The sequence below is a fragment of the Poecilia mexicana genome, unplaced genomic scaffold, assembly GCF_051168715.1.
Source record: "Poecilia mexicana isolate PSO_F unplaced genomic scaffold, ASM5116871v1 scaffold_2, whole genome shotgun sequence".
Lineage (NCBI taxonomy): Eukaryota > Metazoa > Chordata > Actinopteri > Cyprinodontiformes > Poeciliidae > Poecilia > Poecilia mexicana.
Window position 1 is genome coordinate 52732712 of NW_028263371.1, and position 60948 is coordinate 52793659.

Genomic DNA, 60948 nt, shown 5'->3' on the forward strand with positions numbered 1-60948 from the left:
CTCTGCTCCACATACTTAAAAAATGTAGAATCTGTTTTCAGCCAGACAAATCGATGTCAAGAGATCAGGCCTCATTGTGAACAATAAATCTACATTTTGATGCACAGTTATATTAGCATCTCAAACTTGCACTTCAAACTATTTTACATCCACATCAGCACAGTTGTGATATAACAGCTTAGTTGTACAATAGAAAGTTCACTATTTCTGGTATTTTCTTTTTATTTTCATTTCCAGAAACTCACCTGAGGGTAAAATGTGTTTTACAGAACCGTAATGAAGGAGATTCATCAAACTGCCTTATAAATTTAATCATGTTTTTCTATAGACAACATTCACCCTGGAGGACTTTTGAAAACACCTTCAGTTTCCAGAGTCTGCAGCCAAATTGTCTAACATGCAGTGGATTTAATGTTATTTAGTGTCTAACAATTATTCTGATAGTTTTTCTGTTATGATCTGCTGGTGTTGGTTTTTTTCTGTTGTGATCATTTGTGGTCTACAAGGTTTTGTAGTTTATTTCTCTTGTGTCATTTAATTTTATTTTTCTTCCCTTCTCTGGATATTGATTCAGACTTGTCTTGTTTTTGCTTTGCCATCATTATGAGTTTTTTCTTTCCTTTATTCCTTTTTGATTACATTTCTCTGCTTTTGGTCCTACTACAAACTTTATTAATATTCATCTGTTCTGTTAAAAGTGTGGATCTCTGTTTTATTTCAGTTTGAAATAAATCATCCTGTAATGAGCAGACAGACAAATTTCTATAATTACCACCTGCACCATTACCAATTAGTTACATATATTTAACCAGTTTGTTGGTTGACTATCTGCTTATTTTTGGCTGTACATTATGTGATTCCATTGTGGACAATAACTCAGCAGTGACTTCAGACCAAATCTTCTCAAAGGATCAAGAGAAATGTTTTGTAATTTTTTTGCCCCCTTAATCTGACATGTAGAAAAGGTTCCCATGACATCAACAGAGTTTCTTTCCTGAAACTCTCCTTCTTGTTTCTGGAACCAGAGTAACTTTATCAACTCAATCCTTTTTTTTCTTTGGTTATTAAAGTCTTTATTGTTTCAAAACACATACATATAAATACATAATCCCTCTCAACCCTCCTCACACCCTCACAAAACAAAAACCACAAACAAAGCAAGACAACCAGGTCAGCGCATTTCAAATCAATGAAAGTTTCACAGATTAAATATCCTCGATGTTGGCAGAAACAACCACAATAAACAGAAGTAGTCACTCGTCAGTATTTTCCAAAGCAGCAGTTCATCAAAGGAGTTTATTTGTCTCAGTATTGCAGGAGAGGAAACAGTTCCAGGATTTGTTGAAGTTTTCTCTCATTATTTATCTTGACCAGCATTTCTTCATATATTTCCACTATTTCCAACATTAAATCCAACCAGCTTTTAACATTCGGAACAGTTGAAGATGCCCATAATCTGAGGATTATTCTGGCAGCCATGATCGTCCCACCTAAACCTCAGTGCTTTGGTGTTTTAATATATTGATATATTATGATCTTTAGATCATAATAATCAAACTTACAGAAGGTCTGAAATATTTCATTCTGTTTAATGAATCTATATTAGTGTCACTTTCTGAAACAAGAGACAAAATGTTATTTTTTCAATAAATTTTAATTTTTTGAGATGCACCTGAATATAGTGTCACATTCGAGTTTAAATATATAGAATAAATACTTTTAAAAAATTATTCATTAGAGTTAATATGATCACTTTTTCCTCATGTTTTGAAGAATAAATGCCAGAACAGTTGTGCTGCCATCTCCCCTGCACCCTCCAACCACACACTGAGTTAAAAACAGGATCAACTTATTTCTGCAGTGAGTCTTTAAATATCAGAGAAAAGTTAAAAGTTAACTGTTTCTTCATCAGAGCTGATTTTTCAGAGCCTAAATCATCTGTAAAACTGCTTCTGATTAACAATAATTACCTGAACTCCTCTGCTGATGCAGAGTCTGTATTTTCTACAGCCAGGCATCACAGCAACAAAATCACCCAGTTAACAAAATTATCATTTTTTCTCTTGAGTTTAAACAAATCTTAGTCTAGAAACGTTATTTCCTGTTTGATCACATCTAATAAATACTTTTTCAAGGCGGTTTCAGGAAGATCCTGTAGAGTTGATCTCAGGTCAGGGTTTGGCAAACATCAGTGTGTGTGTGTGTGTGTGTGTGTGTGTGTGTAGGTGTGTGTGTGTGTGCGTGTGCATGTGTGTGTGTGCGTGTGCATGTGTGTGTGTGTGTGTAGGTGTGTGTGTGTGTGTGTGTGTGTGTGTGTGTGTGTGTGTGTGTGTGTGTGTGTGTGTGTGTGTGTGGGTGTGTTGAACCTGCTGATCCGGTTTCTGACATTTTTTTTTATTTTCATTTCCAGAGAACTTATTATGAATCAAACCAGAAACTCACCTGAGGGGAAAAATGTGTTTTATAGAAACCAGAGTCATCAAACTGATCTTTGTCTCCTAAACTTTAACTGATTTATCTGTTAACATGATATTATTTTATATTCAGTGGATTTAAGTGTCCAATAAATATTCTATTTACTTGTTTCTATGCTAATAATTTATGGTTTGTTCCTTATTGTTTGTCTTTAAGGTCTTACTTTATAGTTTAATTTACTTTGTTTTACTTATTTCTTGTCTTCTGTAGATTCTGGTTAGACTCTTTTCTTTAGTTTTTCTCTCAGTATTTAAGCTTCTTGGTCTCCATTGTTCAGTTCTGGTTTCTTCCATCCTGATCGTCTCAGCTCCATGTCCTGTTCTTATGTCACCATTATAAGTTTCTTTGTTTTCATTATTATTACCTTTCAATTACATCTGGTTCTCCTACAAGCCTCCCCTTATTACATATTTATTTTGTTTTCTGTTAAAAGAGTGGATCATAATTATTTTTTTGTTTAAAATACAATCATCCTGTATTTAGGCAGGTAAACTACTACTGTCAGATGGATTATTATAATATAATTAAAACTTTGGTATATGTGCTAAATGAGATTCCACTCTAGACTACAGCAGTGACTTGAGGTCAAACCATGCCAAAACTGTTTTTACAAATATCTTCATCCATCAGCCCACATAGGAAGAAGCTGGAAGCAAAATGCACCTAAAAAAATTCACTTTAGTTCAGTTCAAATCAGTAAATCAATGGAGCACCAACATCTGTGTTCCCATAGATTTTCACTAGTTGATCTCACCATCATTTAATCTGTAATTCTTGTCCAGACTTGGTTTGTTTACGTACCAGCTGATCTGATCCAACCCGGAACAATGAAAACTGGTTTTTCTGGAAGATCTTTGATCAACAGCAGAGTGAACTTTCAGTTTGCTTTCAGTTTGTCCAGAGAAACTATTTCAGAGAGTTATAAAGAAATTATTTGGAAGATTTGGTGTTTTATATGGAGGAAGATGGAGCTTTTTGCTGTGTTTTTGTTCCTGCTATACGGTAAGATATTTTTCCTCTCTTCAAGCTGAACTTTATTCATCTGATCTTTATTTTTTTTCCTTCTTCACAGTCAGTAAAATAATTACCAGGTACAACTAAGGCCACAGCAATGTTTTAAAATGTAGGTCCTTGGTCTTTGTCATAAAAAAATTTGATTCTTTCAAGTTTATTGTGAAGTCATTTTCAGAATCAGCAGAAAATATGGCAAATAGAGTCTCTTTATGGTAAATACATCATCCAGAGACATACAGCATCACTGTAGCATCATGTCCTTGCAGAAGCTTAATAACAAATAGGGTCAAAGTAAAAATTAAATCTCTACTGTAACAAGTTCTGGCACGGCTGATTGACAGTAGATTACAAACTGCCTCTCAGTGAGCTGAATGTAGCCGTTCTCAGTAAAAACCGAAAACTGTTTAGTGGATCATTCTGCCTCAGAGATGCACAAATGAATCTTTTTTGCTGTTTTTATTTTCCCTCATTCGTAGATAATATTATTAATCCTGGTCTGCAGTTATCAGCAGCTCTGTGTAGCTCAGGTTTCTCTTGGGGTCACAGTTTCCTTTTGTCATGGTTACAACACTGGATTAGGATTACAGGAGCAATGTTAGAGTGGTTCTGCTCTGACAGACACTTTGTGTTAATGTTGTCCATGTTTACTCCACTTCAGCACCACCTACATGCAGGGCTCCACAGGGTTTCATTCTGGGGTCACTTTTATTTCCATTGGGTCTGTTATAAGGAAGCATCATATTTATTTTGGTGGTTAAGCAAACCCAACTGCAGTGAGACTTCTGTGTGGTTTGATTGTGATGTGATTCTCTTTAGTGACACAACCTTCTTACATAATTACATAATAATAATCATAATTTTACATTCTGGCTTTTTCTGCTCCAGAATAATGATGCATGTCTCACATCAATGACATAAAAGTCACATAAAATGCAACATGACCGTTTTGACTGCAGATTCTTTGAAAACAATCAGATATGTATCTGAATTAGTGTCACTCATTCAGATACAGTGTTGGATTGAGTGACTCAGATCAGATTTTTATGGGGGTGAAATAATAGAAACTGAGCCATTAAGACTGCCATGAAAAAGCCACATACAGGCAACATGTCAGTAAAAAAAGAGGATTTAAGTCGTATTTGCCTGCTGTGTGATCGTAGCCTGTCTTGGGCTCTGGTCTCTCTTTCATGTCTGCAGCTTGTTCAGATTGTTACAGCTCAACTCTTAACAAGACCTCATAGGTTTGAACCAATTTAAAATATATTCTGTGATTCTATCGGTTACAGAATATAGTTTAAAACCCTCTTACTGACTTATAAATATCCAAAGAAGAGTTGTATGCATGTTAGCCTGAACAAGTGCAGACATTCAGACCTGAAGCTGTTAATAACGGCTCTACTTCATGTGAAGTGGAGACAAATTATAGTTGACTAAAAGTTTAATTTCAAAGATCTACATGTTGTTAGCAGGTGATTCTGTCATCCTCAGTTATATATAGTATTATTCAAATATGAAGAAATGCAGGATTATTGTAAATAATTAACTTGCTGAAATTGTGAAAATGATCCTTTTCTGTTTTTCAGTCTTCATAACATTGAAAAAGCACTTAGAGATACAGAGAACTGGGACACAGTTTGATCAATAATAAATTAAATATTCAATAGACTGCATGTCTTTGGTTTAAATGTATTTATTTTAATAAACTGATTTAAAACTTGTCCTTTATTTGTCTTCCAGCCTCTCAGGATTCTTTGGCTGTGACAGTGGAGGTTCAGGAGGGGGAACCGTCTGTCATTCTGCCCTGTCAGATCAGCCATAAATTACAAGACATTGTTACAGTGAAATGGAGTCGCTTTGATCTCAATCCCAACACTGTCCATCAACGGGACGTAGCAGATGTCCTACGTGGACAAAATCAGGTTTTCAGAGGAAGAACTTCAATGATACCTGATGCTCTGGACTCTGGTGACTTCAGCCTCACTCTGAGAAAACCTCAACTTTTAGACAGCGGCATCTACATCTGCAGCATGACTGAGAATCAGGAGGAAACAGCTCTGTCTGGCGTTCAGCTGCATGTCAAAGGTCAGCTACCTTTCACTCCTCCCAGTTATTAAAACCAGTTGTTTCCTGGTTTGTAATGTCTAATAAATAATCTTGGTTAAATATGGTCACTCAGCAACCATTGAGCTGATTTATGGTCAGGGTTTTGGCAAATAATTTTCATTAAATAAAAAACATATCCGAGTAAAAAAATATGTTTTACAGAACAGTGATAAAGTCATCAAGCTGACTGAACTATGTCTCCTAAAACATTTTATTTTTCTATAGATTTTTTTTGGTGTTCAATAATTATTCAATGACAGATATCCTGTCCTGATAATCATCCTGTAGTTGTCAGATAAACTAATTCAGCTGTCAGAGTCTTCATCATCTATTAGTTAAATATCTCATCACTTCCTTATTTGTGGATTCAACTTATTTTTGCTGAAATGTATCAGATTCTACTGGTGGGAACTTATTACATGGAGGCATCAGCAGTAAAGATAACTGATATAAACTCCAGCTCCTCCCAATGGCATTTATTTACAGTCCAATTAGATTCTAGTTGTGATAGAAAACAAAGAAAGCAGGTTTATCTAACGAGATCCAGCTAATGATATTAAGTTACTGACTTCAGACTCATTTTGAGCAGAACCTGAACAGGGTGGAATAAAAGAGAAGAATATTGGATTTTACCATGTTGGGGGAAAAGCCTAAAGCAACACTGTAGGCAGGGAGCCCAGTCTTACCTAAGATACCTGGTAGTTTAGCTAGGCTTAGTGTGAAAGATTATATAAATTAGGTAATGGAGCTGTTCAACTTCCAGCTTAGGGCAGCAGAGCCTCTCTGTGCTGTTCAGTCTCCAGTGACCAGCATGTTGAAATAACATGTTCAGGTTGACAAAGTGTGCCGTATTTTCCGCACCTAAAAACCTTCAATTTCCTCAAAAGCCGACAGTGCGCCTTATAATCCGGTGCCCCTTATATATGGACCAATATTGAGCCACAACAGGTCTAGCAACTACGGTAAGCAGCCGCCGACTACATTTTCCCCGTAGAAGAAGTGCGTGGTGCATTCTGGGATAGTTGTCAGAACGCTGGTTTGTTAATAAAGTTTGATAATACATTTAAAGCCAGGGGGGCCGAGGGGCGGGGGAAGAGAGACAGAGACTTTTTTTTTCCAAATAACTTTATTTAAATGAAATTAGTATACATCAAAACAACATAATGAAGTATACAACACAGTACAACAGCCAAGCAACACAGCCAGGGGTGATTAGATAAGAACATGCAAAGATGTACATATTGAGATTGTCCTTTGAGTCATTTGTAGAGTTTGTTATTGATTTGATATATAGTGAGAGACAGAGACTGCGGCGGCAGCGTGTCGGTTGGTCTGTGTTACCCAGAAAGCAGTTGGGCAAAATATCACAACACCAACACCGTGAGTGAAACAATGACTCAGGCAGATTACTATTTAAAGTACTTGGGGGCGAGTTATTTATAAATGTAGATGTGTAATAAGAGTACGGACCAAATTCTTAAGAGTCTAGTCTATGTGCCTTATATATGAAAAAAAGTTTTAAAATAGGCCATTCATTGAAGGTGCAGAAAATACGGTAATCTACGGTGGCCGACAGGTGCAAATGCGCACCAAAAGAGAAAACATGCAAACAAAAGAAAAGACACACCCCCGAATCAAATGCAGCAAACAAAAAAGAAAACACCCCCGAATCAAATGCAGCAAACAAAAAAGAAAACACCCCCGAATTAGAAAACACCCCCGAATCAAATGCAGCAAACAAAAAAGAAAACACCCCCGAATTAGAAAACACCCCCGAATGAAATGCAGCAAACAAAAAGTGTTGAAAACGGAAGTGCTCCAGACCACTATGGGGAGTCTAACAAAAAATAGCTGTGTCCAAATTCAGGCTCTGCATCCTTTAAAGCGGGTGTTCAGAAAAGCAGCAATGGCGACAAAATAATTTTTGCTGTATTACACTTAAAATTACACAAATTTATTTTTTACAATGTTTTTAGGCGAGAATGTAGATGTATAGATCTGAAATATCTGCTCGGTTCATTAATAAATCACCTACTTCCAATATTGCTCCGACGTTTTCGGAGATGTCTTCTCCCGCTGCATTAACAGCCAGCTTCACTCGCAAGTTGTCAGCTGGCCGGGCGCTCCATGTAGATATTAATAAAGTATTTAATTTATTCCTGAGCAAATGGGTTTGACTGATTAAAGTTAAGCCTTCAAACATAGTTTATTAATGTCTTACTACCTGAGATCTGGAGAGTATTTGAAAATGAATAATATCCCTTGTATACATTAAACATTTTAGAATCAGACAGATTTTCTTTTTACTATGGAACAACCTTTATTACAAAAGGTGAAGAATAATACAGAAATGGGCTCTTTGCACCTCAGCTTCCGCGTTCGGGGTAAAGCGGCTCGATTGTTTCCGATCCAATACAAATATCATTTACATTAGGTGCTGCAGGGCTTGGCCAAGGTTTGTACATCGATCCGAAGCCCCAACAAGTCAGCTGGAGAAAGGTTTTAAGATGTTCGCCTCGTTATACATTCACTGACACGAAGGTGAGTTTTACTTAAACTTTGTGGCTAACATTAACGTTAGCTTATGCTAGTAGGCAATATTCTCGGACATTGTTCTTGTAAAATGTGCTATTTAAGTATCTAAACATTCTAACGGACAATGTATTTATCTTATTTTCAAGTATATTATGTGTTTATTGTCGTTAGTGTCACAGACTAACGGGGAGGTTCCGGTTCGGACTTTTTACTTCCGAAGCCTGACGGAGCTCAACAAGCCTCATAGCTTAACAGTAGCGCAGATCTGGTGTCAGAGATCTGGTTCAGCTGTTCAGGTTCAAAGTTGCTGCTTTTAGAAAAATATGACCGTGTTGCTTCATGTCTCCCTGTTATTTCATTTTATTACCTTTGCATGTTTCTTGTGAAGAGCTCAGATAGGACGGTGTTTACAGCAGGATGTACAGGCGGATCAGTCGCTCGGCTGTCTGGCTCTGGTCTGCTCTCTGGTTCCCATAAACTCTTTCAGGCTGAATATAGAAGTGATTCCATGGAAATGACTCAGGGAGGCTCCTTTATTTATCATCCGTATCCCCGGTAGTTTTAGGCTGATCCGGAGTGAAGTGAAGGCTGCAAACTTTGCTGTGCGGCGTTAGCTGGTAGCGACAGATATTTACAAGCCATCTTATTAATTCAGGATCGCTTGGAAATTAACGAAAACTTAAAAGCCCATTATATTAGGAAGACAACAATGTTAATAGTATTGTTTTTTTGCATCTGAAATACGACTTAGTCTTTTCTACCAGTCATGGTAACTCAAAGCGGAAAAAAGTGAGCCGCATTAGCTCCTGGAGATGTGACGTCAACGCCTTAGGTGCAAAGAGCCCATAAAGAGTAAAAAACAACCGAGTCCGTTTTTTTTCCTTCGCTGCTCTGTGCTTCACGTTGTCACGGTTGCTAAGCAACATAACGCCGAGATGGAGGCTAGGCAGCTAGCCGGAGGCTACAGCTTCTCTCTTCTGGTCGTCCATATTCGTGGCCTTCGAAGGACCCGTCTTCTGTAGATCGGGCCGTTTCTCACATAGACATAATAAAAGGACAGACGCCTAATGAACCGCTCTCGTCTTATCAATACATACTTATATAAGTATACAAACATAAATAAATAATCATTAATACTGAATAATATACATTAGGCTATGCATGATTATGCACGCACACACACACACACACACACACACACACACATATATATATATATATATATATATATATATATATATATATATATATATATATATATATATATATATATATATATATATATATAATGTTTTCCAGCCTACGAGTTCTGGTTTAAGAGTGATTCAGCAGCTGAGATTGGGTCCAAAATCCGATACGAGATTCATCCGTGCTGTGCAGTGAATCTGTCTCTCCCTTCTTCCTCACGTCGTAGGAAACCTTCAAAACAAAAACGGGACATTTTCGAGTTATCTTACGTTGACTGAGTTAAATAATTAAATAATAGCCATTGTCATCTGTGTAAACTTTGCTGGTGAATGTTATGATTTTTATAATATTGTTTCATTTCTATAGTAGGCTCTTGTATCAGATAATCTAAATGTTGGAGAATGACTTAAACATTTTAAGATTTACGGAATCTCGGTTAGCTGTCAGAGCGGGGGCTGAACACCAAGCACTATAGCTAGCATTAGCTGGTATTTCGCCAGTGGACATAAATACAGTATAGTAATATTCTAATCACAAAAATACACAGTAATATGTCCATCTTACTTGCGAAAAGTCTGTCGAGCCCTCACGTCAGTAGTCCGTCGATCCGATCAACAATATTCCGCAGTGCTGAAGGCATCTTCTGCTGTTTTGGTTGAGCAAAGCAAAGTGTATTTGCGCCGGAGCAGCCAATCGTGGGGGGGAGGGTGTACTCTTTTATTATGTCTATGCTTCGAAGGATCAGTTTCTCAGGGCCCTTGAAAGGATGCAGAGCCTGAATTTGGACACAGCTATTTTTTGTTAGACTCCCCATAGTGGTCTGGAGCACTTCCGTTTTCAACACTTTTTGTTTGCTGCATTTCATTCGGGGGTGTTTTCTAATTCGGGGGTGTTTTCTAATTCGGGGGTGTTTTCTAATTCGGGGGTGTTTTCTTTTTTGTTTGCTGCATTTAATTCGGGGGTGTTTTCTAATTCGGGGGTGTTTTCTAATTCGGGGGTGTTTTCTTTTTTGTTTGCTGCATTTAATTCGGGGGTGTTTTCTAATTCGGGGGTGTTTTCTTTTTTGTTTGCTGCATTTAATTCGGGGGTGTTTTCTAATTCGGGGGTGTTTTCTTTTTTGTTTGCTGCATTTGATTCGGGGGTGTTTTCTAATTCGGGGGTGTTTTCTTTTTTGTTTGCTGCATTTGATTCGGGGGGGTGTCTTTTCTTTTGTTTGCATGTTTTCTCTTTTGCTGCGCATTTGCACCTGTCGGCCACCGTAGTAATCTCCACACTCCAGTTGTACCAAATGTACTAACTGGAAGGGAACAAATTAAGAGTTTAATCAAAAAGAAACAGCATGGTTGTTGACTATCAGTGGTAGTCAAAAGGAATCCAGTAAATAATAATCAATATTGATGATGATAATATCACTCCAGTGCTTACAGTAAGCTGGGCTGGAAGGGAAATTTTCTGTTAGCGTTGACCATCATTTCCAAAGGGCTACATATTGTTATCTTATCTAGTGTTATTCACATAAGAATTGATGTGATGAATTTGTGAAAATGATCCTTTTTCTGGACTTCATTAACTGTCTGGAGTTTTTTCCTGTTGCTTTATAACACTGCAAAAAGTAGTAATATAGAGAACTGGGAGCCGGTTGGGTTATATGATTAACTGATTAAAAGAAAAAAGTTTCTAATGTTTAAATTTATTAATTTTGACATGCTGATTTAAAACATTTATTCTCTCTATTTGTCCTTCCAGCCTCTCAGGATTCTTTAGATGTGACTCTGGATGTTTATCAGGGGGATTCATCTGTTGTTCTGCCCTGCAAGAACAGCCAGTTATCAGAAGGGATTCTCATCGTGAAATGGAGTCGCTTTGACCTCAACCCCAACACTGTCCATCAACGGGGAGAAGGAGACGACCTACAAGCTCAAAATGGACTCTTCAGTGGACGAACATCAATGAGGTCTGATGCTGTAGATGTTGGTGATTTCAGCCTCACTCTGAGAGAACCTCAACCTCTAGACAGCGGTGTCTACATCTGCAGCCTTCGTCAGGAGACGGAAGAAAAAATGCTGACGGGCATTCAGCTGAATGTCAAAGGTCAGCTAATTTGGTGTATACACACACACACACACACACACACGCACACGCACACCCCCCCACACACACACACAGTATATATCCAAAGTATTGTGTAATCCACAATGTGGGTCATAATCAATAATTGAATTCAGATGTTTCAATCACTTCCTTGGTTGCAGATATAAAATCCAGCATGTAAACATTCAGGTTATAACCAACATTAGCAACAAGACGCTCTGAGAAGTTCAGTGGATTCTAAAGTGGCATCTTGACAGGATCTAATTCAGTTTATTTATTTATATATATATATATATTGTGTTTTCTACAAAAACAAATAATTTTAATTCAGTCAAACATACATTCCAATTAATTCTGGATATTAAACAGTTCATTAAGTTCAGCTTATTATTCAAATTAGTTTAAACATTTTCTTTCTAAGGAAACCCAGCAGATTACATCAAGTTACTGACAGGATGAATCCTGTGGAATGAGTCTGAGATATTCTCTCTGTTAAATGTTTTACTTTAGTGATAAACTGAAAGTGACTAAGAATGACAGACAGCAATATGTACCGATGTTAAAAGATCAGCAATCTAAATGTTTACAACACAAGTCTGGATGTCCAGATATGAGTTTTGATATGGATGTTATGAACAACACATCATGATTTTCTTATGATTCTCCACTCTTGATGGTTTATGCTTCAGTTTTTGGTAACACTTTATTTGAAGGGAGGTGAATAAGACTGTCATGACACTTTCATAAACATGTCATAACACCTGTCATGAACATGAATAAGCCTTCATGAATATTTATGACTGTTGTCATAAAGCGTCGTTCTGTAAATTATGACACGTTTAATACAAAGTTGACATTATTCAAAATGTCTTTGTTATGACAACTTGACATTAACCAATAAATCATTACTGTTCAAACTTTACCTTTAATAACATAAAGTTACCTAATTTTTAAAGTAAAATCAGTAATTATTTTATAACAAATTTATATCAGTAATGATTTCTTGGTTAATGTCAAGTTGTCATAACAACGGCATTTTGAATAATGTCAACTTTGTATTAAAAGTGTCATAATTTACCGAATGACGCTTTATGACAACAGTCATAAATATTCATGAAGGCTTATTCATGTTCATGACATGTGTTATGTCATGTTTATGACAATGTCATGACAGTCTTATTCACCTCCCTTCAAATAAAGTGTTACCCAGTTTTTTTATGTCTTCCTGAGATTGTGAGCTAAAGGGCTTTGCTGGACACCAGCATGATCACACAGGGTGAAACTGGTTGTATTCATCCTGAAGTGACATTAGAGATGTTTGCTGAATGTGTTGAGTCAGTTTTCACTCTATTATTGAGTGGTTTGGAGAAGTCTGGACTAAAGTCATGAGTCTTAGGATCGAGTCAGACTGGAGTCACAAATTATAAAACTGTGAAATTGACTTTCACACTAAAATCTCCTGGCTGGACTTCAGTTTGAACCCTGATATCTTACAACAAGCAGAAGGTTTGTTACAATGAAAACTCACCTAATGCATAACTGTGCATCCTCACTTTTTACCAATATATTCTCAACCTGTTATCAAGTTTTGTCAGGTTTGCTTTACTGTGTGATTCCCCACTTGAAAGGAATAGTCTCTACTATGAAACTTTTAACTGGTTTTCACTCAAAGAGCCTTCAATTTAGCTGATCCATCTTTATTGTTTATGACGGTCACCATGGTGATGTGATGTAGCCTTTCACCCATAGGTAAAAAACCTCAGAAGAAAGGTCAGCAGAGAGGAGTGGCTGCCTGGCATTTCACCAGAACAGTTATTACAACATGCATGCTGTATCTTCAGGTGTGATGCATCATAAACATGTCACACTTCAGTAACTGTTAAAAATGTATTTATTTTCCACATGCAAATTTGTAAGATATAAATTGCCAGCTACAATGAAATACATTGTTGTTCAGATGATCCTCATTATTTTTGAGTGATCATTTACATATTTCTTTAATCAGTTAAAGATTTATTAATTTGCAGCTTAACTCCTCATTATTCCCAAATCTAACAAAATTGAAAAGAAAAATATACATTTTTGTTAGGAAAACCAATTGGTCAAAAACCTAGAGAGGTAACAATATCTAATTTTCATAACATACTTAAAGCTGCAGTGACTTTTATTTAAAAAATGTTTTTCTACATATTTGTTAAAACTGTCATCATGTCATGACAGTTTAAGACAGATAATCTGAAAAGATCACCTCCTCTACCTCCTCCCTGTGCTGCTGTCATCTGCAGAAATCAGAAACAACCAATCAGAGCCAGGAGGAAGGTCTTAGCGCTGTCAGTCAAGCTCATGAATGCGCTGCTCAATCTGCTAATGGTGGAGGAACAATTTACTGTTACAGGAAAACAGTTTAACTCAGGGCTGTCAAACTCCAGTCCTGAAGGGCCACAGTCCTGCAGTTTTTATTTAATGAAAAGATTCACTGAAACATAACATGGTACCAGTTAACCTGTTGGTTCCTTTCAAGTTCTGCATCCAATCAGAACTCAAAATCCCAGATTGACTCCAGTCTGAATCCTGAACCTGAGAAGAAGAAAAAATGAGATGGAAAACACAAACTGACCGACAGACATGTAACAGGTTAAGCAACTTGATTTGTATTTTAAGTTAGTTAAAAGTTTAGGACTCAACTCAAGACTGAAATGTCTTGATGTCAAACCCGACCTGAGACTATCATGTATTTACTTGGATGGACAGAAAAAAGAAATTAATCCAATATTTTGGTGAAGCTTCAAGTAAAACAGGTTACTGATTTTGAATACCTGATAACAATTAAGGATAATAGATTTTCCTTGAACTCTATGCAGATTATTACTTCAAGTCAAGATGGTAAGTTTTTACCTTGAAACAACTGGAAGCTTCACTGCCAGTAAACACACATTGATCATAGATTATAAATTACTTACGGAGTGTTTTGTCCTGAAAAGCTGATCAGACAATTAAGATTAGCTCTAAACAATTCTTACTTTATGATAAATACGTACATAAGAAAGTCATCAGGTCTATAAAGATTCTTATTTATTCAGTAATTCAGCTTTTTTCCATCTGGCAGAAGATAAAATTTTCTGGTCTGAAAAAACTGCGATGAAAAACATTTTTTAATTTTTAGATGTAACTTTTTAAAGAAGGAAATAATGAAATATCTCAGTTTCTTTCCAGACATGAATATCTCTATGTATGTTTTTGTTTGGAATTATGTACTTTGCTGATTTATTGATGCTACAAGTTTTGTACATTTTAGGATTTCAATTTATCTACATTTATAGTCAAAGTATTTTATTGTCAATCACATCTATTAGAATCAAGATTACGTCTCTTGCCATCCCTTTAAGCTAAAAACTCAGCTGTCATACAATTAAACAGAAGGTTTTTAGAACCCATTAAAAAAACAAAGTTGGAGTTGCATTATAAAATATAACTTATCTTCATAACATTTTGTGTTATGAAGATGAAGAAATCATGACTCTCTTCCTCTCCCAGGTTTATTTGGGTTTTCACAGCCAAAATGCCCTGCAAGGTGGACAGTGAATTATCCAACCTTATTTTACCTTTTCTAGTCATGAGTGGATTGAATTTGCTACATAAATTTTACTGAAAAATTATTTGTCTTTTGGATCAACACTTTAACTGAATTAAGTTCCTAAAATGTAACTATTTGGACAAAACTTTCTGACATGAGGCTTTTTACTTCAACTAAATGACTAAAAGGAAAGTAGAAAAGAGAAACAAAATGTGACCAGCAGGGGGAGATTCTTTATGCACAAGATGAACCGGAACACAAACTGAATGCACAAGATTTTATTAACAATTTTCTTAAAATATTTCTCTTTTTAAAAACATGGCTTCAGGCATAATACTCGGTCCCTGAACATAAAGGTATGAGGTGAGGACAAATTCATTTATTAAAAAAGAAAATAAAGAAGAAAAAAAAGAAAGCAAACACATTAGTAATTTCAATAATGCACAACAAATACAAAATGTGAAAGAAAAACACTTCAAGCAGTGGAACAAATTGTTGTCATTCAGTTTCAAATGCCTCAACAGGCCAGAGGAGTCATGCCACACAGCCTGTCCAACAGCAACAGGTTAACAGGTTTAGTCGAGAGCAGCCAGGTAAAATAAATTAAAATCTAATAGGTAGCTTAGCCAGGAGTGGAAACACAGCCTGAACAGGAGGGAGCAGATCAGCAGGTCAGGACTAGTTGGAAGCTGCAACAACCTGCAGCTGCAGCCGCAGAGCAACGCTGCAGAAACACAGCAGGTGCAGCACCTAAAACCAACCATAATCCCAGCCAGAGATTGCAAAAATACCACTTATGATCTCAGATGAGCAGATCAAGAACACAAGCCAACATGTAGCAGGGGAAACAAAGACACACACACCTTGATTGATGCTTCACACACACCTTGATTGATGCTTCACACACACCTTGATTGATGCTTCACACACACCTTGATGCTTCACACACACCTTGATGCTTCACACAGACCTTGATTGATGCTTCACACACACCTTGATTGATGCTTCACACACACCTTGATTGATGCTTCACACACACCTTGATGCTTCACACACACCTTGATTGATGCTTCACACACACCTTGATGCTTCACACACACCTTGATGCTTCACACACACCTTGATGCTTCACACACACCTTGATTGATGCTTCACACACACCTTGATTGATGCTTCACACACACCTTGATGCTTCACACACACCTTGATTGATGCTTCACACACACCTTGCAGTGCCTGTCCAACTATGAAGGTATCTGCCACCAATCAGCAGTGAGCTTCTGACTGCATCAGAGTGGGGAGGGTGGAAAACCATCCACCACAAAAAGAAACAAATGATCTCAGAATAGAAAAATATCTCATCTCTAACTGGTCTTTGTTTTTCCATAGAGATTTTTCCAACTTGGGCCAAAATTTTCCTGGCTCTGCTGATTCTACTTCCTGTTTCTGGAGGCCTTTTATTTCATTTCCGACATTATTTCATATCAGGTGAGTTCCTCTTACATCAGTATCAGTACTAATGTCCAACATGCTGAGGTTTTCTGAGTTTTCCTGAGACAGATTGTGAACATTTCAGACAATGACGCCTGTATTGATACAGAAAGATGAAGGAAGCTTCATAGTCGTGGTTTCATTGTTTACGGTTATGGATAAAATGCTGAGTTTTCCTGGTTTCTATGGTCAGGAGCTGAACCCACATGAACTCAATATACGTTTGTGGGTGAATGAGAATAGAAATAATCTACAAGTTTATAATAGGAAGTACTGCAGAACTACACAAAATGGTTGAATTATCCGTCTTGTTATGAAGATAAATAAATCATGGCGTTCCTCCTCCCATCAACAGTCTCCAGGTTCACCTGGTTTTTCTGAGCCAAAATGGAAAAACCCACTGGGAAAACTTATAAAAGTTTCCACAATGCTTTGATTTATGGCATTTTGTTTCACTATAACTATTATAACTATTATAACTATAATCCTGCTGATCATAACAGAAATTCTAAATTGGAAACATTTATTACAGGCGTCCAGATCAGGTTTTTGCCCCCAAATCAGAGTCTTTATTTTGAGTATTGGCCGATACAGAGTCCCAACCTGATACTTAAAAAAATTCATTGAAAAAATAAAGAACAGAGAAACCGAATAAACCGAATAAACTTACATATATAGACGATCCGTGAAAGAGATTTAACAATCGATTCCGATTGAGTCTGAAATTACGTAATGTCAAACAACGTGGTAGATAAAACATTAAAACATTAAAGTTACACATAAATATTTTCATTGTTTTTTTATTTTATTTTCTCTACCATTGTACATCATAAAATGCTTTAAGCTGCTGCTGTTTCTGGCAAAAGAAAGACAAATGTCTGATTAGTTGGCCTGCAGCTTCAGACCAGCAAACGTTTCTATGATTCACTGAATGATTTATGTTTGTAAGGTTGATGCACTGCAGCACAAAACCTTCAAATGCAATAATGATGAAATAATTACTAATAATTGAAAACTAGAATGTAAGACTTTTCTAACATCAACCTTAGCCTTGTAGGGTCGATTCCATAAAAGGACAAACTGAAATTCCCAGATCCAGAGTTCTGATGAGTTTCTGTCTGTCCTGCTGAATATTCCTGCTGTTTCTCATCCACTAAACATAAATCAAACCCACATTACAGGATGATGATATGAAGTCATTGAAACTTTTTCTCTACTTTGGATCCATCAGTAACTGTTTTTATCTCCAGTTAGTAGGAAACAACAGTAATGCAGTTATCAGGTGGTTAAAAAGTACAAATATATTCATAACCATGTGGATGATAGTGAATCTTTTCTTCTGAGTCTTTGAGAGGAAGTTTAGATCACATGGATCCTCTGTCAGCATCTGGTCACTAAATCCTGAGCTCCACTTTGTGACTGAGGTGTTTTTCTCCTGGATTATCACTGAGGCTCCATCACTGTGAACATCAACATCATCAGTTCTGCTGCTGTCAGTGCAGCTCATCTGTTTGTTTCTCAGTCTACAGGGTGGAGGTGGATTCAGGAGAGGAGTCTGTTCTGCTGCCATTTAAAACTGCAGCCTGTCTGCCTGAAGGAGTCAGAGTGAGGTGGAGACACAACAATCGCAAAGTGGTCTACGTTAATGACGGGGACTTAGATTGGTATCAACATTGGCTTTATAAAGACAGAACAGAGATTAAAGAGAAATCAAAATTTGGAGACTTCAGTTTGACCCTGAAGAAACCAACAAGCAGAGACACAGGAACCTACAGCTGCACCGTCTACAAAGACTCATCAGATGAAATCCTGACCATGAAGCAGGTGCTGCTGAAGGTCAAAGGTCAGTACTGTAAATATAGGCTACATTTTATCTCTGATAATATCTCCATTAAAGAATAATGAGGATAAATGTTATAGAAATATAATCTATAATAATAAAGAAAATGATGTAATAAATAATGGCAGGACTATTCACAATAGATGTTATGAAATAAAAGTAAATTTCTGGGTTTTATTTAAAATTATTAACTATTTAAACTACCAGCTTCCATCTTTTCATCCATCTGTTGTTCCTACCAACTTATCCATTCAGGATGATGATAGGTACTTTTTCTCAAACCTATATAAAAGAACCACAGACAACGTATATGAATTTTATGGCCAGGCTTTTGCAAAAGGAGAAAACTCCGTCAACCGCTTCTCCAAGCTGTTCACAGAGCATTCTGCCCTCCTTCCGCGTGAGCCCCTGTTTTTATTGTCAAGGGGGCAGTCAGGAAAAACAACAGAGGTCGTAAAACTTCTAACCCAAACATCTAGCAACTCAGTTCCAGGTGTGATATCTGATCTACGGTCTGAGCCCGGATCAAATCTCGGTCAAACTGTTAACAAGACAACATACGACTGCACACAGGCAGTTAGGAGGTATTCTAGTTGATAAGAATTTAAGGTCTGAGAAACACAGAGTTAACTGTTTCACATGAAGATGAACAGACAGTCCTGACCTCCAGGTCAGTTCATACACACATAAGGAAGAGAACACTTTAAACAGAACGATCTATAGACTGAATGTGAACTAAAGTAATAACAAAATGATAATACCGAAACTTCTCTAACAGATGACACTGAGGTTTTGGTTCCTAGAACCACTGGGTGAGGAGGGTTCAGCATAAACTGGTCACCAGTTCATCACAGGACAGGTGGAACCAGAATAATCTGTATAAAATGACTAAACTTTAATGTTTCAGTTTAGTTTCTTATCAAAGGGATAAAATTATAAACATATAGAAACAATTATTTATGTCTGTGGATTTATTTCAGTAACTTGTTATAAAACAGTAACTTCTCTTTAATCATATTCTAACTTTCTCCTCTCCTCCATCCAGCTGGTCCTGACTCTCTCATCATATCCATAGACTTTGGTTCAGGATTCAGTGGCTACGCCTTCAATGTTAAACCCAGACAGGAAGGAGGAGAGACCCAGATAAAGAGATGGAGTAATGGACTTGGACTAGACACCCCAAAGACTCCAACCTGCATCCTGTTTGATGAACATGAAGAATTTATGAAGTTTGGTTATGAAGCTAAAACAGCATTTAATAATATGAGAGGAAGAGAAGCTGAGAAACATTATTTCTTTGAAAACATCAAGTCGTGGATCCTTAACATAGTAAGTAAAAGTAAAGAACTACAGAAAAATCTTCTTCTTTCTTGGATCCTATCATGTTTTCTATGAACACACCAGCCTTCTCATTTTGAAACTGTCACTATTTGAATTATCTAACATTTTAAATCTGACATGTAGATAGTGTTAAGGAAATAAATAAGTCTTACCAAAGGTGAAACCCTGAGTCAATCAAGAACAAAATGCATTTTGATTATTATTTTATCAAGAAATTAACCAAAGAATAGGAGCAATGACTCCCCTCACTAGTCCAGGGAAGTGAAAAACGATGAAAGTTCATCACTTTTAATATCCACCAGCCTCTAACAGAGATGGGAGGAAAAGAGAGAATCCCAGAGATGTGAAGTTTTAGTTTTTTCACAACTCTGATATTTGGACCTGCAGACTGATGGTTCAAACCCAGTTCAGAAATATCATTTATTATGTGTTTCCAGCGAGCTGCTCCACATGAAGGATGCTTTATAGCTATGATTGATTGATTGATTGATTGATTGATTGATTGATTGATTGATTGATTGAAATAAAACAAAGTTTGACATAACAGTTCCTCCCTTTGGTCCTATGATGGATCACCTTAAACAAACTTTGTGTTTTCTGGAGATACATAACATATGAATATAAAAACTGTAACATATAAAAATTCCAAAGCAAAAGAAAAAACAAACTTCAGTAAAATAAGTTCCTGTAGAAAAGGCCATTCTTCAAACATAATTAACAGTAAAAGTGATTAATGCAATATATATAAAATAAATACAACATGATGGTAAGAAGTTGAGGATTAAGAATCATCACAAGCAAATTGTTCAGGAGTTTCTTCAGGTTCCAATAAAAACATATTCAAGCAAACTTAAGGAGACTCAGGTACAATAATTAAACATTTTAATTTACTGTTTCAAAATTCAACAAAGCTGCACCAGATGGAATCTGAAGGTGAGGAAAAAACATGTTTAAGGCACTAATAAAGTTATTTTCTTAAAGGAACAAATGGACACACACTGATTGGTCTACAGGAAAACACTGAACTCCTAAGGACTCCTATTGGAGCTAATATGACACTGAAAGTTAAGAAAACGACTAATGTCAGAATAAACTTAATGATTTTATAGTAAGTAGTTCCAACTATGTTTTATTAACTCCATCAGGTAGTTCACAGCAGATTCAACCACCTGATGCTTCAACACTTTGATGCAAACAGAACAGAGACTCTACTGAAGAAGCTTCATCATCTTCCAGGAGATGATCAGGGAAAACCCAATGAAGCATTCCTGTCATCTTTAGACATGATATTCCAAATCATTCACTCCTATCCAACCTGCAATAACTGTCCAGTTTGAAACTGGTGTGACCGTGAAGGTGAACTTCCATCTCTGCATGACAACACATCTGTTGAACACACAAACCTCACCAATCTTGGTGGGAGCATCAAAGGTCAGCATCAGGTCAAGAGCAGGAGCTTGACTATAAACCCTGCTAGAAAAAATGATGTCAGTTCATTCAAATTCAGACATAGCCTATAAATATTTTACCTAAGATTGAAAAGAAACACTTCCATGTTCAGTGTGCAGTTCCAATGAAAAACAACCAGGAAATAGAAATAAAATCCTTATTTTAAAAGAAGAGTATTAAAAAAAACAGTGAACACAAGCAGTATTTTTTCCTTATTCAATTCAAACCCCCCATTTGTTTGTGTTTTTTATTCACTAAACAATGTTCCTATCACTATTGTTATTAAAATGATTTAACTTCAAACCCTTTAACAGGAATCTGAGCCTCACTTGTTTTCCTCCTGACATGGCAGCACTAAATAGGGAAACAAGGCTTTAATTTGTTCACTACCATTGAGACGAACATTCACTAGAAGAATGAATCCCTTTGAAGGAAAACTTCCCTGTGTTGTTTCTGAAAGGCTGACATGACAGAGAAAACCTTCATGCTTGACTGAAAAACTGAGTGAACAATTTACTGTCCATCTTTCCTCTGAAACAACTTTAGTTGCAAACCAAACAAACAAACTGCTTTTGTTCTTCCCCCTAATTTTTCTTTCTGAAGTGTTGAAAATTACATGAGCAACAATACTTCAGATTCTTATTCTATTAAAATTTAATATGCACTAAATTAAGTACCTTTTCTGAAATAGTCTTTGTCATTTTAGATTATTATGAAAATCATAGTAATAGGAAAACCATTTATTCTCACAGACCAAGTTATATAGAGAGGTGAGGTTTAAAAATAACAATTCTTCTTTTATCTACAGCTTCCTGCTTCCTAAGGCGTCTTTCTCTCAGGCTTCGTACAAAAATAAAACTCTCTGACCCTGAACCAAACCCGGTTTAAAGGAGTTTCACTAAGGGAGAAAAAATCCTCCCCAAAACCTTCGTTATCAGATTTGATTCTTCCCAGTAATTAATCCAGTTTGTTTCTTTTCCCATAACTTTCTCTTCTCAAACCCTGAACAGTTATCACTACAAAATCTCTACTGAATAATTTCATAACCATAAATTGTTGGAACAATCTTATCATTTCATAAATGCTTCAACAATCACCTTACAGATCCTTTAACCTCACAGTTATCAAGTTTAATAAAATCCATGTAAACTTTGAAATGACTTGAGGTTGAAGACATTTGACCTTTTTCTACACAAATGGAAAAGGCTGAACAAAAACAGCAAAAACTTTGCAGTAAATGAAATACTTGTTATAAAAGACTTTTATTTTAGAACTATTTTGGCATTCATAAATCAAATCTACATAAGTTTTGTAGAAAAATAGCTGTTTTCTTTTCAATTATAAACATCATCTATGTTACACTGCAAAACATTTGGAAGTGATTTAACTTGGAAAATGAAAGCTCATCTGCTGCTTTGAAAACGTGATTCAAGTCAACAAGAAATATTTATTGGTTTTAACTTAGAAATTAAAAGTTTATGAAGTTGATTCAACAAAAGACAAGATGTCCAAACATTGTTTTTTTAGTTAATTTATCCTGATTGTGAGTTTTAGCTTCAATTCAACTAAACAACGACTTCACAACATGCAACAAAAACTTTTCTCTATTACTTCACTCACATTATCAAGTCAAAATAATTACTTATTTACTTCAGAATAATTTAAACTCCAGTTTCAAAATGAATGAACTTCATTTCTGACCTGGTAAATGTTTTTATTAAACTTCACAATGATTTCTACTCAAACATTCAGTGAGAACCAGGACATTGTCTTCAGGCTTTAAAATAAACATTTTCCTTTCCAACATAAAGTCAGATCAATGTAACACGTCCATCTCACTCAGAGCAACACAGGAAACAAAAAGCATTCTGGGAAATAGTTCCCACTTTAGTCTTTTTCTTCATTCAGTTTTTAAACTCACTCAAAAACTGGTTTATTCAACTCTTGGATTTTAGACTAAAGAGTCAACACAACTTATCACTCTAAGTTTATCTTTCTTTAACTCACATTTAAGTTCAAAATCTAAAACTCGTTAAATTCATTTAATTCAAAAGTAAGAGATGGTAGATGCAACTAAATGCAGCTCAAACGTTTTACAGAATCTTAGTTTGCAAACTTCTGCATGTCTTAAATAATATTTCTCATCAGATTTTTTCCCGTGATGACAATCACAATGTCCACTTTACTTTACACAACATAAATCCACAAGCATTTTGGTAAATCTGTTACATCAAAGAGTTTAAACCTGAAATTGCTCTTTATACTAAACGCTAATAAAATCATCATTCATCTCCTTTCAGTGCCACATATAACATAATCCAATAGCATTTTGAGAGATTGCTCAAAAATTAATTTGTTCTGAGCATGACTGTATTTTAGTTTGCTAACCCTGTGATCCTTTTTAAAGATTCAGCTCATGAAGAGGGAGTTCATGTGTTTTTCTTTTTCTTTATGCAAATTCCTTGCTCAAAATAAAAGGCTCAGAACTCAGAATCTGCCCAAGGTAACATCAAATTTACACAACCTTCCTGGTTTGATGAATTTGATAAATTAATCTTTATAAATGAATCTTTATATAGTTAATCTTTATATAAAGGGAAAATTACTGGACTTTAGATAGTTTGAGGCTCCTGTTCAGACTCTGAGTTGGGATTTTATTTGTTTCTTTTCTCATTTCAGTCCCTTGTAGTTTTTCTAGTTATGTTTATGCTGGTTATTTCTTCCTCTAGGTAAAGTTATTTATTTAGTGTCAGAGTCTACTTCTGCCCTTCTTAGTGCTTCTGGTCATTCTAGTGTGAGGATTATGTGTGTTTTGTTTTATCAATTCAGTCTCATGTCTGTCAGTTACTTCATAGTTTCTTCTTCTCTCACTAGTTTTATGTTTCTGTCAGAGCCCAGCTTAACATCAGCTGATAGCCCCGGGTTCTCAGACAACAAGGAGGGAAACAGTAACAACACCAAGGGAGGACAATTCAGTTAGTTAGCTTTTTTTTTCCTCCCCAACGGAATAAAATGCTCCGTTTTCTTTCTTTGTGCAAAAACAACAATAAAAATATTAAAATGTCCAAATCAGAATAAACTAAAATCGTCCAAGAGGGCCAACATCCACAAAATCCAGTGAGGACGGCGAATCCTGCGCTCCGTCCAGCCTGTAGTCGCGGCCCCAGCGCCGCCGCCTCCTGTGGTCGTTCCAGCCACTCTAGTTGCTCCGCTGCCGTCCTGTTGGGACAAAAACACCTGGCCAGGAGAGCGATCGCTGAACAGCGGATGTTTTATCTGTCCCAGCGAGGGTCCCTGCAGACAATCAGTGGAAACGTTACTTACTGACCAGGGCAGAGTCCCCCTCTGCCCGCTGACGGTCCGACACGTCGTTCCCACTGATTGTATCCTCTGCTGCCAACCACTGGCTCGTTCGGGGTCGCAGTCCTCCGTCACGAACCTTCCTGGATTCCCCTTTTTCTTCTGTCTCCCCAACGCGAAGTCCTCTGCCTTTTAAAAGCCACTGCCAGCGTCTTGCAGGTTCCAGGTATGCTGCCCACGGCCACGCCCACCCCGCGCAGGTGACTGGAATCAGCTATTAGTTCTCGGAGTCCACAGTGAATAAAAAACAAAACATGCAGCGAAAACACTCAAAAACCACACTTCAAAAGTAAAAACAAATTTCCACTGCGTGACATTTCTTCAGAGTTAGAATAATTTTCTGCTTCCCTGTTTTCTCTCTCTCCATCCTCTCCATCCTCTCCATCCTCTCCATCCTCTCCATCCTCTCCATCCTCTCCATCCTCTCCATCCTCTCCATCCTCACTCCTCTACTCACCCCCACAATCAGCTACATCATCAGATCAGGTCTATTCTTCACTCTTTCTACCTCACAGCTGATCAACTCCTCATTTCCTGTCACCAATCATCAATCCTTCACCAAATGCTCGGCCCACTTTGTCACAAGCCTTTTGTCCTTTCTTGTTAAAACATTATATTTGTTTTGTATTCTTATTAATACATAAATGAAGTGTTTTATAGACTAGTATGTTTCAGCTTAATTTGTTCATATTAATTCATATTAACAGCAGAGTTAGAGCACCAAAAGATCACAACATTTTAACACTGAAGTTAGTCTCAGTTGTTGTCTGAATCTCTGTCACAGTTTCATCAATCACTAAAATTTAATCAAGAAAAATCCAAGTTTTTACTGTTTTGTCGACACACCATAACATTAAAACTTAAACATAATCTTGCTGATATTATTGGCATTTCTAATTTAAATTCTCACTCCTGTTTCTATGAATGAACTTAATTACTCAAATACATTCATATATTTATGTATTTATGTTGTTAATAATACATTCATATATTTATGTATTTATGTTGTTAATAATACATTCATATATTTTTATGTTATTCATAATTTGTCTTCCTATGATGTTGAGATCTTAAAAACCTTTTTATCAATGTTCAGTTTGCCTTATTCTACATCTACACTGAGTTAATTCTTTAAACTCTTTTTCTTTACCAAAGCCTTTACAATGTTTTTGATTATACTTTTATGTTTATGATCTAATTCGCTTCGTTCTGTAACAAGTTTGGAAAATCTGTCCCAGCATTCCTTAGTTTGTCCATGTTCACCAGAACCTCCAGGACTGGAGGAGGTCCGATCTTTTCTCTGAGCCTCGGCTCGACTCTGCACAGCTTCAAACTCTGTCAGCTCCACATCCAGTCCCGGGGGATTCTGGGTTTCTGACTCAGACATGAACATTTAAAATATTAGAAAACTTAATTATGAAAAAAACTCACTAAAACAGAATCGCTCCACAGACAGTTTGTGCACAAACATCACTCATACACACTCATTCCCTCACATTTATTTGCAAAATCATTTATGCAGAAACTGAAAAATTAAGTTTGTTTCCCCCTTTTTACTATTTAGACCTAAATTTGCATCTGAGATTTACCAAAAACTTTTTGTCACCCATGTTTTGTTTGTAGACTGGCCAAGCAGGAAACTGTGGAACCGAACAGAATCCCTGTTTAAAATGCAGGTGGATTTGCTGGCCAAGCATCCACACCGTTCCACAAATTTCCAGATCTCCAGAATTCAGTTAGGACTCTCTGTTCATGCATGCAAGCTATACAGGCCCAAAATGCTGTTCTGATTGCAGACTTGATAGTGAACTGTCAGGGAAAGTATCAGGGCAAATCGAATCCGGATTCTTATTATACAGCTGGAACGTCTTCCAAGCCGGGTTCCTTCCTTAACTTCACGGCGTAGAAGGAGCAAAGACACACCTGGACTCCCTATTGAAGGGAATCCCCAAAATTCAACATAGTAGAAAAGTTTAAACAAATGAAATTTCCTATAAGCCTCCCAAAAGTCAACCAAGCAGATAAACAATGCACCTTTTGCAGTGATTACCCAAAACACTGACTCTTTCCCTGAGGTCACACCAACAGCCTAAAGTTATTTACTTTTAGAAATTACAAAATTAAAACTGTTTCACCGGAGCACAAAAACGTCGGATATGGATTACTGACCATGCAGAGATTCGAAAACACATTTTCCAGACTGATTAGGAGAAACATATCACAATCTCTGCTCAGTCAGAATTCTGCCTCCACCACTTTAGACACCAAGTTGTTAAGGAAATAAATAAGTTTTACTTCAGGTGAAACCCTGAGTCAATCAAGAACAAAATGCATTTTGATTATTATTTTATCAAGAAATTAACCAAAGAATAGGAGCAATGACTCCCCTCACTAGTCCAGGGAAGTGAAAAAAGATGAAAGTTCATCACTTTTAATATCCACCAGCCTCTAACAGAGATGGGAGAAAAAGAGAGAATCCCAGAGATGAGAAGTTTTAGTTTTTTCACATCTCTGATATTTGGACCTGCAGACTGAGACCTGATGGTTCAAACCCAGTTCAGAAATATCCTTTATTATGTTCCCAGCGAGCTGCTCCACATGAAGGATGCTTTATAGCTATGATTGATTGATTGATTGATTGATTGATTGATTGATTGATTGATTGATTGATTGATTGATTGATTGATTGAAATAAAACAAAGTTTAACATAATAGGTTTTACCACTGGGTCCCTATAAATATAGATATTAATTAATATCTCTTTCATTTCAGTCTAATAGGTTTTGTCTTTTTTCCCACTGCTGATCTTTATTCAACATTAATCTGACAGGAAGTGGGGAAAGACAAGCAGCAAAGGTAGCGAGGACTCAGACTCATGTTCATATCGAGGTCTTTAACCTGCCTAGGGGGCGCCACTGCGCCAGGTGACGCCATTAGTTTAATAGTTTCTGAACAGAAAAAGCAGAACTTATACCTAAGGTGTCATAAGAAAAAATCCATAGGAATCATACGAAACGTGAACATATGCCCAAAATCCAAAAATGTCCCATGTCAAAAAAAAATAATCTTGATTTATAAAACCATTTTAATGCACACTTCAGAGCAATTGTCCCTTTATAAATCACAGCTGCACCTCCATGTTTCCATAAGGTTCCTCCTCAGGTTCTGCTCTCTACTCTCCCATATTCAATCATAAAGGTCAATGCAAATTATCTCATGAATAATAAAGTTTATTAACTGATTCAGACGATTGTGTGAAAATCTGTTCCTCTGTCAGGAGCGTCACTGCAGTCAGAGAAGCAGATCTGATCATTTTCACAGCTTCTGACTGATTTCTTGGTAAAATAACTCATATAATCATGTCCAGGTTGTAACTTTCACTTTTATTGGCAGCTGCTGTTAAAAAACAACAATAACAAAATAGTAAAATAAATAAATAAATGAGTTTTTGTGTGGAGGATTTATTACACAGTTTTGTGTTGGTGTTTTTTAATCTCCAAGTGAATCTGTCTTTTCCCAACTTTCATCACTTGAGCTTGATAAATAAAAGTCAGTCACAAATTATTTAAATTAAAATTGAACTGTAAAGCCATTTACAACAGTTAAAATTAAATAAGCACAGAATCTACATCTGATTAGTTTTTAACCAGTAAAATCTGTTATTTCATCTTTAAATCAAACTATTGTTCAGCTCATTAAAGGAATAAGTTTCTGCTTGAACTGACTTTAAGACTGCAGCAGTTCATCATGAGTAGATTTGATAAACTATCCTGGTATGAACACAAACTAACAGACTGAAACCTGTTGACAGGACGACTGGAGGTGGGGAATCTTCACAGCCAACATGAAGTTGATGTCGACCCTGAAGGTTTTTACAGAAGTTCTGAGGTTCCTGAAGGACGATGCTCTGAAAACCATCAGATCTCATCCAGAAGGAGGAGAGTTCACAGCATCTGACTTCACCTGGGTGCTGACTGTTCCTGACACCTGGGAGGATTTCCATAAACAGTTCATGATAAAATCTGCAGTTCAGGTAACATCATGTTTTTAGAGTCATCATCTCTAAATGTTCATCAGAATCAGACTTCTGGTTTCTCCTCCAGGCTGGTCTTGTAACAGACGCCACTAAAGACAAACTGATGTTTGTTCTGGAGTCAGAAGCAGCTTTGACCTGGTGTTTGAAGCTTCAACCTGATGGTTTCATCACACAGAACCACAGCAGAGACTCACAGGATCAACCTGCAGGAGCAGCAGAACCTGATACCAGCTGGAACGGTACTGAGTGGATCTGTAACGTCTGGCAGACAAACATTTAACAGGTTTTAGTCTGTTTGTAGGATATGTGTGATATATGAATGGATTCTCTAGATGATCCGTTTGGACTAATTGAATTGAAGCAAGTCATGTAAAAGTATTTGATTATTGAGAATAGGGACAAAATGGGTTTAAATTTCCCCATTTTTAATTATTCCTCAAGCTTATTTATTCAAATATGACAAATAATGTTTTGGAAATGTAAAGATGCTAAAGGTGCAGGCTCCCAGTTGCAACATTTATTTTGAAAATTAAATTTTTAATGGACCTGATCCAGAACTTTGTCATCACCATCTGACAAAAATAAATATAAAATTATTTTAATGACCCTATTAGTGATATTTTTACTAAGACAAATGCTTCTCAAGAAACAAATAATATTTAAAACAAACAACAAAAAGTCCATCTGACGGAGTTGATACAGAACTGAAGGTGACAAACTAGTGAGTAAAATAAAAACTTGATACATGTGAAGAAATGCAATTTATGTAAAATACATTAAAATGTGTTAATTGCAGATTTAAGTGAGATTTGACAACAATTTCACCGAAAGAGACACAAAATCTGATGGAGTTGACAAAAAGCCAAACTACCTCAATTTATATGATGTTATTCTGAAGGAGGTCATATTGTAGCTCATCAGGTCCATGAAATCTTTACATTTTACCAAAATTAAGCTTTTATTTCACAAAATGTCATCAAAGTTTTGTAAATTGTTAGTTATTGTGTTGACACATCATGGTTGTGACGAGCAGCTTACGAATAAAAAGAAGAAAAAACTAAAGAATAACATAAGCTAACCAGAGCTAACTAGCCTCTTAGCAAAGGAAGAGAAAGGAAGAGGTCATGGGGTCATCAGAGGTTCTGGTGCCCTGACAGGTCACCAGCTGGAGATGGGCACTATGACCTCCTGACCCCACTAGGGACAAGGATGAACAGAAAATGGATGGATGGATATTTTGTGTATATTTTCTTAAAATGTTGTGCTTTATCCATAGGACCTGTTTGGTCCTCCAGAATCACTGTTTTACATTTTTGTTCATAAATGTTTCACCACATCTTTTACCAACCTAACAAATTCTAATTTCCTCCATCTAATAACTGATTGTTTTCACCTCGGCCCAGAATCTGGGAATAAATCTTTTAAATCACTGAGGGGGAAATTTGCTTCACTCTTTATTGCTGAATAATTTTAATTCAGCCACAATGGAGAGTTTTCCAGTATTAGTTCATGTTTGAGACGATGTCTCAGCATCTTGATGATGATTTTATTTTAACCAATCAGAGGCAGACTTCCTGGTTTCCTTCCGTTTTTCTTGAGTCCATCAAATTTTCTTATAAATCTCGGATATAAGACCTTTTGTGGACCGAGTCTTTATGAAACCAGAGTTTCTGGTCTTAAACTCTCCCATGAAGGTCAGTTTTACCAAGTCTCTCTCTCTCTCTCTCTCTCTCTCTCTCTCTCTCTCTCTCTGTCTCTCTCTCTCTCTCTGAGGGAATAGAGCTGGAGACGGGAGTGTTGGTGTGAGTGGATTTTTGAGGCGGGGCTGGCCGCGATGATGCCTGGGCTAGCCGCGATGATGCCGGGGCAGGCCGGGGCTGGCCGCGATGATGCCAGGGCTGGGCGCGATGATGCCTGGGCGGGCCGGGGCTGGCCACGATGATGCCGGGGCGGGCCGCGATGATGTCGGGGCGGGCCGGGGCGCGGCCGGGGCTGGCCGCGATGATGCCGGGGCTGGCCACGATGATGCCGGGGCGGGCCGCGATGATGTCGGGGCGGGCCGGGGCGCGGCCGGGGCTGGCCGCGATGATGCCGGGGCTGGCCGCGATGATGCCGGGGCTGGGCGCAATGATGCCTGGGCGGGCCGGGGCTGGCCACGATGATGCCAGGGCTGGGCGCGATGATGCTGGGGCTGGCCGGGGCGCCGCCAGGGCGGGCCGCGATGATGCCGGGGCTGGGCGCGATGATGCCGGGGCTGGCCGCGATGATGCCGGGGCTGGGCGCGATGATGCCAGGGCGGGCCGGGGCGCGGCCGGGTCTGGCCGCGATGATGCCGGGGCTGGGCGCGATGATGCCAGGGCGGGCCAGGGCTGGCCACGATGATGCCGGGGCAGGCCGGGGCGCCGCCAGGGCTGGCCGCGATGATGCCGGGGGGGGCCACGATGATGCCGGGGCAGGCCGTGGCGCCGCCGGGGCTGGCCGCGATGATGCCAGGGCTGGGCGCGATGATGCCGGGGCAGGCCGGGGCTGGCCGCGATGATGCCAGGGCTGGGCGCGATGATGCCGGGGCGGGCCGGGGCTGGCCGCGATGATGCCGGGGCTGGGCGCAATGATGCCTGGGCGGGCCGGGGCTGGCCGCGATGATGCCGGGGCTGGGCGCGATGATGCCAGGGCGGGCCGGGGCGCGGCCGGGTCTGGCCGCGATGATGCCGGGGCTGGGCGCGATGATGCCAGGGCGGGCCAGGGCTGGCCACGATGATGCCGGGGCGCCGCCAGGGCTGGCCGCGATGATGCCGGGGGGGGCCACGATGATGCCGGGGCAGGCCGTGGCGCCGCCGGGGCTGGCCGCGATGATGCCAGGGCTGGGCGCGATGATGCCGGAGTGGGCCGGGGCTGGCCGCGATGATGCCTGGGCGGGCCGGGGCGCCGCCGGGGCTGGCTGCGATGATGCCTGGGCGGGCTGGGGCGCGGCCGGGGCTGGCCGCGATGATGCCGGGGCTGGGCGCGATGATGCCAGGGCGGGCCGGGGCGCGGCCGGGTCTGGCCGCGATGATGCCAGGGCGGGCCAGGGCTGGCCACGATGATGCCGGGGCAGGCCGGGGCGTCGCCAGGGCTGGCCGCGATGATGCCGGGGCTGGGCGCGATGATGCCGGGGCTGGCCGGGGCGCCGCCGGGGCTGACCGCGATGATGCCGGAGTGGGCCGGGGCTGGCCGCGATGATGCCTGGGCGGGCCGGGGCGCCGCCGGGGCTGGCTGCGATGATGCCTGGGCGGGCTGGGGCGCGGCCGGGGCTGGCCGCGATGATGCCGGGGCTGGGCGCGATGATGCCTGGGTGGGCCGGGGCGCGGCCGGGTCTGGCCGCGATGATGCCGGGGCTGGCTGCGATGATGCCGGGGCTGGGCGCGATGATGCCAGGGCGGGCCGGGGCGCGGCCGGGTCTGGCCGCGATGATGCCGGGGCTGGGCGCGATGATGCCAGGGCGGGCCAGGGCTGGCCACGATGATGCCGGGGCAGGCCGGGGCGCCGCCAGGGCTGGCCGCGATGATGCCGGGGGGGGCCACGATGATGCCGGGGCAGGCCGTGGCGCCGCCGGGGCTGGCCGCGATGATGCCAGGGCTGGGCGCGATGATGCCGGGGCAGGCCGGGGCTGGCCGCGATGATGCCAGGGCTGGGCGCGATGATGCCGGGGCGGGCCGGGGCTGGCCGCGATGATGCCGGGGCTGGGCGCAATGATGCCTGGGCGGGCCGGGGCTGGCCGCGATGATGCCGGGGCTGGGCGCGATGATGCCAGGGCGGGCCGGGGCGCGGCCGGGTCTGGCCGCGATGATGCCGGGGCTGGGCGCGATGATGCCAGGGCGGGCCAGGGCTGGCCACGATGATGCCGGGGCGCCGCCAGGGCTGGCCGCGATGATGCCGGGGGGGGCCACGATGATGCCGGGGCAGGCCGTGGCGCCGCCGGGGCTGGCCGCGATGATGCCAGGGCTGGGCGCGATGATGCCGGGGCAGGCCGGGGCTGGCCGCGATGATGCCAGGGCTGGGCGCGATGATGCCGGGGCGGGCCGGGGCTGGCCACGATGATGCCAGGGCTGGGCGCAATGATGCCGGGGCAGGCCGGGGCGCCGCCGGGGCGGGCCGCCATGATGCCGGTGCGCCGCCGGGGTGGGCCGGGGCGCCGCCGGAGTGGGCCGCGATGATGCCGGGGCGCCGCCGGGGCTGGCCGCGATGATGCCGGGGCGGGCCGGGGCTGGCCACGATGATGCCAGGGCTGGGCGCGATGATGCCTGGGCGGGCCGGGGCTGGCCACGATGATGCCAGGGCTGGGCGCGATGATGCCTGGGCGGGCCGGGGCGGTCCGCCATGATGCCGGTGCGCCGCCGGAGTGGGCCGCGATGATGCCGGGGCGCCGCCGGGGCGGGCCGGGGCTGGCCGCGATGATGCCGGGGCTGGCCGCGATGATGCCGGGGCGGGCCGGGGCGCCGCCGGGGCTGGCCGCGATGATGCCGGGGCGGGCCGCGATGATGCCTGGGCGGGCCGGGGCGCGGCCGGGGCGGGCCGGGGCTGGCCGCGATGATGCCGGGGCTGGCCGCGATGATGCCGGGGCTGGGCGCGATGATGCCGGTGCGGGTCTGGGCGCCGCCGGGGCTGGCCGCGATGATCCAGATGCGGGTCGGGGCTGGCCGAGATGATGCCGGGGCGAGCCAGGGCGCCGCCGGGGCTGGCCGCCATGATGCCAGGGCAGGCCGGGGCTGGCCGCAATGATGCCGGGGCTGGCCGCGATGATGCCGCGGCAGGCCGGGGCTGGCCGAGATGATGCCGGGGCTGGCCAGGGCGCCGGCGGTTGTCGGTGCGGGTCTTGATGCTACTGAAGCCGGGGATCCTGGTGATCCTTCTATTGTAACTGTAGAGGAACAGCCTGAGGAGCGATCTTCTATTACTTGTGGTCGCTTTAAGAAGTTGTTACCACTGATGGTGAGATGATACATGATCAATCTGTCGAAGTTTTGATGCAGATTCAGAGGAAAAAAGATCTGATGAAATTTTTTGTGAAAACCTTTGTGAAGATGAAAGCATGCTTGATGACGATTTGCTGAAACTCTCAGAAAAGGAAAAGTTCTGAACCTGCTAACAGCAGCACTAAAGCTCTCAGAGCTCAGAGAGCAAACAAAGCAGGAGAGCAGCTTGGAGTCTGATAGTAGCTTTTCTTTGAGCCATGATCAGCAGAATCTGTATCCTCCTGCTGCAATTAAGAAGTTTTTGCAAAAATCTAAAGGACTCAGGATGATTAAAATTGAAGAATATTTTCCAGATCTAAAATGGTTTGTTGAATCCTCTCGGGTTTTAACAAAGAAAACTGGACATTTTGTTGATGACGTGTTAACAGATCAGGAAATATATCGCTTAAAGAAACTGATTTTGAAAGTCAGACACTCACTGCTGATGAAGATGAGGACATTTAGAGACATTTTTTACATGTCTCTGTGTCTTTTCTTTTGTTTCTTCATTTCAATGTGTGACTTTAAAATAGGCACCTTAAATCTAAATGGTGCCAGAAATGAAGAAAAGAGGGCTGAGTTTTTAAGACTCATGGCTCTAAAGAACATTGATATAATGTTACTTCAGGAGACACACAGCACTGCTGATAATGAGTGTGATTGGAAGAAGGAGTGCGGAGGGGAGGTCTTTTTTAGCCACAAGTCCAGTTGCAGTGGCGGTGTTGGGATTGTGTTTTCTAGGAATTTTTTCCTGTTTCTTGTGAAGCAGAGGAAATAATTGAAGGTCACTTATTAAAAGTTAAAGCCAAATATGAAAAATAGTTTTTCTTAATGTGTATGCACCAACTAAAGGGGTTGATAGAATGGTATTATTGATACTTTAGGTGACATTGTAAATGACTGTAGTGATAATAATGATTATTTGTTTTTGTGTGGAGATTTTAATTGCACTGAGAATCCGTTACTTGATAGGAACCACTTAGAACCTCATGCTGAATCCTCTCGGAGGCTCAGGCAGCTGACTGCGACCTCTGACCTTTCAGATGTGTGGAGAGATTTCAACAGGAATCAGAGACAGTATACATGGAGTCATTCTAAAGATAATCTTTTAGCCTTGGCAAGATTGGATCGTATCTATGCTTTTAAACATCATTTGAATATATTTAAAAATTGTTAAATAATTCCTGTTGGTTTTTCTGATCACTGTCTGGTTTGTTGCTCTGAGTTTATTAAAAATGTCCGTATACAGAGTGTCTATTGGCATTTTAATACCGCTCTTTTGAATGATACAGCTTTTAGAAAAGCTTTTGAATATTTCTGGGTCAGTCATAAACAATCTAAATCAGATTTTTCTTGTATCCAACAGTGGTGGGATTATGGTAAATGTCAAATTAAGCAGTTGTGTCAACAGTTCACTCGCAGTATCACTAGAGACATAATCAGATCTATGAGGGACTTGGAGACTCAGGTAGTAGAGCTGCAGGGTTTGGCGGCGTCTACAGGAAACCGAGGGTTTTTAACTTCCCTCAAAGATAAAAAGGCCGTTCTGGCCAACCTGTTGGGCACAGCAGCCAAAGGAGCCTTGGTCAGATCACGCTTCCTAAGTGTATCGGAGATGGATGCCCCGTCTCACTTTTTCTTTGGACTAGAAAAAAAGAATGGGCAAAGGAAGATTGTTCACTCCCTAAAGACTGACTGTGGTTCTACCATCTCAGGTTCTTCTGAGATCAGGAAGTTTGCTGTCAGTTTCTACAAAGATCTTTTTAAGAGTGAACATTTGGAGAATCCGGATGTGAGCGATGGTTTCTACGAAGGACTTCCTCAGGTGGATGCTGAAGCCGATCGAAAGCTGGAGGCTCAACTCACGCTGCAGGAACTGCATACTGCCTTGATGAGCCTAAAGAGTGGTAGATCCCCTGGCATCAGGGGCGGATCTAGAAAAATATTTGTGGGGTGGCAAGAGGGTGGCAAGGATGTTTCAGGGGGTGGCAACAGCCAAAGCACAGGCAGCAGAAATACAGGTGAAGTTTTATTGCCCAAAAACCAAAATGACAGTGTGGGCATAACACGAGATAACACAGAATGGACAAGATCATAAAGCAACCAAAAACGAACAAGAGAACAAGAAACCAACAAGAAACAAAGCCAACCATGAACTTAAATATAATTAAGGCAAAACTATGAATAACTTATTGAAACAAAAGCAATTAAAAAAATATCAAACATCAAACACCCAGAAATCATAACAGTCCAGTACTTAAGCATTTGTATAGGTAACCTACTGAAAAAAATGTACATGTTAACATCTGTGCACTCCTAAAACAACGTGAGAATAGATGCATCAAGTAGAGAAAAATGTATACTAAAAAAACTGAAACTTTTATTATTTACTCAAAATACATCATCCATCCAACCAACCGTTAACTGCTTAGTAAGTATATATGTATTATTATTTTAGGAGCTTTAACAATCCCTGAGAATGCAGATTAATGAAAGGTTAAGGTCATTTCTATATCAGCTTAATACGCCGATTTCCATGCTGCACAGCAAAACGCTTTACAAATTGATCAAGATCTAAAGATTTTGTTCGTTTTGATTCAATGCTGAGTACAGCCAAACTTGAGAGTCTTGTCTCTGTCATAACTGACCGCAAATAGGTCTTAATGACTCTGAGAGTTGAAAAACTCCGTTCACAGGATGCACTGCTCACTGGTAAGACGACAGCTATTTTGCATAACCTGAACAACTCGCAAAAAACGTCCTGGTATTGGTCCAACCATTGGGTCATCTCCATCAGAGTGGTAGGACATTCCTTTTTTCTCTTTTTCTTCTCCAACAGCACCCTTACCTGATGCAACTCATGTTTGAGATTCTCAATATTTGAATCATAGGCTGTAGCCAATAAGAAAACAGCCTCATCTTTTAAAAAAGTTTGACTAGATGGATTTAGTGCCTGCACACCTTGCATAATATTGCAATTTGTGTTAGAAAATCTTCTCCCTATTTCTCCAATCATGTTATCCAGAACTGGATAATAGACAGACATACGGAAAGCATGTTTGTTATCTGGAACTACATGCTGCCCCAAGGTGGAGGAAATGACACTTTCTTGAAGCACCTTTGCTGTCAGTCTTGACCTCTTTGGGTTTTGTTGAGTTGTATCAATGTTACTGCGCTGACATAACTCAAGTGTTTCATGCCACATTTCTTCAAAAGAGTCAGGATTACGATACTGAGCCAGTATCTCTTTAAGTGATTCAATTAGTTCAACCACCTTAGAATGGTCCACTGTCTTAGACTGGAGCATGTCTGATAAAAATTTGGAGTCACTCAAGACCTTTCGAAACAGAACCAGACAACCAGCAAAATTTAGATCCATCTGAGCCAAAATCCCCCTGGCTTCAACAGCTCTTTGTGGATGTTTCTCAGAAGCAATCTCCTGAAGCACCTGTACTATTGCAGGCAACCTGTCCATAACATTGCGACATGCTATGTGCCTACAAGCCCAACGTGTGTCACTTAGCTGATGAAGTTCCCTTGGTGCACCATCAAACATCTTCCGCTGCACGTCCAGCCATTTGTTATGTATATAAGAGCCAGATATAAAAACATACATTTGCTCTAATAAGGAGAAGAAGTTCCCAGCATCTGTCACGCTTTTTACAGAGTCCACTATGACCAGGTTTAAGCAATGTGCACTGCAGTGAACATAGAAGGCATGGTTGGCTACTTCTATGATTTTAGCTTGGACACCTGCATGTGCCCCACGCATGACTGCTGCACCATCATAGCCCTGACCAACCAGATTTTCCTTGTACTCTAACCCGTGTCTTTCAAAGAAGCTTATAATCTTGTTGCTTAATGCAGCAGCATCCATGTGTTCTGCCACTTCAAATTCAAGAAAGCTCTCATGAACCACTGTAGTAGTATCTGAGGACAAAGGACATTTGTTCTTTTTTCTGAACATCTTGCTCTTTTTGACCTCTTGAATGATTTCCTCTTTAACCATTCCTGCCAAGCATTCAAGTATTTCATTCTGGATCGTTTTACTTGTGGACTTAGCATTTTTAGCTTGTTGTTCAAGCCTTTTTTTATTACGACATTATGGTTACCCAGCAAATCTAGCACAGATAGAAAAAGTCCCTTTTTTTCAGAGTCGGTAGACTCCCTGTGACCACGCTGGGCTATGTTTTCTGTCGCAGTTAGAACAAGAACCTCAGCTAATGTTTTAATGTAGTACTGATTTTCAGTCACTTGTATTTTATTGTGTTCGTCAATCATTTCCAGCATTGAAGTATTTCTTAAAATCCTCTTTTTGTTTTCAGTCCATGCAAACATTGCATTCAGATGGTTTTCAGATCGAGCATGACAAAGAAATCCACTGTCTGTCAAGGTAGCCTTTTTCCAATTGCGGTAACCATCAAATGAGCTAAAAACTGTTGTTGGCGTGTCAGGGAGTGAGAAATGTCGACAAGCAAAACAGTAAGCAGAGTCTTTCAGATGAGAGTATTCCAACCAAGGGTGTGCATCGTACCATTCATTTCTGAAGCTCCTTCTGGCTCCCCCTTGGAAGGTTCTTGGAAAAGACTCATGCCTTGGCTGAGTTGGGTCCTCACGCCACGACTTGGATATGTCTACATAAAGTGAATATATAAATTCTGATCACAGCTCTACTATTTATGAAATGTAACAAATAGTAAAAACACAATTTGGAACAGTCTTTTATCAGCTAACCATCAAGCTTAATTAAAACATACAGCATAAAAACAGTACTTTGGTTAATTTGTTCAACTTTATTTAAGTCTGTGACAGCTGACACTACTGTCACACAGACCTGAATGGTAACTTTTTTGTTCATCCTTAACATTAATTTAGACATTAATTAGAGAATATTTTAGATTTTTATTTTTGAAAATTATTTTCATTAGCCTGACTTTTTAGTTAAATATTTGCAGTGCACACATTTAGTGTTTAGTGCTATAATTTTCTTAACAGGTCTTCTTATTCAAGTTTTATAAAGCAAGTTATGAGGATTACTCAAAAATATTTAGTTGAAGAGACCAAAGACATATCTGTTTAAATGTACTGATTGGAATAAATTAGAAATATATTCGAATCAGATGTAACTCAGAACTAAGTTAGTGATATCTACATACCACGTGGACCAACTCGAACAAATGTGTTTGATGTGTCAGGCTCTCTCCTTTCACTGCATGAACCCTGGATGTTGTCCAGCAATTCTCTTTCTCCCTGTTCTTCTTGGTGATCCTCTCCCTCGTCCATCTCCTCGTTGCTGTGCAGCTGTTCCACTACATCCTTTCCCTGGTCACCTGGGCTTTGCTCTCCGTCATATTTCTGTTGATTCTCCCTCTTTTTTATCCTCATCTCCTCCGTGAATCTTACTCAGCTGGTTAGTCTCTGTGTCTCCCGCCTTTGCCTTTGGTAAGAAGAAGCTAGCGATGCTACCTTTCCTCTTCATATCTGTAAGATTTGAAGTTATTTCACAATGTTTTCCTCTCAAACATTTAATGGATATCAGTTTACACAAACCACGAGTCGACCAAACATTGAACTTACTCTGCATATATTTAGGATTTTTTTTTACTGTCTCAAAAAAAAAAAACAGCCGATTGAGAGTGCAACACCGCATAAATTTTTCAAAAACGACTTGGAGTTAGAACAAAAAATTGCCGTATGTCTATTGACCTATTTTCGCCTGTCTTTACCGGACCTACTCTGATAAATACTGCAGCCATGACTGGTTCTGAATACCGTGGTAAAGCTAGCCGCTTCGTTGGAAATAGCAGTAAAGCCAGACGGTACTCAACTTTGGCATCTGCACAAGAGACAACCGCTCTCTCCCTACCTTGCACTACCTACTACTGCAATAATTTTTCTAAACGGACATAGATATTTAATACTTTTTTTTTTTTTTACCTCTTTACTCTTACTGTCTTCAGTCCTTTTCATTTCATTTCTCACTTCCCGCCACTCAGTCAGCTCAATCAGAATGTTTTGCTTCTTCTTCTTAAAATTTATTGGCAGTTGGCTACAAAGTTAGGTGAGCATTACCGCCACCAACTGGTATGGAGTGTGGACTACATTGTGCTGCATTCAATGTTGTCGGAAAAAAATGTTCGTGTTCGTAATGTCCAGCGGGGGTGGCAAACAGGGTGGCAAGGCTCTCCGTTGGGGTGGCAACTGCCACCCCATGCCACCCCGGTAGATCCGCCTATGCCTGGCATGGACGGTCTTCCTGTTGATTTTTACAAGTCCTTCTGGTCTGTGATCGGAGAAGACTTGTTGGAGGTGATCACAGATGGCCTGCAGAGAGGTCGGCTGCCTCTGAGCTGCAGGCGGGCAGTCGTTACTCTGCTTCCAAAGAAAGGAGATCTACAGGATCTAAGGAACTGGCGACCAGTCTCTTTGCTCTGCACGGACTACAAGATCTTTTCCAAAGTTCTGGCTATCAGACTCAGAGAAGTGATGTCTTCAGTCATTTACGGGGACCAGACGTACTGTGTGCCTGCAGGCTGATAAGTGACAATGTCACTTTAATCAGAGATGTTTTGGAAATCTCCAGCTCATTGGGCTTAGATATTGGTCTGATTTCTATAGACCAAGAAAAAGCTTTTGACCGGGTTGAACACCGATATTTGTGGCAAACCTTGACTGCTTTTGGCTTCAGCCCTGGTTTCATAGCTATGATCCAGGTTTTGTATCGTGACATTGCGAGTGTACTTAAAATAAATGGAGGCTTAAGTGCTCCATTCAATGTTTTAAGAGGAGTGAGGCAAGGCTGTTCTTTGTCAGGGATGCTTTATTCCTTGGCATTTGAACCTTTGCTTCATAAGCTGAGGAAAGATTTGTGTGGTGTTTCTATTCCTGGGTGTAATGTCTCCTTAAAGTTGTCAGCTTATGCTGATGATCTGATGGTTTTTGTAAACGAGCAGGAAGATATTGATGTTTTGGTCAACACTGTTTTTCTTTTTGGCTGCATTTCTTCTGCTAAAATAAACTGGAGAAAGAGTGAGGCTATCGCTGTTGGGAGTCGGCTGGGGGATCAACTCAGTCTGCCTGGAGGCCTAGTGTGGAGAAAAGGTGGGCTCAAGTATTTAGGGGTCTTTTTAGGTAGTGAAATTTTTGTGCAAAAAAATTGGGAAAATGTTTTAGATAATGTTAAGGGTCGACTTTTGAAATGGAAATGGATTTTACCTAAAATGTCATATAGAGGAAGAGTTCTTGTTATTAATAATTTAGTTTCTTCCGTCATGTGGCTCCGGCTGATGTGTGTTGATCCTCCAGTTTCTCTTTTATCAAATGTTCAAAGGGCACTAGTGGATTTTTTTGGGATAAACTTCATTGGATTCCTCAAAGTATTCTCTTTCTGCCGAGAGAAGAAGGTGGACAAGGCCTGGTCCATCTGGCCAGCAGAGGCGCTGCTTTTCGTTTTCAGTTCATTCAGAGATGCTCACAGGACCCACAGACCTTGTGTGGAGGAGAATATCATGCTGCATTCTTCAGAGATTTGGCGCCATGGGTCTGGATCTGCCTCTCTTTCTGATGGACTCCAGCAAAATGAACTCCTCTCTTCTTCCAGGTTTTTATAAGAGCGTTTTCTCTGTGTGGACTTTGCTGAGGAAGGAGAGGCAGCAGCAGGCTGAGTCTCTGTACTGGCTGCTCCAGGAACCGGTTCTGTTCAGGAGTTTGTTGGATTGCCCTGTGTGGGGAACAACAACCTGGTCCAAACTCCTCCACACTGCAAAAGTTTATTGTCTTGGGAGGGTGGTAGAGATGACTGGACCTCGACTGGATGATCCTGTGGAACTCGCTGCTTGTTTGGGAATAGAATCTGTTAGAGTTGTTGGTCGGCTTTGGAGCTACTGGAAACACAAGTTAAGTGAACATCAATGTTCCCTTTTGACTGATTATCATGAAGGTTCTGTGTTACCAAATCATCTGGACCCTTTTCCATCCATCAGACTGTTTCCTGGGGTCAAGAACTGCTCTGGTCCTTTACTGGATTCGGTGGACAGTAAAGGATTCTCCCTAGAAGGAGCTTCTGGGAAAATGATCTATAGGCTGTTTGTAAAAACTCTTAATCAGAACAAACTGAATGGACGCAGTGACACAGTATGGAGATCTCATATCTCCTTAACACCTGAAATCAAGCCTGAATGGAAATCGTTGTATAAGCCTCCTCTACCGAACAAACATGCAGATTTACAGTGGAGAATCCTTCATGGTATTGTAGCTGTTCACTCATTTGTTTCTGCTATTAATCCTGCTGTCCATGTTGTGAACAGAGGGAAACAGTGTTTCATTGTTTTCTAGACTGTATTCGTCTGTCAGCTCTTTTTGTGCTTTTGAGAATTATTTTCAACAGATATGGTGAAGTTTTCACTAAACAGGTTTTATATGTGGTGTTAAATTTACACGCCAAAGAAAGACCAAATGTCAGTTGATAAACTTGTTGATAGGACAGGCTAAAATGTACATAAGCAGAAAGAGGAAAGTGGAGGAAGAGTTGAATATTAATGTGGTTTCTTTATTTGTTAACCTGGTGAAGTCTAGGCTATTGCTTGAATGTAATTTTTATAAATCAGTTTCAGATTTAGATACCTTTTGTCACACTTGGAGTTATGGGGAAGTAATTTGTAGTGTGGTAGAAGGAGAACTTATTTTTGGAAGGGTGTTAATGTAATGCTGTGTGTGGTGTATGTTTTGTTTTTTCTGTTTGTTTTTTTCACTGTTACATAGTTTGTGATACTATGTCGATTATTTATTGAAAAATAAATGAGCTATTAAAATCTCTCTCTCTCTCTCTCTCTCTCTCTCTCTCTGTCTCTGTCTCTCTCTCTCTCTCTCTGTCTCTGTCTCTGTCTCTGTCTCTCTCTCTCTCTCTCTCTCTGTCTCTCTCTCTGTCTCTCTCTCTCTCTCTCTCTCTCTCTCTCTCTGTCTTTACTAAATCATCCTCTGCTTTTGGTTTTCCATAAACCAGAATGAAGCTCAGGTTTTTTCACCTGTGGCTTTGACCTTTGACCTCTGGTCTCTGCTGTTATTTAAATTGTGTTATACAAATAAATTTGACATGAACTCTGACCTTTACTGAGGCCTGCAGAGCTTTAGATGTGTTTCCTGGTTTCTTCTGTAACTTCCTGTTTGAGTCGTTGATGTTGGAGTCATTTTGGTTGGTCAGTCTCTCCTGGGAAGCTTCACCACTGTTGTTATTCTCTATTTGTAGATAATAACTTTCACTTTGTTCACTCAGGTTAGAAATTATTCTAACTTTATTTAATTTCACTTTTTAATCCAAAGAGTATTTTTGAATTGAACTTTTACACTGATGTCAGTGACCTGGTTTCTCATCTGTTCTTAACTGTAGAATAAACCTTGACATCGCCTACTTCATGTTGTCAGACAGGTTCTGTTTACCTGATTCTTGATTCTGACAGTAATCAGATCTGGGTTTAGTGCTGAAACTGAATTTTAAAAATGTGGCTGAATGGTTAATATGGATTTAGTCTGAAACATGAAGCTGGATAAACTGATGATTTGATCAGAAACCAAAAGCAGCAGCAGTCAGGTTTTCTAGATAAACTGATGATTTGATCAGAAAACCAAAAGCAGCAGCAGTCAGGTTTTCTAGATAAACTGATGGATGTTCTCTCATTTAAAGCATCAACCTGATTATTGGTTTGTTAAAATACATTTAAGGCTCTAACTCTGAATGTCTTCATGTAAAACCAGCAGAGCTGTTGTTTCTGAGGATCCATCATTGTAATTAAACATGACTGTAAACCAATCAGAATAATTGATACATCATTAAAGGAGAACCAGACTTTATTATAATGAGGTCATGATAACATTAGAAGATTCCTGAAGATCAACCTGAAGTTCTGAATATTTAATTTTCTATGACTTTGTCTTCTCCTTCACTATCTGACCATTTTCAGAGAAATTTATCTTTATTTCTGAACTCTGATCAGAAAAATCCTGAAGTTTAAATGTACATCAGTGATGATCAATAACCTTGTTATAAAAATACCAAAGATAATCATTTGACAGACAGAAACTATTTTATCTCCAAAGAGTCTTTAGTTGAAAACTTTCCATCTAGATGATCAGTTGAAGGATGATGGATCATTCAGGTCTAAAGACTTTCAGATTCTGTTCATCTGCTGGTGACATCAGGTAATAATTTCTTCTGAAAGTCAGAAATCGTGCTGATCCAGAATATTTCAAGAGATAAAACGTTTTATTTCTCAGAGGGAAAATGGCAACAAATTACCTTTGGAAACATTGTAAGATATTTTATATTTTTAATTTCATGTTTAACATTTATTTCTACTCACTTATGTAATGTTACTGTTTCAATTTGTTCTTTATGATTTTAATATACCATAAAAAAGGAAATAACTTGTTTGTGAATCCATTAGTTTTTAAAGATTTAATGTGTTAAAACTTAAACACAGGATGAGCCATCAGTCTTTTAACCAACAATCTGGATTCAAATCTTTTCAGTTTTATTTTCTAGCAGCAGCATCTTAACTGCAGCATCTTAACTGCAGCATCTTAACTGCAGCATCTTAACTGCAGCATCTTAACTGCAGCATCTTAACTGCAGCATCTTAACTGCAGCATCTTAGCTGCAGCAGCAGCATCTTAGCTGCAGCATCTTAACTGCAGCATCTTAACTGCAGCATCTTAACTGCAGCATCTTAACTGCAGCATCTTAACTGCAGCATCTTAACTGCAGCATCTTAACTGCAGCATCTTACCTGCAGCATCTTAACTGCTGCAGCATCTTAACTGCAGCATCTTACCTGCAGCATCTTACCTGCAGCATCTTAACTGCAGCATCTTAACTGCAGCATCTTAACTGCAGCATCTTAACTGCAGCATCAGCTCCATCTCCTCCTCCTCTAACTTCTACCTGCAGCTCTGCAGAGCGACACGCTGTGACCAAGTCCTTCCTCCTGCTGACCTCTGAGTTTCTCAGGCAGCTGCTGCTTGGAGGAAAACCTCACTGTCACCTCTCAGCTTCTAAGTTTAAGGAACTAAATCAACATTCAGGTTGTTTTGTTTCAGTTATTTAGAAATAAAAATGTTAATTGTGTCAGATGTCCCATAACCGCAGACTTTGAAATTACCAGAGGATCTGCAAACATGATGCAAATAAATCAAAATCTCAATATGAAGAAATTAATATTCAGATGAAATAAAATGATCTCTAAAACATTTAACTACATACAGACACATTCAATTAATTAGAACATTATAGAAAAGTTTAGTTTTATTTAAGATTATAATATCAAATCAGACCCAGAAAACAACATTTTTAATATATAACTTTTTATATATAATTTTGTATAACTTTGCTTAATAAAAAGTCTTTTTAATATCTAACTTAGTGTTTTTATTTTCAAAAGGTTCTTCTAATATGACAAATTTGTCTCATCAGAACTTATAATCTGATCAAATATGATGGTATAATTTAGATAAAGTTGTTTTTTCAGCATCTTTTTTTCATAAATCATTTTAAAGTCGATACAAACTTCATGAGGACACGCCCACTTTACTCTAAACACCTCAGACCTTCATCACAGTGACATCACTTCCTGTAACATTGAATCTTGACTCCTTCATCATCATTTCTACTCAGATTTCTGTTAAAGTCTCTTTGTCCATTCTTATTATTTTCTTTCTATGATCGGTCTGAAGAACTTTGACTCTGGATCATCACTGATCTGGAAAATTCTTCTCCAGAGGTTTCCAGCATCACCATGGCGACAGAGACGGAAGATAAATGAACTAAAAACCTGAATCTACCTGTGAAAACATTGATCATTGTTCATAGAGCAGCTCAGTGAGGTTTCTGTGTTTCTACAGATCCAGCAGGAGGTCAGGAGGTCGTACAGTTTACTGTGGAACCAGAAGAAACCAAAGTCCTGCTGGAGACCCAGAGAGACGGGAAACGGTACCTTGTTGTCGACTGTGGAGGTAAAAGTTACTCACCGTTACTTAAAGGTTTAAAGACGAGTTTTAAAAACATTTTTATCCACAATAAACATGTTGAAGTGATGTTGTGTTGCCCGGTGGATCAGCTGGTTTCTCTGCTGCCTTGCAGCAAGAAGGTTCTGGGTTTGAATCCCAGTCTGGGGTCTTTCTGCATGGAGTCTCCATGTTCTCCCTGTTCATGCCTGGTTTCTCTCTGGGTACTCCGACTTCCTCCCACAGTCCAGAAACATGACTGTTGGGTTAACTGGTCTCTGTTTGTCCCCCACAACTCTGTGGGGACAATTGGATAAATGATGGATGAATTAATCTCTTTGATTAATGTTTGTAGAATGTGAGTTAAAATGTGTGATAAGTTGTTTCCTGAGATTTTTCTATTAATATATTTTATTCACTTTCTAATTGTCAACAGATGATTACAGTCACTTCACTGTTCATGAAGTCCTGAAAGGAGGAGACATGAAGCTGCATGAGACCTTTGAAACAGAATGGGGAGGAAAAGATGTGGAAGGAAAATTCAAACAGTTCATTAGTTCAATCTTCTCTGATGAAATATGGGATGAATATGAACAAATCTTCCCCAATGAGGTTCAGAAGATGATGTATGATTTTATTCATCTCAAACATTTGGATGAAGATGTTCAGATCCGTTGCCCAGGTAACCTGGTCATGTTGGCTCAGAAACAGAAACAGATTGAAACGTTCTTTGATTCAGTGGAAGGAGCTTCCTGGGATGATGGATCTATCAGGATCTCCAGAGAGAAACTGAAAACTTTTTATGATGAGACTCTGCAGGAAATCACAGAGACACTCAGAGAAATATTACACAAAAATCTCAACATTGGGTTTATTGTGTTAGTGGGAGGATTGGCTGAGAGCCAGATTCTACGTCAGCACATCACTGATCAGTTTGGACGTCAGTATAAAGTCCTGTGTCCTCTTAGACCCCAGGAAGCGATTCTGAAAGGAGCCGTAGAGCTGGGGAGAAACCCAGAGATGGTGGAGCCTCAGAGGAAACGTCCAGCTTGGTTCAGATGTTGGTCATGAGATTTTTGTTCTTAATCAGACAATGTGTATAGTTTTCTTTTGTGTTTTTTTTTTGTTTGTTTGTGATTGAATAACTTTTTCCATGTTCCATTTTTTTCTGTTTTGTACCAGAAACCAATAAATCAGTTCTACAGACTTCAGTTTGTAAACTGAATTAAAAATAAAAGTTAATTTGATTTAACCTGGTTCTCCTTCCTCCCTTCTGTTTGTTCTGGGTCTGATTCTTTATTTTGAGTCATTTGATTTCTGATTGCAGGATTAATTTAGACCTGAAAGTTAAGCATCAAAATGTAGGTGTTAATATTTAAAAAAACCCTGTAAGTTTAATTGTTTTATTGTGATTTTTACACAATGAAAGCTTTAGAAAACTAATATTTGCTCTTAAGTTTTAGCTTCAATTAATTAATAAACCATCTGAAGAAGTTTCAGGTGGTTTATTACTTGAAGATTTATTAAAATTTCCAAGTAATATTTTTGAATAACTAGTTGGGTTTAATTATTGTGTAATGTTTGGTCATTAACATTATTTCAGATAAAATAGAGATAAAAATATATAAACCACAGATGAAAACATTGATTTATTTTTAATTCTTATTCCACTCAACATTTCCTGCAGGCAGCAGCTGCAGTAACACATTTACTCGCTAGATGGCGCACTGAAACCAGAAAAGATGGAGATGGTTTGGTTTAAGTTTCGCCACATTTAATGACGTCAGAGCCGCTAGAAGTTGAGTCTGAACAGAGACCTTCATCATGGTCTGAGCTCCTCCTCTTCCTCCTGTGACAGACAGAGGAGATCTGAGAGGAGCAGCAGGAGGAAGAGAGTGAGGAAGAGGAGGAGTCCTGCTGCTGAATGAACGGCTTGTTGGAGTGAAGAACAGGATCTGATCAGAGGACTGAAGTTCTCCTCCTGCTGCTGCTTCATCAGGTTCCTCTGCTGCTGCATCAGGTCAGACCTGCTCACTAACTTTCACCTTTAGCTGCTTTGACCTCCGACCTCTGAGGTGGGCGGAGTCAGAGCTGCTTCACCTTCATCTTTAATGTCTTCATATGTGAAAACAAGCTGCAGATTATCTCAGCTTCCAGGTCAAAGGTCAGTCTGATGGCCTTTCTGCTGCATGTTCTCCTGATGTTGGTGATGAAATGAAGAGTCTGTTTCAGTTTTCCTGTTTTCTTCTGGCTGCTGCAGAGAAATGGAGATGAAGGATCATCAGTCAGACTGAACTGCTGCAGCCTGTTCAGAGCTGAGATGAGATTCAGTCTCACATGATGGAGAATTATCACCTGGAGGCTCTTTAAATGTGTTTCATCACATTAATGTGTCTCATCTGGCTGTTTGTATCAGAATCTGAGCTGATGACCAGAACCAGATCAGAGCTGGTCACTGATCAGAGTGAGATCAGCAGCTGAAGCTGTTTACAGTCAGACATCATGTATCAACCAGCAGCTTCATCACCTGATGGTTTCCTCCTGATCTCAGACTCTGATCTGCTCTCTGGGAATCAAACGTGTCGTTTCTGTGTGAATCTCTGAGGCTGAATGTGGAACCAGAATCTGAGTCTCTCAGCTGTGAAGGATGTTTGTGAAACGGTCGACTGACAGGAAGGAATCTGCTCTGATTAAAACCTGCAGCATGATGGGAAGTTTTCAGGACAGAAAAGCTTCAGATGAACCTGAGGATGAACTCAGTGCAGCTGATGGAGGTTTAGATCTTTAGTCAAGTTGCTTCTCTTCGTCTGAACCATCAGTGTTTATCTCAGTCTGATCTCTGATTGGCTCTTTGGTCTAATTGGAAATGAGGAAGAAGTGATGAAAAAATGAAACTGATAGATAAACTCTGTTTCTAGCATTTTTAAAAATCAGAGTAGCTTAAAATATATATTTGAAATTTCCCCAAACTAAAACCACAAAGCAAATACATCTTTGTTCTTTAATATATTTTTTCCACTTGGTGAAGGAACAAATCTTTGGTCCCTAAACTGGGAATCAAAACATTTAGTGAGTCGTCCCTCAGCTGTGGAACAGCTTTTAAATATTAAAAGCTTTCATCTCTGATATCCAAAAATGTTATTATGGTTTAGTTAAGATGTATTTCCATCATCATTACCTTATATTATGAAGATACAAATATATTGTAATGAAGCCCTAGGCGGAAATTCAACCTGTAAGGCTGTTCCGGCATCTGTGGACGAAGCGACCACAGATCCACCCGCTTCAGTTGTGCTTCAACCCTCCTCCTCCCCGTTTCCACCACCTGCCTCCCAGACGCCTCCAGGTCCCCTCAAGACTCCTCTCCAAGCTCCGCTCCACCACCAGTGACTGGGCCCGGGGGAAAACCTACCAGAGCTTCGTTCGAGCCGATCATTCAAGCTCACTGCGATTCTCAGCACGCATGTCTTCCGAGCGCCAAATTCTCAGTTCAATTAAAATCGTCTAACTGCTGTTTCTCTCTGTGTGAGTCTCTACAGATTGAATTTCCCAATATGGTCACAAATTGTCACACTTGCACTTTTCCCACACGTTGATACAGTTGTACCACATTTTAACAACTAAACAATTAGTTCATACTGAATCAATTGAAACTCTCTTGAAGTCTTGCTTCATGTTTAGTGTTTGCATGACTTACAGACTTTTTGTTCAGGAACTTCTTCACCTGATATTGACCCTAAATCCCTTTTAAACCAGAAGTTTTGTTTGGTCTTGTGAGCGAAAATTATTTTCCTATCAAATGATTTAATCTTCAGATAAAAATGTTTTGCTGCCCAGAGTTCATGGATTAGATCAGGTTTCTCCAGTTAGCTGAGATTGAAGATGCTCTCTGTGTATTAATAATAACTCCTGTATCCAGAATATAAGATTTTAATCTGTTTTTCACATAATACATGATTTCAAATGGATTTTTCATGGTGAAACTGATCCTTGTGTTAAATATTGTCTCTTATTGATGTTTTTATTTTTTCGTTACTTTGAGTTAAAATCACAGTAAAAACAAACTGGATTTTTATGAAGTCTGGATTACATAATAATGTGGTAAAATCTTGTCTGATCACACAATGATATTATTTTCCTATCAGATTATGGCCTCATTAATATCTGTTCAGAGATGTTCCTCAGGAATCAAAAACAGGATCTGTTGTTCTGTAATTTTAGTACCATCTTTCACCACCAGAGGGAGCTGTCGAAAAGGAAATAAGCTGTTCAGGCAACTTGTCAAGATGGCGAACAGGTAAACATACATTATTTATTTACTGATGTAACTTCTATGTTCATTGTACAAATAATTGTGCATTTGATTTATATATCAAATACACAGATAGAGCTCTAGTTAAGCTCAATCTGTGTTAATTATTCTCCTTTCCTCTGCAGCTGCTCAGCATTATTCTCTGATTAAGCTCATCTGGTCATCTTCCACCTTTTCACCACTATATAAAGTCCTTGATTTTTGTTCTTCTGAATTAGTTCCTGATGTGAAATAACACCATCATTTTCTTCTCTGACCCAGTGTTACGGCCTGTGGAGATTCTGTCTGAGAGGGACCACGGCTGACACGGCGAACAGAGAGGAGAACCGTCTGCACTGTGAGCAGCTCCAGAACTCCTGATGGGTCTCCTTCAGGAAGAACCAGAGAGATGGCCGACCTCCACAGAGAAGAGTTCACCCAAACATCAGAGGAAAAATGAATGCTGGTGCTCAAACAGAGCAGCCTCTTTTCTTAAACCCAACACACACAGGGCGTTGTGGCCCTGATTAAAAACCTGCTAACTTCAATGTAACTGAAACTCAGAACATCCAGAAATGTGATGAACTTCAGACACAGAGTGAAAATAACACAATGAGAAGAAAACATTGGTCTATATCACTAAGTTATACAGGACATTAACATTTTACATTTTAAAGTGTTTGTTCCAGAGCAACAAACGATAGCATTAGCTCGTCCATTTTCCAGATATTTATTGAGGCCAGGTGTGACAGAAGGAAACACCTGAAACATGCAGGGCAGACCGACCTGAGGACTGACTGGCTAAACTATTTCACTGACACTTCAGATTGCAGATTTCCAATTGAAGGCATCCGTAAGTGAACACAATCATTATTTAATAAACCAAGCTGTGTAAAATAACTGTTATGGTTACTATTAATAACCCAATATGTCATGTTTGTTCATTTCTAGTACATACAAGGTACTCCACTCACTGTTTAGCTTCATGTTGAAGAATCTTCAGTGTAATGAAACCAAAAAAATAAAACGGGTCCAAAACTTTCAATCTGTGTTCTATTTTTGTAGCTTTGTTGTATTAAGATTACTTTGTTTGTTTTAAGCCACAAACGAACGATCCATTTTATTGTCTCTGGGATGTGAAAACATGAGATTTGATTACATTAGAACTACACAGATTAGAAGGAACACAGATTTCATAAGAAACATTTTGTTTATTCAAAACTGTAAAATACAGACGGTTCTTGCATATCAATGCTATAAGAACAGCCACATTTTTTAAAATGAATGTGTCACCAGTGCATGTGGCCGGGTGTTCCTGCTCCAGAAAGGTGAAGGTCTCTGGTCATCCTGAAGCTGTGAGATCACTGGAAACACTGAGACCAGAGGCCTGCAGGATGGTCTGCTGTGACAGCTTAGCATCTGAAAACATACATGATGGAAACATTAATGAATGTGCTGCACCAACAAGCTGTACTTTTAACCTGATGGTGATCACCTGTGTCAGTCAGTTATGGTAGATCTGAACTTTGGTTTGATGAACTCAATATGAGAAACTTCAGACTGACAGGAGTTAGGTTAAAGCCACATCTTGTGAAGTTGGTATATTTTTCCTCCAACAGGATCCAGAGAAATCGCAACAACCAGAAGTGGGACTAGAATTTATTTCAATGTCATTTGTGAAAGTCAGCTTCTCATTTTCAACAGTGGAGCTTTAAAAGTTGAAAAAGGTTATTTTGGAGAGTTTTAACGCATCGAAAAGCCTCTTAGACTCAAAGCAAGATGCCAGAGCGCACAAAACTTAAAAAAAAATTAATTTCACATAATTATTGTGGTATAAGCCATTTGTTTGTTACTTAATGAAACAGTCACAAAGGAACGAGGTAGTTAGTCCAAGTTTGTCGTTTATTGAACGTTCATAAACTACAGCGGCTGTGATGCAGCCCAGCAAAGGTAAACAAAAGTAAAATAACAGCAATGACTCTAAACCTCTCCTGACTTTTTACTGTATAATCAACCTGTTGCCGTGGCAACCGCCTGAGTCCCACAAACCCAGCAGAGATGAGCTAAAAACACAACGGATTCAGTCCGTTAAGATTTTAGGTTTTCAGGCTTCATATTTATTTCTCCTTAAAAAGCCTCTCCTCTCATGAACACAGCGGTGGCTGATTAGCCAATTTAAACTTATGCTCTGCTCATCAGGGTCTTTGAGTCCCTTTTTACTTTTGTAATGATACCGAAATGCACAGAAAGGCGTAACACCTTTTAAACAATAACTACTGAGATTATTAATTTTGTTGGGCCATTAATTTGAACACGTTTTGTTGATTTTATCCTTAATAAGATGTATTGGACGTGCTGATCTCAACATCCTGGCTGCGGTCAGTTTGTCACCTAGTGCCGAGATCAACTCAAAACCTTCCGCCATCGTAATTGAGCACCTATTGATTAAATATGACTGTAGTTGGACAACAACCATCAGCATTAGCTTACCGTGCAACGTCTGGGCAACCGGAGGATCCTGGACGGACAGCAGCGGTCCACCATGTCTGAAAGATGGCCTCCGATGCAGATCTCCAAGGCTTGGCACTCTCACTCTCTCAGCTCGATGCTCCATAGAGCTGCCTCTGGATATTGTACTTCACTTACGATGTACAGTCAAGTCTGCTCCTTATAGTTGAATCACAGCTGGTAGCTACGAAGGCGTCCCCAACCTTCAATCGTAAGCCAACTTCAGCGGCCGCTTCGTCCAAACTATAAAAACCCCCGACGGTGAAGCTCTGAGCCATGAGAGCCGCCAGCTGAAACACGTTCTGTCTGAGCGGCCACACCAAAAATAAAGTCAGGAGTAATAACACTATTTTCTAATGAAGTTAATGAGCTTCAGCTTATTGATAACCCGGTAGTAGGTCGCCATCTTTCTTGAAGCAAAGTACAGGTGACGCTAACCAACCAATTGGGGAAGATTTTTTTTTTTTTAGTTTTTTTTTTGTTTTAGTTTAGTTTATTTCAGACAAACCTTTCACCGACAGTGTAAACAACACCAAAAAAATAAAAAAATAAAAACACATCACATCAGTGATTATGAGTCTGAAAAGGAGTATGATGAAGTATAACTTATGTAATCATACCCCTTTTCCAGCTGTAATTTATCACAGTATTTTCAATATCCAGTATCCTTTCTGACAAAGGAAATAATAAGTGTAATAAAATTTCCTCAGCTAGATGAAAATAGTGCACACACACACATACACATCTGTACACATACATATATACATATTTACATATACAAACATATATACATACATACACCCTGTCGAGAAAAGTCGAGCTCATCCCACTTCCCCATGCTGGAGATTTTAGTTTAATAATAACAATAAATAAAGTTATCTTTAAAACTGATTACACAGGTGACATCAAGACCCAACAGTAGAGTCAGATGGTAATAAAATTAATCTGGTTGTGTGTGTTGTTATTGTGTCCTGCTTTAATTCTACTTTTTTCTATTTAATCATAAAAAATCATAGTCAGACCGAAGGAGAGTTATGCAACAGGAAAAGCAGGTTTCCTGGAGAAAGAGGAAGTTTCCAGCCTGCAGTGAATAAAAATAGTTCAAACTGCTCATTTTGGGCATTAAAGGTTTAAGGAATAAATTCTAGACGTTTTGAGAAATTGAATAAAACCCAGAGTAAAATACTTAAATTAATAATGATAACTTATGATTAAGCCGATAATTAATATTGGTTTAACCGGTGGTTGATGTTGGTTTGATTATAAGAATATTTACACTTAGTCTTATACTTAAAGGTGAAACAAGTAACTGTAACATGGTGTCAAATAATTAGAATGATGAATTATTATTGGTTTCTTTTCAGAAATGTCTGTAAGAACTCACATTATGATTATAAGAGTAACTAATAAGTAATGATTATTATAATATTATAAGTGAATGCTAAACCAGATAAACTAAGGGGTTATGAATGTGATTTTGACATTGAACTGGAAATGGTGTAAAGTGTGTAACTGTAACTAAAGGTCACTGATGTTGTGTTGGAGGTAGATGGTAGGTGAAGGGTCAGGGGAAAGAAGAACTGATGGGAGAGCGGAGGTGACCAACGCCTTATTGCTAAACTTAAAACTTACCTAAGAAAAGGTTAGACACAAGAGAGCTGTTGAGCAACTCGGGGACATTAGAACAGACATCAGGTCATGTCCAAAGATGGTGATGGATATGAGATTATCGGTCCAAGCAGTCAGCCAATGAAACAGGCACAGCAACAAAGCTAGCCAATGCAAATGCACCAAAAGGGTGGATAAACCCTTTATAAGGTGAGTGCAAAAGAGGAATCTTTGGTTGGATCCTTCAGGCAGCTTCGAGCCAAGATCGAGATGGACAAAGAACTCTGCAGCTGAAGAAGAGCCGGAGCCACAGAGCCGAAGACTGTTCTGCACATGGGGACCAACCCGTTAGCCCCGCAACATGTGGCTTCAAATTGCACTTTTCTCAGCTGGGTTCGAGACCCCAAAGACAAAGCCAAAGACAAATACCAAGGCAAAGATGAAGATAAAGACAAAGACAAAGAACAAAGGCAAAGAGGAAGAACTGGTGTGTTCCTTCCATGAGACCAGCCCTTCTACATCTCGAGAGACCAGAAAGATCGTGAGACGAGGAGAAAGGAGCTACAGAGCTGCAAGACAAGAAGGAGAGGGCCGCTACGAGCATGAGGAAGTCACCCTGAGGCCCGAGACCTGCCGCTCTGACTCAGTACTCTTCCTGTACTGGGAGCCTCCTGCTGCTGCAACACCTTTTTCATCATCAGGCCAGTTCTGGGGTTCAAAATGCCAAACACCGTCCGTCTCTTTCAAAGTTTATCTTTTTTAGTTCACAGTGTCAGCATTAGGGAAAGATAGGCTAGATTATTGATTTTACTTATTTGATTATTTCTGCTACTGATTTAAGCTGTACTGACCCTTGCAAAATTGCCTTACTAATAAAATAATTAGCATTAAGAAAATCTAAAAGATGTTGTGGACATTCAGTTAATGAGTCACATTAAAGTTCTTTGATGGTTGTAAAATAGCTATGAAGTTTGATTCTGGGAGGAGAAAGTGGAAAATGTTTTATAGGTTGCTTTTAGCCAAAACTAAAACAACACCCTTGGGACTCGCCCGAGTCACTAAAACCAACCTGGTTCAATAACAAGTGCAAGTTGTAATAAGAGAAAGAGCGACCGTTAACAGGTGTGCTCTGTGAAACTAGCTGATTCCGGGCTACTCTATCTGGCTAATTCACAGGGTGAAAAAGGGTGGGACATCTGGATGGAGGTCGTTAGAAACCAGGCTAGTCTTTCTCGCACCCAGCTTAAACAGAGTTTACTTCAGTTCTGGGTAGGGTAAATCTCGGCAGATTTAGGAAACTCAATTCACCCGTTAGACGGAGAGCTGGGAGCAACATCTCCCTCCTCTCAGAAGAGGAAGTAGAGAGAGAGAAGGGGGGGGGAGGTGTTGTGCAACAACAAGGTGGCGCCCAACGTGGGGCCACGCCCCTTGAGAAGAGGTGGGGCACCGCCCCTTGAGAAGAGGTGGGCCCATTTCAAATGAGTAGGAAGGACCTACGTTAACCAAGTCAGTAAAAACAGAGAGGCGAGTATCTGAATAGCTCACTTGGAGGCTAGCTCTTAAGGAATAGAGTTAGTGGTGACTGATCCGGCTGTCAGTCACAACCCTCGCAGTAACTGTATGGCATGCAGGTGAGGGAGAGCTTCTGCTGAGGATAGATTCGAATATCCGGACGAGAAGCCAGTAGCCAATAGCCTAAACCCATCCCTGCTTGAAGGCTAAAGAGAGGCTTTGGGGGAAAGGCGACTCGAAGACAAAGACAATCATGGATGAAGGAAAAGAAGAAGAAGATCAAAACTCCAGCAAACGTCAAAAGCAGAGCAGGAGAGAAGATGAAGATCCGATCCCTGTCTAGATCCCTGTTCCAGTCAGCCCCAGTGAGAGTGATTCTGTATGGAGAGGGATTTGAGACATGGACTCGAGTGAATCAAAGGAAGGTTGTCTTTGTTGGAATCGAGAAGTGGGACAGTTCTCCCAGAGGAAGGGAGGTCCCAGAAGAGTACGGGGACGAGGTCGTGCGGAGCGTGCATGGGGCCCTAGGACATATACACTCCCATCTGCTTATAGACAAAATACACAGCTATTTACATACTTTTATATATTTACCCACACCTGCGCCGACATGCCACCTACTTGATGACATCATACTTAAAGTTTTAATTCCCAACCAGGATTATCCCCCTTGTTCTTCCTTATAACTTTGAATAATAGCTGTCTTGAGACCTTTCTTAAAATGTCTCATACTTGGACTTTGCTTCAGCTCTTTAGAGTTTATTCCAGATCCTCACACCAACACCAGAAATGCACAATGTTTTCATTGTTGTACGAGCCTTCAAAGTTCTGAAGTTAAGGTTTTCCCTATAGTCATATCCCCCCACTCTATCGGAAAATAATTGTTGAATCTTTTCTGGCAATATTTTGTTTCTGACTTTAAACATGATCTGTGCAGTTTGAAACTCTACTAAATCAGTAAATTTCAATAAATAAGAATCTATAAATAGATTGTGGGTATGACAGTAAAAATCAACCTTATGAACTAAACGAATGGCTCTTTTTTGTAATGTGCATAATGGTTGTAGTAACGTTCTGTAAGTGTTGCCCCAAATTTCCACACAGTAACTTAGGTAAGGTAAAATAAGTGAGCAGTACAGAATGTATAGGGCAGAGGAGTTTAAATATTTTCTAGCATTAGCAAGAACTGCAATACTTCTTACCATTTTAGATTGGACATATCTTATATGAGGTTTCCAACAGATCTTGTTTTGAATCAGTACTCCCAAAAACCTAATTTCAGTCAGTCTTTCCACAGTCATATTATCAATTTGTATTATTAAGTCACTCTTCTCTTTACACTTACCGAACAACATAAACTTTGTTTTATCTAAATTTAGTGACAATTTGTTAATATTAAACCACTCCTTCAGTTTACATAAGTCTTGATTCATTTCAAGCAACAGCTTTCGTAAATCTTCACCCGTGCCAAAAATGGTTGTATCATCAGCAAATAGTACAAAGTTAAGTCTCTTAAGATACCTTACATGTCATTTATATACAAAATAAACAATTTTGGCCCCAATACCGAGCCCTGGGGGACACCACAAACAATATCCAAGCATGAGGATTGGAAATCACCCAACTGCACAAATTGTTGCCTATTGCTGAGATAATTTTTCATCCAATGCAACACTACTCCTCTTAGACCATAACACTCAAGTTTTCTGAGTAGTACATCATGATCAATTGTGTCAAATGCTTTTTTCAAATCAATGAATACCCCAACAGCATGTTTCTTTTTATCTAAAGCACTGGTCACCTCTTCCATTAAATGCAGAACTGCCATTGCTGTGGATCTTTGTGACCTAAATCCATACTGACTGTCCGTCAGTAGATGATGTTTACTAAGAAAACTTTCTAGTCTGACAACAAATATTTTTTCCACAATTTTAGAAAATTGTGGAAGTAATGAAACAGGCCTATAATTTGTGAAGTCATGTCTATTCCCCGATTTATATAGTGGGATAACTTTTGCAATTTTCATTTTTTTTGGAAATATTCCTGTTTGAAAAGACAGATTACAGATATATGTTAGCGGTTTAATAATTTCCACAATCACCTTCTTAATTATTATCATGTCGATGCCGTCATAATCAGTTGACCTTTTATTTTCACATTTATTTACTATATCTATAATTTCGTTTTCCTCCACAGCTGTAAGAAACATGGAATCTGGATTTCTAACTAATGCGTCATTTAGTGTTTCATGTCCTGTGGGCTGTGGTATTTCCTCAGCCAATTTTGGGCCCACACTCACAAAATATTTGTTAAAATTATGAACCATCTCTTCCATATTATTTAAATGTTTATCTTCATTGTTTGTGAAGTTTTGTGGATAACTAACATGTTTGAATTTTTTTCTAATAACATTGTTTAAAATATTCCAAATACCTTTAATATTATTTTTATTTCTGTCCAACTGTTTACTATAGTAATCTTGTTTTGCTTTTCTTAAAACAGCAGTCAGTTTGTTCTTGTATTTCTTTCATTTATTTTCTGCCACTGATCTATGCCTTATAAAATCTCTATATAGCTTATTCTTTTTTTTACAGGCATTTTGCAAACCCTTTGTGATCCATGGATGATCAGAATATTTGTTTTCAGAAGTAAACTCTACAATTGGACAATTTTTGTCATATAATAATTTGAAAATATTCAGAAAATTATCATATGCTTTATCCACGTCATTTTCTTTTAGTACTGACTCCCAAGTTTGTTTAGATAAATCATCTTTAAATGCATTTATAGATTTTTCCGTCCTTAATCTTTTATTAATTGGATTATTTTTAGTCTTTACTTTCTTGTGGCAGATATCACAAACAACAAAAACAGGTAAATGATCACTGATGTCATGAACTAACAATCCACTTATGGTGTTGTCTATTAAATTTGTAAATATGTTATCTATTAATGTAGCTGTATTAGCTGTGATTCTGCTAGGTCTCGTAATTTGAGGGAAAAGACTCAGACTACATGTGGTATTAATAAACTCTTCAGTCAATTTGTGGTTGTTGACATTTAGCAGATCAATATTAAAGTCCCCACAAATAAAATAGTTCTTTGAATTTATAGCTGTATATGTTTTCTCAAACCATTCTATGAAAAGGTTCATGTTAGAACCAGGAGCCCTATATATACAGCTAACAATTATATTTTTATTTTTTTCCATATATATTTCAACTGTTAAATATTCAAAATGATCTTTAACCACATTAGTCATGTTTTCAATTAATTTATATCTGAAATTGTTGTCCACATATACAGCAACTCCTCCACCAATCTTTCCTTCTCTATTAATAACTAAATTCATAACCCTCTAATTCAAAATCGGCTCCCTTATTCGAAGTAAGCCAGGTTTCTGAGATAGTAATGACACTAAAAGGCTGTTTAAATTGATTTAAACAATCCTTGATGTGGTTAAAGTTCGCATATAAACTTCTACTGTTGAAGTGTATTATGGAGAATTTATTGTCTGTATTAACTGTAATATTATATTGTTGAGTCGAGTAGTAGCAACAGTTATTCCCATTATTATAGAAAAAGTTGTTTTCTGGGTCCAAGTCCTTTTCCTTATCCTGACTTTTATATTCAGTGTAGTCAAAAGTTTTCAGTTCAGGGTAATCTGCTTTAGTTCGAGGTGTAAATGTTGTATCCATAGCCGATGAGGACAACATGTTGTTTAACTGAGACATGGTGATTGAGTGTCATATACAATCATCTAAGATCCCAGATATAACATAAAACATTCAATTGTACTTATCCAGGTCAGCGATGTCCCGAACAACCAGAACCTTTGCCTCCTCTGGAGTTCCATTAAGTTTAACGAAAACCTTACAATTTGTTGTCCATGTTGATTGAATCTTTCCTTGTTTTCTCAGAAACCGAGCCTTTCTGGCGATATCAGCATTCTTCTTGGTCAAGTGCTCATTAATAAATACGTCAGATCCTTTCAGCAATCTGCCTTGTTTTAACAGAGCAAACTTGTATTTCCTCTTTGTGAATCTCATGATAATGGCAGGTTTATCATCTTTTCCTCTTCTCGGAAGCGGGTGGCATGCTTCCACAGTGTCACAGTCCACCTCTATCCCCTTGGTCCGGAGGAAAGAAGTCACCTGTTTCTCTGTGGAGTCAAGCACTTCGACCGATGGGTCACCAACAGTACTAGTTGCAGCCACAGCGCTGGCATACGAACTGGGCTTAACTCTAAGTCCCGTGATGATCACATCATTTATCTTACTGTACTGTTCCAATTCGGCCACTCGGTTCTCCAATGCAGCGATTCGTTTATCCTTTTCCTCATTAGAAAGTCTCAACGACTTCACTTCTTTCACTAAGTCCAACATGTTGTTTTGGTGCAGCCGTATAGCTGTCACTTCCTCCGAGAGAAAATCCAAGGATTTCTTGATATCATCCAGATCCTCTGAAGCTGGAGTCTTTCTGGGTCCCATTTTCTTTCAATTTCACTTTTTTTTTATTTTTACTTATTTCTTCTCCAATGAAAATTCCTCGCCACTGCTTACGAGTTACCTTCCAGATTTCCACTGCCTACCGGCTTCCAGTTAGCTTCCAGTTAGCTCCCACCGCTTACAGGCTAGCTTCGGTTAGCTTCGGATCGCTGTACTTTTAACGAAAACGCTCCGTGAAGCATTTCTCCTCACCGATCACGCTGAGCAGTTAAACGGCTCTCTCCGCATCATGCAGGTCCTCATTCGCCGTCTTGTCGATGTTGATGATATGTTTTCTTTCCGTTGTTTTCGGTGACGGACAGCTGGGCCTCGCGGCGTCCACGCTAGACTGGATCACTGGATGATTAATTTTCTTCCAACATGAGGTGTTTTCGCCACACAGTAAAAACAAAACGATAAACCAGTCGTCTGTTCTTCTTCTTCTCACCACTGACGGTCTTCGTGTCTCCAGAGGAATCTCAGTGTTGGCAGGTGTTACGTCACTGAGTGAACGGTAACAAAACGGCTAAACACAAACACACTGCACCTCGTCGTCCCTGTGGTCCTTTTCAGATGTAGCCTGATGACGTGCCTCTCCTCATTTGCATTTATTTTTTCCTAAGTTTTGCGGGGAAGTAGAATGTGATAAATAAGAAAATAAGGAAATACTAAATGAATAAGGGGAATTGGAAAATGGGAAAATAAAAATTTTTTCAAACAAATGTTAAATGAAAAATAGATAAAAGAAAATGGGTAAATAAAAAAAGGGATATATGAGAAATTGATTAATGAAACTGGGAAATAGAAAATCGGGTTAATGGAAAAAGGAAATAGAAAAATGGTTAAATTAATGAAAAATGGGTAAATAGATAAAGGGATAAATGACAAATAGATAAATGAAAAAGAGAAATTGGGAAATTGATAATACGAAAAATAAATAAATTAAAAATTGGTTTAATGAAAAAGCTAAATTATTTATTTAACACATTTTTTATTTATTTCACTCATTTTCTTCATTTTTTGATTTATTTTACTCATTTTTTATTTATTTCACCCATTT

The 60948-nt window shown here is 39.7% G+C and overlaps 2 protein-coding genes and 1 pseudogene across 2 annotated transcripts; 1 reads left to right on the forward strand and 2 right to left on the reverse strand.

Annotated features, from left to right (window-relative positions):
* Window positions 1-3368: 3368 nt before the first annotated feature.
* On the forward strand, window positions 3369-46734 carry LOC106908850 (heat shock 70 kDa protein 12A-like). The gene is made up of 11 exons (XM_088002874.1): window positions 3369-3477; window positions 5227-5571; window positions 11062-11406; window positions 16370-16468; window positions 17994-18314; window positions 19357-19624; window positions 26267-26282; window positions 28273-28494; window positions 28565-28736; window positions 45381-45491; window positions 45919-46734. Exons 1-11 carry the CDS (start codon window positions 3441-3443, stop codon window positions 46551-46553), a joined length of 2571 nt encoding a protein of 856 aa, XP_087859000.1. The 5' UTR covers window positions 3369-3440; the 3' UTR covers window positions 46554-46734.
* Window positions 35998-37508, reverse strand: LOC148160933 (zinc finger MYM-type protein 1-like; annotated as a pseudogene).
* A 12372-nt stretch (window positions 46735-59106) lies between the features above and the next one.
* LOC148160934 (uncharacterized) lies at window positions 59107-60356 on the reverse strand. The gene has a single exon (XM_088002831.1). It carries the CDS (start codon window positions 59889-59891, stop codon window positions 59190-59192), a length of 702 nt encoding a protein of 233 aa, XP_087858957.1. The 5' UTR covers window positions 59892-60356; the 3' UTR covers window positions 59107-59189.
* Window positions 60357-60948: the final 592 nt, after the last annotated feature.

Bases quoted from the DNA above. Each gene is read 5' to 3' on its own strand.
- LOC106908850 (XM_088002874.1), top strand. From the start codon at position 3,441: ATGGAGCTTTTTGCTGTGTTTTTGTTCCTGCTATACG. The intron at 5,572-11,061 runs GTCAGCTACCTT...TTGTCCTTCCAG, and splicing joins CGTTCAGCTGCATGTCAAAG to CCTCTCAGGATTCTTTAGAT. The intron at 45,492-45,918 runs GTAAAAGTTACT...AATTGTCAACAG, and splicing joins CCTTGTTGTCGACTGTGGAG to ATGATTACAGTCACTTCACT.
- LOC148160934 (XM_088002831.1), bottom strand. From the start codon at position 59,891: ATGGGACCCAGAAAGACTCCAGCTTCAGAGGATCTGGATGATATCAAG.